The 60948-nt window shown below is 36.3% G+C and overlaps 3 protein-coding genes and 1 pseudogene across 4 annotated transcripts; 2 read left to right on the forward strand and 2 right to left on the reverse strand.

The window, feature by feature from the left end:
• Positions 1-12675: 12675 nt before the first annotated feature.
• On the forward strand, positions 12676-13374 carry LOC132309972 (uncharacterized). The gene is made up of 2 exons (XM_059808218.1): positions 12676-13150; positions 13247-13374. The coding sequence occupies exons 1-2, from the start codon at positions 12676-12678 to the stop codon at positions 13372-13374; spliced, it is 603 nt and encodes a 200-aa protein (XP_059664201.1).
• A 652-nt stretch (positions 13375-14026) lies between these two features.
• Positions 14027-18848, reverse strand: LOC132309973 (glucan endo-1,3-beta-glucosidase 1-like; annotated as a pseudogene).
• A 5879-nt stretch (positions 18849-24727) lies between these two features.
• LOC132308569 (serine/threonine-protein kinase sid1) lies at positions 24728-56040 on the forward strand. 2 transcript variants are annotated; one of them, XM_059806686.1, is made up of 21 exons: positions 24728-25191; positions 25541-25840; positions 31052-31108; positions 32685-32712; positions 32802-32924; positions 35778-35889; positions 36089-36126; positions 36280-36333; positions 38476-38544; positions 38734-38850; positions 39012-39080; positions 46611-46690; positions 48591-48719; positions 48794-49064; positions 49971-50060; positions 50169-50336; positions 51079-51209; positions 51351-51489; positions 54730-54857; positions 54957-55139; positions 55735-56040. In XM_059806686.1, the coding sequence occupies exons 2-21, from the start codon at positions 25734-25736 to the stop codon at positions 55772-55774; spliced, it is 2133 nt and encodes a 710-aa protein (XP_059662669.1). In that variant the 5' UTR covers positions 24728-25191; positions 25541-25733; the 3' UTR covers positions 55775-56040. The 2 variants fall into 2 exon arrangements, with proteins under 2 accessions (XP_059662669.1, XP_059662670.1); XM_059806687.1 differs by lacking the exons at positions 24728-25191; positions 25541-25840; positions 31052-31108; positions 32685-32712 and having other exon boundaries at positions 32807-32928.
• A 1368-nt stretch (positions 56041-57408) lies between these two features.
• On the reverse strand, positions 57409-60694 carry LOC132308570 (uncharacterized). The gene is made up of 3 exons (XM_059806688.1): positions 60397-60694; positions 57991-59658; positions 57409-57834 (listed from the first exon to the last, which is right to left on the reverse strand). Exons 1-3 carry the CDS (start codon positions 60664-60666, stop codon positions 57754-57756), a joined length of 2019 nt encoding a protein of 672 aa, XP_059662671.1. The 5' UTR covers positions 60667-60694; the 3' UTR covers positions 57409-57753.
• Between the last annotated feature and the right edge of the window lie 254 nt (positions 60695-60948).

Below are 60948 nucleotides of genomic sequence, written 5' to 3' on the forward strand. Positions count from 1 at the left end.
TAAAACTCCTGTTACATTGTTATAGTACTGTTAAACAATTTAAATTATCCACATCCATCCAATTGACAAAACAGAAACTAAATCAGTTCATCAATTAACAACCATAGCAGGGTATAATGATTTAACCATAAATCCTCCCTTTAAATTGTTAAAGTAATGATAACCAACTTAAATTATCCAATTCCATATAATTGATCGAATATAAATTTTAACAGTTCATCAATTAACATCCATAGCACGATATAATGACAAATAGAGTTATAACTGTGCACATTATACTAAACTGCCAAAAATGCCTCCATACTAGTCCAGTTCGTTTGTTAAAACAAAACTAGTAATCACAACCTACATCATCCTTGACAGCATGCCAAGTAATGCTTAAATTACATTATGTCCCTTTAATCCTCACTATAGATCATGTGTCTGATATAACGACACTCAGAAATCTACCCGGAGTACATCTTATGAAACCCCAAAAGTATTCCCATACAAGTCCATTGAGTTCGCTAAAATAAATTTAGCAACTAAAACTCCTACAACTCCTGTCGGCATGCAACCTATAAATTAAAATTACACGACGACCCTAACCATAACATAAACAACCCTCTTAGAACTGAAACATGTCATTTATATCATTGGTATAAATTCCTAACACTTACCTTTATAGCAGTTTATTTAATTTGCTAACCAACCAATGATTCCAGTTCTCCTTCCTTCTTGACAGTATTGAACATTCTTATTTTAAAATTTATGTTGTCCATTCCCATGACTTGAATCAATACATCTTAGGTCTTAAACATGCTCTGTACACCATTTAAGAACCCCCATGAAACTCCAAAATTACCCTTTTGCCCCTGAAGTATCAAAAATTACCAGAAATACCCCCGGAGGGGTTTCTGTTCAAAGGAGCCGACTCCCCCCCATGGGAGCCGGCTCTTCATCTTCCAGAGTCGGCTCTACCTTCTTGGGAGCCGGCTCTCTTCCCCTGAGAGCCGTCTCTGCTCCATTGCTTCGTCTCTGCTTCGTCCGATTGCCGTTTGTGCTTCCGGCGAAGTCCAGTGTTCTATTCCATACCTTTTTAAGATTATTAAGGTTCCATTAATGCTCTTAAACCCCTAGAGACTCCTCCTATCCCAATGTGAACCAATTAACAAACAAAACTTAAACTACACACACAGTTTATGCAAGAATAAGTTTAAACTTTAAAACGCAGAACAGATTTCAGAAAACATCAAGCATGAATAAAGTCTATTTTTAAAAGTTTAATTAAGTTCCTGGAGTCTATATAAAATGCACAGAACACAAGTTTATAGGAGAGGAATAGACTGAAACTTGCCTTAAGATTCCGGTTTGAAACCTTCACCGCCATCTCTAAGTTTCAGAATTTCCAAGACTGCATTCCACCTCTGACCACCATTCCAGTCCTCTGTTGTTTCTTAATTCCATCCAGAAACAACCCCTCTGTTCTTCCCTTATTCTTCCCCCTCAAGTCTCTCTCTGTTCCTCTCTTCTCTAGTTACGGCGAAAAGGGTTTTTCAAACCCTTGCAGACATATATATATATATATATATATATATATATATATGCCCTATCAACCCTAATCCTAATCCCAGCCTGACCATGTGTCGGCTAATTAATCCCTATAGAAGAAAAACCCTAATCCTACGACCATACAAAAAGAATCCATACCAACTAAGTCATTTTAAAACACACGTCATTAATCCAAGTAAATCACAATTATTTTAAATAATTAAAGTAAATCACAATTACACAGCTAAAAATACAACCAACATACAATTACAGTTAAATAACTTATTTAAAGAAAAACCAATACAATAAAAAATAATAATAATAATAATAATAATTTAAATAACCACTTTCAAACAAATAATAAATAAAACAAAACACCTAAGTCACATAATTAAATCAATTAAACAAAATTAAATCCCCATTTTACCCTTTTGAAAACTTGGGGTATTACAGCATTCCTCACTCCACACAAATTTTACTTCTTTTTGGGTCAACTTTGTTAATGGCAATGCAATACTAGAAAACCCTTGGATGAGCCTCCTGTAATAACCTGCTAATCCCAGAAAACTTCTGACTTCTGTCACATTAGTAGGCCTTTCCCATTTCATCACTGCTTCCACTTTTGACGGGTCAACATAAATACCATCCCCAGATACCACATGCCTTAAAAATACAACTTTATCAAGCCAAAACTCACATTTGCTAAACTTAGCAAAAAGGTATTTTTCCTGTAAAATTTGTAGCACAATTCTTAAATGTTTTTCATGTTCATCCACACTCTGAGAATATATCAAAATATCATGGATGAAGACAATAACAAAAGAGTCAACATACAGATGAAATACTCGATTCATTAAATCCATAAACACCGCTGGAGCATTGGTTAACCCAAAAGGCATCACCAAAAACTCATAATGGCCATATCGAGTTCGGAAAGCAGTTTTAGAAATATCGCTATCCTTCACCTTCAACTGGTGGTATCCTGACCTCAAATCAATCTTAGAAAACACTTTTGCCCCTTGCAACTGATCAAACAAATCATCAATTCGTGGAAATAGATACTTGTTTATGATGGTTACCTTATTTAACTGTCTGTAGTCAATACACAACCGTATAGTACCATCCTTCTTCTTAACAAATAACACCAGTGCACCCCACGGTGAAATGCTAGGTCGAATGAAGCCCTTATCCAGTAAATCTTGCAATTGCACTTTCAATTCTTTCAATTCTATCGGTGCCATTCAATAGGGAGCAATAGAAATCGGAGCTGTTCCCGGTACCAACTCAATGGTAAAATCTACTTCTCTGTCCACTGGCAACCCTGGTAAGTCTTCTGGAAACACATCTGTGAATTCCCGTACCACTGGTACATTTTCAAGTGTCACCTCTTTATTTTTAGTATCAACTACATAAGCCAAGTAACCCTGACACCCTTTTTTCAACAACTTTCTGGTTTATAAAGCTGAGATGAGACAGTTTGGAATAACATTTCTTTCTCCGGTGAATTCTGGCTCTCTTGGTATCTGAAATATAACTTCTTTCCGAAAACAATTTATTGACGCATAATACGCAGATAGCCAATTCATACCCAAAATGATATCAAAGTCTGGTATACCCAACGGTATCAAATTCACCTTTAACTGTTTATCCCCAATTTGTAATACATAATCCTGATATTCATTTACAACCACCACCACTTCCCCCATTGGTGTAGAAATAAACAATTTATTATCTAGTGATGAAAGTGGTCTACCCAAATGCATAGCAATAGATGATGCAACAAATGAATGGGTTGAGCCAGGATCAATAAGCACAGTAATATTTCTATTCAAAATAGAAAGTGTACCTGTCACCACTTCTGGAGTTGCTTGAGCATCCTGAAGTGTCATAGCAAAAACTCTTCCCTGGCCTTGTGAACCACTTGTAGCTCCCCTACCTCTTTTTGACGAGCTCCCCTGTGTAAAACCTTTACCAGAACCAGCAACACTGCCCGCTGAGGTCACTCATGTCAACATAGGACAATCTCTCTTCCGATGACCCGGCTAATGGCAATGATAACACTCTTCTGCTTTCAACATAGGACAATCTTTCTTCTGGTGACCTTCCCTTCCACACTGAAAACACCCCTTGCCAGTACCACGTCCTCTAAAGCTACCTTGTTGTACAGATTGTTGTTCGGAAAGCCATTGACCTCTTCCAATACTTGATGTCTGGCCTTGAGATTCATTACCCCTTCCCCTTCCATACCGCGACCTTTGACTTTTCTGACTTGAAATTCCTTCACCTCCTCTAGACTGTGACGGCTCAGATCTATTTCTTTTGTATTGTTCCCTTCTTTCTTGCAATTCTTTCACATCCCGTTCGGCAATCATGGCTTTATTCACAAGTCTGTTATAATCTGTTTCCTCAAACACTGAAACCAAATTGTCAGATCGCTGCAAACCATTTTTTGACACAATACAAAGCCATGGCAGACAAGTTTGGGGGGATGAACAGCGCCTAGCATTGACTGGTCTGAAAGAATATATGCAGAACCTTCCGGTCCTGTCAACTCCGGAACCAAGAGAGAAGCTATTTTTATACCTCAGGATATCCAGCATCGCGATAAGTGGCGTTCTGATCCGTTGTACAGAGGGGAAGCAATATCCAGTGTTCTATGTTAGCAAAATGATGACTGAGGCTGAACGACGTTATTCAAAGGCCGAGCGGGTGATACTCTCGCTAGCAAAATGATGACTGAGGCCGAACGACGTTATTCAAAGGCCGAGCGGGTGATACTCTCGCTAGTACATGCGAAAAGAAAGTTCAGGCATTATTTTGAATCTCATCCTATCATCGTTCTAACCACTTTCTTTATCAGAATAATCCTGCACAAGCCAGACCTCTCAGGAAGAATGATGAAGTGGGCCATAGAGTTAAGTTCATTTGACATAACATATGAACCCAGAACGGCAGTCAAAATGCAAACAGTGGCAGAATTTTTACTCGAATGTGAGTCAGAAGATATGAAGGAAGACCTTTGTGGTTGCTTGTGGAAACTCTTTGTTGATGAATCCTCAAATCAGATGGGGACAGGCATTGGGGTCAAACTGCAGACACCAGAAGGTACGTCCTTAAGTCAAGCGCTCCAGCTTGAATTCAGAGCCATCAACAATGAAGCGGAGTATGAGGCACTGCTGGCAGGACTTAAGCTTGCCAAGGAGCTGAAAGTCAGGAATTTGACTATCTTTAGTAACTCGCAGTTAATTGTTCAGCAGGTGAATGACGAATATGAAACCAAGGATGAAACGATGGAAGCATATCATTCTGCTGTTATGTGGGAAGCCAAAAACTTTAAAAAAATTGAATTCATCCAAATACCGAGAGAGCATAACGAAGATGCCGATCGGCTAGCATGTAGCGCCTCGGGTTCTGGAGAAACATTGGCAAGGGTGATTCCAGTAGGAATACTGAACCAGCCATCCATTTTTGAAGAACCTTCGGGCCCAGATCCTTGGCAAGTGAATGTTATTCCATATGAGCCAAGTTAGATTGATCCAATCATAACTTACATTCGGGATGGTACTCTGCCTAAGCAAAGAGATGAGGCTAGGAAAATCAAATTGAATGCTGCAAAGTATACCATAGTGTATAACCAGTTATACAGGAGGTCTTTTTCTGGGCTGTACTTAAAGTGCGTCACCCCTACAGAGGCTCGGCAGATACTACGAGCTATTCATGAAGATGTGTGTGGAAATCATTTAGGGGGAAGATCTTTAGCGCACAAAGCAATGATGCAAGGGTACTTGTGACCGAACATGTTACGAGATGCGGAGGAATTCTCCAGAAGGTGCGATAAGTGCCAAAGGTTCGGACCACTGATCCACCTGAGGACTTGCACGTAATGGCCACACCATGGCCTTTCGCACAATGGAGGATGGATGTGGTTGGTCATCTGCCAACTACAAGAGCTCAGAACAAGTATGTATTGCTGGCAACAGATTACTTTACCAAATGGGTAGAAGCAGAGCCATATTCGAGCGTAACGTAAACTCATGTAAGACGCTTCATTTGGAGTAATATTATTTGCCGTTTTGGTGTCCCGAGGTCAATCGTTATGGATAATGGGACTAATCTCGACAGCAAGCAAGTCAGAGAATTGCTGGAAGAATTTGGAATTAACCAAAAATTGGCAGAGTAAGTCATCCCTAGGCCAATGGACAAGCAGAAATTATGAATAAAACAATTTTCGCTTGTATCAAGAAGAAGCTGGAAGACCATAAAGGGAAGTGGCTGGACGAACTCCCAAACGTCCTATGGGTTTACAGAACGACCCCTAGACGACCGACCGGGGAAAGCCCATTCGCCATGGCTTACGGAACCGAGGCAGTCATACTGGTTGAATATTTGGTTCCGACTATCCGAAGCTTAGCATGGAATCAGGAACAGAATGACAAAATACTGAGATTTAACCTTGATATGTTAGAGGAAAAGAGGGATGCTGCGACAATAAGGCTTGCATCTTATCAGCAGACACTGGCTAGCAGCCACAACAAATGGGTGAAGCACAAGGATTTCGCACTTGGCGATCTGGTTCTGAAGAAGAAAGTAGGAAAGGTTAAAAAGATGATGTCACCTTGGGAAGGACCATACAGAATTGCAGAGGTCATAGGGAAGAGGGCATATATATTAGAGACCATGGCCGGAAGGTTGGTCAACAAGCCATGGAATGCTACATCTTTAAAAAGGTATTATATGTAGAAAGTTTAAAGTTCTAATTCTGGCATTACTTACTTTCAGTTGTACAGAATTCTGAAATTTATAAAAAACTATCTTCTTTTAAAAGAAAAATCGAGTTTATGAAAACAGCAAAGTAAGTGGCAGCTGGCACTATAAGCCGAACGCCAAAAACTTGCCAAAAAATAAAAGAATGAAAGTGGCAAGTGCCATTCTAGCCGAGCGCCAACCACTCAACAAAGTAAGTGGCAGCAGGCACTATGAGCCGAACGCCAAAAACTTGCCAAAAAATAAAAGAGTGAAAATGGCAAGTAGCATTCTAGCCGAGCGCCAACCACTCAGCAAAGTAAGTGGCAGCTGGCACTATGAGCCGAATGCCAAAAACTTGCACAAAAAATTTACTGTGTGGTAAAGTGGCACACTAGCTGAAAGCCAGCCACTGACATACAGAGAAGAACCAGATCAAATAGCATTAAATCATTAAGTCAAGGGATTTATGGTAAGAGTTCAATCAAAAGTCAGCCATCTCATTAATAATGAAGTTTCAGAGTTACAAAAAAAATGAGGTATATAGATGGCAAAAATACAAAAGAAATGAGGTCAGTACATCAGAAAGGTTCTAACTAGAAGCATTTGCCCCGTCAGCTTCTTGATGGTGCTGAACGGCCTCCTCATCATTTTGGCGTTACCATCCTCACGGGGAGGAGAATTGAGCTGAATGACAGAATCATTCTACTGAGTTCTATCCTTAATACCATTGGAAGAATCATTCTGTCGAGGGTCATCCTCAGCAGTAGTGATGGATGGAGTCACGATGGATAGAGGAAGAACGTCCAGAGGCTGAGCAGTAGAAGGAGTAGGAGTGATCCTGGAAGAGGCGATCTCTTGGCATTCATCAAATATGCCCTCAGCAGGGGTGGAGTCTAGGTCGGCATAAACACCCAGAGGATCAATCTCCAGCTCTCTGTCAACCTTATCAGGGGTAGAACTGGTCTGACCCTCATCTGGAACACGATCGGTATAACCCTCTCGGAACTCCTGAGCATATCTGAGGGCTCCAACCCTGGAAAACTGAGCGTGTAGAGCTAGCATACCACCATTTACCTTACTGATGGTGTTGAGTAAAGCATTACGCTCGTCTAGAGCCCTTTTTTCAAAGGCCATCCGAGCGGATTGCTCATCACTCAGAAGGCGTAGAAGTTCTTCCTTCTCAGCCTTAAGGGATTCTCGCTCGGTATGCCAAACACTCTTCTCAAGCTGCAGAGCATTCCTTTCGTCCTGAAGAAAGTCTGTCTCCTTTTTCAGAGAGTCCTTCTCCTTTTTAACTTTGTTGAGCTGAACCATCAGCCCAGTATTCTGAGCACCTAAAGCGTCGTTCTCCTTATTAGCTGCACCAAGGTTGTCAGAGAGCATGCGAACCTTGGCATTTACCAGCTCAACCTGTTTCTGCATGGCCATCATCCCGTACAAGGTCTGTAGAGATATACATGATAACTGATTAAATCGAGCAGATGGTAAGAAATCAAATGTAAAGACTATGTAAAGATTCATTGATTGAGGGACAGAAGTTACCTTCATGGCAGATAAGGGGAACCAGCTGAACACTTCCTTCTGAGACAGACCCTTGGCTACCTCAATATCCTTAGGAGTCCACATGCTCCTATAGTATGCCATAGCGGTCTGACCGTCCTTGAACATGGTCTCATCCGGCTTTGTAGACGATTCGTCTGTTCGAATGAAGTAAGGGTTCCATGGTGCCGTTCCAGAGGCAGAGGCATGCCCAGAGGGGGTAGGAGGCCTAGTTAGAGGGCGCACGGACACACTCGGCCCAGAAGGCCTAACTCTCAGTGACAGAGGAACGTCATCAAGGCTGAGAGCACTATCAGGCTGATGCCTTTTTCCTCTCGTCTTTTCCCGTACGGTAGCAGTGGCAGAGTTGGGAAGGTTGCTGACAGAGGGGGTCACGTTCGGATTAACAGTCGTAGTGTTGGAGATCGGGTCGGTGGCCGTCACGTTCGGATCGGTGGAATGAGTGGTATCAAAAATAGTGGCAGAGGAAGATACTGAAATTGTTGAAGAAGTTACTGCAGGGGCAACAACGGTCCTGGGGGCAGCTTTCCTCCTACCGAAGGAAGGGATCTGGAGCTGACTCATTGTCTTGCCAAAGGCTGAGAGAGCAAGAAGGTTGTCTGAGGTAAGGAGATCCGAGCATGAGGGAATGTTGGTCAGAACGTACTGCTTCAAATAGTTATCCCTATCCTTGCAAACACCGTAGCTCAAATCATCACAAGGAATGCCTAAGGAACGGCATAAGAAAGTACAAAAGCGAGGAATACAAATCTCGTAAGGACAGTCACTCTTATAGGTTTTGTATTTTTTATATGAAGAGACAGAGCACTCTCTAAAAGCGCTCGGGATAGGGAAATCCTCTGCGGCTGGAGAAAACCAGGCTCCCCTAATCCCAATTATATTTTTCCTCCAACCCTTCTCAGATTTGATTTTATCTTTGCAGATGGACCTCTTCTCAATTGGGTAGAAGTGGTAAAACGGTTCATCAGTTCTGATTTTGCTAACCTTGTAACAGAGGAGAAGATCTACGAGGTCCAGATCTAGACCTCTGTCACAGTTCAAAAGCAACATAATAGATAAAACCCTAAGGAAATTTGGATTTACTTGCAAAGGAGAAAGTTTCAGTTTATTAAAAATAGTTAAAGAAGGGATACAGAGGGAACCTAAGGAGGTTAAGATAAAGGTGGGAAAATAGAACCTCGTCAGGAAGAAGGCCAACACCAGTTCTAATATTCACTTCTTTAGGGCAATTTCTAATTTGTGTATCGTCAGGAAGATGAAGTCTCATGCGAAGAACATCTAGATCTATAGTCATAGTGAGAATGAATGAGGATTTTAAGGGAGAAAAAGAGGTTTTTCGAAAGAAAAAGACAAACAAAACTAACATTAGAGAGTGAAAACGTTAAAGAGTACTGCAAGGTCGCTGGAAAAATGAGCTTTTGCAAGAAATCGCCGGAGAAGATTTGAACAACAGTAAAGTAAGATGGAGACGGTAAAGAGAATCGATGGAACATCTATGAGGCTTATAAAGACAAGGTGGGCCCGAAGGCCGAGGAGTCAGGAAAGCGAGGAGTTTTTTGAATCTCAAAGCACCGACCCCCAAATCTAACCGTCCATTCTTCCATGCGATCTTCTCGAGCCGTCAAGTCATGATTAGCAGCCTCTAATAATTACCCCCTAATTATTATGGAGTAATTATGGGGGCAGTTGAGGATACAATAAGTGATATGGGCCGGTTATAGCCCGCGGACGTGGCATCGGGGCAAACAATTGAAATACAGCCCATACAAGAGCATCACAGAATGGGCCGAGCTCGGAGGATTCACCAAAGAAGACCAAGCCCATTGGAAAGAAGGCCCAAAACTGATAGTCCAGCAACACTTGTAATTAATTGCCTATAAAAGGGCAGTGAAGAAAGTAAAATAGGGGGGGATTTATTTTTAATTGAAAATGTAATGAGATTCTGTCCAAATAGTGAGAGAAAATTCTTTGTATCTTCAGATTTGGACTTTAATTGCTGGACTATTAAAATATATCTGTCAATTACATGGATATTGTGCTGGATTTTAATTGATGAACCATTAAATACTAGCGTTATCAATTATATGGATATTAGGGATGTATTTGATGTCCAATTAAGTGTGCATCATTTATAGATCATTTGCATTGTAGCACCGGTATGGGACGGTGGCATATTGGGAATGAATTAGATCAAAACGCTAATTCCTACCTATTCATACATACGGAATGGATTAACTAGAACAGTTAAATCCTACATGGATGCATGTCCTGTCAACTAAAACAGTTGAACGACATAACGGATGTTTGCTTTATTTTTCTGTATTACGAAAGATTTATATATATCATTATGGTACCGTGATATGAGCTTGAGTCTCCTGATCACAGTTAGAGTGCGTATATTGCCTTGGATGGATAGTTGGACCTAATGACGTTCCCTGGTAGGGCTAGGTGTGCATGACTACGCTACGTGCGTTTTGCGTGTTACTTTCTATTCAAATATGATGACTATAGGTTAGTGAGTGTCTTATAGTGTGTATCTATATCTATATGGACTATTTTAGATATTGCCGAGTTATCTAAGATGTATCTGTGTATCGGGTTTATGTATGGATTGTAATAGAATGGAACTTGCATATGGGCCTGACCCACTCTTATTTTTTAGGTGTTCATCATTACCAGGCTTAGAGCTTGATCGTGATGAAGCAGATATAGTCACTCACTCTTCCAACTAAGTAGGACTTCCTTCTATATTATGGTTTGGATGTTGGTTTTGTAATTTATTATTTTTGGAATTATTTAGGGGTCCACTGGATGGATTCCCGAGTTGTACGGATGGGAAAGATTAAATTATTTTAATCTTTTAGTCTTAAGGATTTTCATATTAGAATTCTTTTCAGCTTTAAATTTATTCATTTTCTTTTGTATTCCTGCTTGTTTACATATTAATTGTTTGGTATCCCTCGGATCTGTGTTCGGACTTGATCACCCGTGGACCTAGAATCGAGGGGTATCACACTCGATGTCGCATATAGGGTAAAGTTTGGTCTTGACAAGTCCCTCGAAAAATTATTTTGTTTATTTGGCAAAGTCTGCATGATCGTTTGCCAATGAACTTGCTCTTGTTCATTTGTAGGGTCACTGAGGTGTCTTCCTGCCCATTTTGTGAGTCCTTTGTGGAATCCGTTGACCATCTCCTTTGTTCATGTTCCTTTGCCAGTATGGTGTGGATTCATAGTCCTTTACGGGTGGATTTTCACGGTGCAGTTTTTTCTTTTTGGCCCAAAAGGTGGTTTGAAATGTCTGAATTATGGTCTAAGTCCGAGTTTCCGAAGGACTATCTTAATCTTGTTGCGTGTACTTGTTGGGCTATTTGGAAGAGCCGCAATAGTATTGTGTTTAATCATAAAAAATGGACTCCTTTGGAGGTTGCCACTAAAGCTTTACAGGATTTTTATGAGTTTCAGGAGGCCTCGCTGTAATCTCGGTTACTTTCTTTTCCTGGTCCTCCTATTTCTTCTCCCCCTCCTCGATGGTGTGCTCCAGCGGAGGGATCATTCAAACTGAACTTCGACGCCGCTTTTGATTCTTCCAGAAAATTATGTGGTGGGGGGATGATTTTGCGTAACCATTTTGGGCAGCCTATTAAAGTGTCCTCACTCTTCTTCTCCAATGTTGGGAGTCCATTTCTAGCGGAAGGCTTAATTTTTCGGGAATGTTTATCTCTTCTCCGACTTTAGGGGTATCATAAAGTCATTATGGAAGGGGACTGTCAGCCTGTTATGCACCTCCAAGCAAATGATGAGGCCTTATGTGTTCTTTTTCACGCTGTTCATTCTCTCCTTTGTTTATGGATTGGTTCCTCCTTAGCTTGGGTGCCTCGCTAAGGTAATGTTGTAGGTCACTTGTTGAGCAAAAAAGGCTCTTGCAGCCGCATGTTCTGATCTCGAGTGGAGCGTCTAACCCAACTGATTGTTAGATGCTCTTAGCCCTGACTGTATCTTTCCTCCTTTTGAATGATATGGTGTTTCATTTGGCGTTAAAAAAAAAAAATTACTGATTTGTTAAGAATATTTTAATAAAAATCATTATCTATCTTGTTTTATTATATTTTAATTACTCATTTTATTAGTGTATTTTATTATACATTATTACCTATATTATGAGTGTATTAGTTCTAAAATCATGTGGCCATTTGCCATTACAATTATAGTATTATCTATACCCATGGTGAGTATGAGAAAGAGTTAAACGCGTCTGCGGAGGCTTAGAGTGATTACTATTGCGAACACCCATATGTGAGGAGGAAGTATTGATTTTAGGGTAGTGCATAACATGCCTTTCAACCTCAAAAGCTAATTTTCTTATAATTATAATATATTATTTATCATGTTCAAGTACTATTTACTTGTGTTGATCAAATATTATTTAGTGTCATTCTTTCATTCATTATTGAAAAATGTTGTTCTTTTAACTTGTTAATAAGTTAAATCTGCATATCACTTGGCTATGTCATTGCATAGTTCTAGTTCAGTGGGTGCAGGACAAATTTGGCGAGAACTTTGGCACTGTAAAACTCTTCCTAAAATCAATCATTTCTTATGGCGCTGTTGTCGTGACATTCTTCCATTGGGTTCCACACGTCTTTATAAACATTTCACTGATGATGTAATGTGCCCTCCTTGTGGTATGGAGGAGGAGACTATTCTCCACTTCTTTTTTAAATGTCCTCATTCCTTGCAGACTTGGAAGCTAACTCCACTTCACTTGGATTTTTCTAATTTGGTTGTGAATTCTTTCTCATAGTGGTGGTTGAGCCTTCCCTCTCTTGCTTCTGGGCGTATGGAGCGTTCTTCTTTGATGAGCTTGGTTTCCTTTTGCTGTTGGTTTTTATGGAAAGCTCGAAATAGGTTGGTTTTTGAAAGTGCTCTCTGGCATCCTTCATTTGTGGCCTCCAAGGCGGTTCAAAGTTTCTGGGAGTTTTTTAACATACAGAAGTGTTGTTTGAATGTGCATTTGACTCCTAAACCTTCGGTTTCCCCTCTTTCTTGGTCTCCTCCCCCTTTCGGCAAAATCAAGTGCAATGTTGATGCATCTTTTTTCCATTCAACTGGCTTTGGGGGAGGGGGAGCTACTTTCCAAAATTCAGATGGCTTGGTTCTTAAAGCAGTTGTTTTTAAACAGTTTTTGGTTTCATCTCCATTGGTGGCTGAAGCTTTGGCTTTTAGACTTGCTGTCATGTGGGCTCGGGCTTTTGATTTTCAGCACGTTTGGTTTGAAAGTGATGCTCAAACTCTTGTGGAAGCTTTGCCTGTCGGTTCTTGGTGACCTTCAAGCATTGTCTCATGTATTTATGATATTCGCACTGATCTGGACCTCTTCTCTTGGGTTAAAGTGTTTCATGTGCGGCAAGGTAATCGAGCAGCCCATGCTCTTGTATCACTCTCTTCTTCGTGCTTGTATGCTGATTCTGTTATCTCCCATCTTCCTGCGGAGGTGCTTCAGTTGGTGGAGTTGGACTACCGTCCTAATTTCTGTTAGTTTTCTTCTATTTGCCAGGAAAAAAAAAAAAATGATTGTAATTTTATAATGATATTTTTTGAGTTCATGTAATAAGACTTGTATCTTTGAACAAGCTTATTTATTATAGAACTCTTATATTTATATTATTGTGTATGAATGAATTTTTGTAAAATACCCAACAATTATCTCCTCTTTCAAGTGAAGGACTCTAATATCTGTACACTTGATAGATAAGAATTGCGCTTGTTCAGTTAAAAGAGACCGGCTCCAAAAAAAAACTATTTAAGTGACATTTTAAAACTAACTATTATATTTTTTTCAAACTTACAACACTTTTTTAACAAATATGTTTTTATATTTTTGCTTCTAAAAATCTTACAACAACTGAATGTTACCAAACATACTTTCGATTACTATTACACCAAAACACTTGTTTTGTTTCGGGTTAAAATAAAATGCCAAAAACAAAGTGCGTATCAAATAGGCCCTTATTAATTATGTTACTTCAAAATTTGTAGTATTTGATGAAATTGCTCTACTTAAAAGTACTCATAATGTACAATTTTTATCATGACCTACCAAAATGTTATACATGTTATCAAAGATTTTACACATTTTATTAGGGTTAGTTTGTTCTTAATTTTAGGGACTAATTTTATGTTCAGTCCTATTAGTTAAATGTTAAATCCTCTACCTCCTGCTATTATAAAATTTTAAAATTATAATATTACCATTTATAAATAACAATACTATGAGTACTGATAGATATAATGTTAAAAACAATTTTAATCTCTCTTCCCTTCTATCATAACTAACATAATAAGTCGTCAACTTCTTCTCTTCCATACAACAAAACAAAAAGATAGAAGTACACAATCTATTTTCTAGACATGTATCATCCATCTCATAGTTAGTAAAATATGGTACGGAAAAAATACGGGTACCGAAACGTACGAGTATAATTCGATATTTTTTAAAAAATACGTTTAAAAAATTCGGCAAAAAAATACCGCAACGTAAAAATATGAATACGGATACGTACGTGTATAATACGTTATATACACTAAAAATTCAGGATCAAAAATTCGGCTATCTACATATCTTATTATTTTCTTATATATATGATATATTTGTAAGGACAATAAAGAATATGTAACAAATAATAAAATAAATATATTACAATTGACACTATCACAATAATCATAAAAAAAAAAAAAAAATCATAAGTATATAATGTGATACTTTACTAAAACATTTGGAAAGTGTGGTGATCTACAAATTTCTAAAATAATAATAATAAAGTTATCAACAAAATTTAGAAGATCTCACAATAAAACAAAAAATCTATAAATATCTACAAACATCAATAAAAACTTATGATTCTTCAAGATTATAGTGTTCCATAATTATAGTGTTCCACAAATATATATATATATATATATATATATATATATATATATATATATATATATATATATATATCTCTTTCATTACTTTGATTAAAGATCATAATTGGAGTGACAACAATAAGAGATTGCATAACAAATAACATTATTTTAATGGCTTAAAAGATAATGGTTATACCAAGCAAAAGAAGGTACAAAATACAATAGTTTGTGTTTCAGAAAAATAGGCTATTAGAAACGTGAATTTCGTGAACGAAAAAAATAATAATAATAATAATAATTAGGTTACGAATTAAATGGAGCAACAAAACGAATAAACGAATAAACGCGTTAGATACGGAGTGATGGAAAAAAATACGTATTTTACTGTATCTTTCAACTCTGATCGACAAACAAAAATATTTTTTTAAAATTCGTACGTATACGTTTAATTCGCGCATCATATGCGAATTAACTAACTAGGAATAACTACAAAATATGCACTTACCTAGTTTGGGATCACATTAAGTGGGAAGAGATTAGGCAGGCCCCTAGGAGAGCCAACCTGATACCTAACGCATCATAGGTTTGGGATTGACTCAAATGGTAAAACTATTAAAATTGACCAGATTGTTTGTTTGGCATGTTAGGTTTTGTTTTTCCAGACCTTACCCAAAATAAAGTTATTGTCTTCCAGATAGATCTTGATTTATATAAGCAATGCCAGATCTAATATGAAAGCATATATGCAGATATACACAAAAACAAACGGAGTATTGATCTTTTTACCCAAAACTAGTAAAGTCATCAACATGTAACCAAATTTCAAAGTTCAATCCTGATTTATCCATAATTCTGTATCAATTAACCAAGAAAGCCTCTATTTGCCTACCTTTCAGTCCTTTAAAAATCTCACTTAACAATCTTGCTTGTGGTAATAGTGGTTAACCAACCTTGCAAGTAAATTAATTAATTATATTAGCCATAGAACCTAAATCTGTTTAATACTAATTAGTCTCATCTCACTGCATGTCTCACTATTTCAATACTAAAAAGGCACAGTTATTTGATCCTCTTTTTGCTTACCTTTCTTTAATTTAACCAAGCCCTTCGCAAATTATTTTAATGAACTTGGTCATCCTTGCAAGTAAATGATACTAGCCAGCTAGCTACCTATCTGTCTTCTAAAGTCTTTCTAAATATACTTATTCCTTTGTCTATAGAATATATATCTCGCTATAATTAGAAGGTACAGTACTGTTTTTATATTTCAGTCTGTATTATATGAATATGGTTGTGTGTTTGAAAAATATATATATATATATATGAATATGATTCCCTGCTTCATCTTCTGAATAATTGGGTTGTGTTTTGAGGGGACAAGGAATTACTAGTCAATGAAGCCATATATATAATCATATAAACAAATAATTCATGTAAAGAGGAACAATAACACTTGGTATGTAATAATCAGACAAGCTCTCAACTCTCAACAGTGGGGGCGGCAATTCGTGGTCGTGGGTTGTATTCATGTCATGTCGAGGTAAGGTATTATACTAAATAGGTAAACCTAAACCCAACCCATTTAATAATTGTATCAAGAATTCTCAACATTAACCCAACCCATTTATTAAACAGGTAAATGTATTAATCCGTTCAATGACATGTTTATCAAAACGAGATATTTAATATTTAATCAAATACTAAATAATATAAAAAATTTGTTATAATTAACCCAAATATTAAAAATAGAAAGAAAAATTATAAGGAATAGACAAGGTTTATGTTAAAATGACTAAAGTATCCATAATAATTTGGTTTAAACAGGTAACATATTATATAAGTAATATTCACAATTATAACATATTGAGTTAAATGGGTCGTGAACGGGTTATACGGGTTGAACCCCTCAACCCTAATCCGACACGGTTAAGTAAACGGGTTAATCGTGTCGACCCGTTTATGACCTAAACCCGTTTATGCCAAACCCAAATCCTTTTAACTCGTGTTGTATTCGTGTCGTGTTGTCATGTCGTATCGTGTCGTAATTTGCCACCCTTATTCAACAGTGAACAAGTTTGGTCAAGTGATAGAATACATGTACACTATTCTCTAACAATCCTGACCAAAGATATTATTTTCCTTCCCATGATAGCAGGAAAGCACAATGTATAATTGGTAACCTAGCGATCGACTATATATGTGAGACATTGTCTAATTCATATAGGATTTTTTTTTTGAGTTTAATTCTAAAATTTTGTATAAGTTTTGACATTGATTTATTTTTAAAAAAATATTAGAGATTGATCCTATTTTTATACATTTCAAATTTTCATATATATATGTACACACACAAATATAAACTTTGAGAAATGCTTTAAATTAACAGTCACATGCAATTGGTCAAGAATCAAGATTAATTGTCCATAACTACACTATTTATAGAATGACATGCCGGGTATTTTTTTTGAATTTGGATGAAAATATTATTCACATTTAAAACATCAATAAAAAGAGTCAGCCAACGAAAAAAAAATTGTTGTTAATTGAATCATAAAAACTATAGTAAGCTTTGGTTGGAATGGCTGACAAACAGCTACGGATCCCCTGTTTTTCATCAACCCAGAAACTCGATGCTACTTCGTTTGACTTGGGGGAACTATTTTTGGCACGCTGTTTTTACGTGGGATTTTGTTTTAATATTGAGCTCTACTTGTAGAGTCGTGATTGTATTTAGCCGAACTCATGAAGTTTGCAAGTTTTACATATTTAAATTCAAACATTTGCATTTATGCAGTCCCACAATCACGATCGTGTTTCGCATTTCTCTTTAATATTTAGCACATATATGATGGATACATGTTTTTATTTAGGGATAATTACACTGACTTCTTTTTAGGTTTCGTCAACATATACTGACCTCCCCTTTTATTTGTCAAATTACACTGACCTCCCTTGTCAGAGTGAAGTTACTAATTTGCCCTCATTATATTTAATTGTATTTTATTGCAAAAATGATAAATTTTGAAAAGACTAAAAAACTTACATCTAAAACCCTATCCTCGGGCATCATTTTTTGGATCACCACAAATAGATTGTGGGGCACCGCAGCCCCACCATCCCCACCCCCACACAACCACCCATTACCACCATCATTAAACCCACCCCACACAAGAATGACCACATCAGTAATGTTAAGGTGTTTCATTAAGAAATAAATTGAGTCAAGCAATGCGTCGAGCACAGTGAAGCAAAGTGTTTTGATCCACCATTTCTTTCGAATATGGCAATGGCTAGAATTATCCAAAAGAACAACCCATTTGTTCTCCAATGATAGGGAGAATAATTGGGACAATGTTTGGTCGAAGAATGCTTGAGACGGCGGGAATGGGTCAAGAACAGTTGACGCCACACGCGGCGTCGAGATCTTGATCTGAGTGTGGAGATTGGCGACGACAAGAGCGCTGTAGAGGGACTCGATTGCCATCATGAGCAGGGGAGCAGAAGAGGGTACGGTGGTGAGGACCTCGGCGGCGGCGGCGGTGATAAACGTTTACGGGTAGTACACAGCTATGTTGCGGCTGTTCCAGGCGGCGGCGGTGGCGTTGTAGGACCCAATTGCGAGGAGCTAGTTGTTGGGCACACTGATGACGTCCCGAATCTTGGTTTTGGCCAGAGCTTTGAGAATGTCTACACCGGCATCGTAGAAACGAACATGTGTTATCTTTCACTTATGTAGAAACAAAACCAAGTCTTTTGGTGATAGCAAATTTTATATACCTGTACCTATGTTGACTCCAACATATGGCCCATCTTCATCTTGTTGCGCTTTAATATCTGCAAACAATACAAATTCAGTATACAATTCTACATATATACATAAATGGGTATGTAAAGACTGATTTTTTTAGAAATGGGTTTGTGGAAACAATGTTAATTTAGTATACAAATCTATACATATACATATATGTTTGTAAGATTTTTTAGTATTCCAATCTATTAAAGATTGATTTTTCTGAAGTGGGTTTGTGGGTTTTTACCTGGTAAGAATGTGGATGTTATTAAAGACAATGAGATGATGAAGAGGGTGAGCTCAGAGTCTGCCATTAGAGAGAAACTTGAGCTTTACTTTCTACTTTTTCTGTTATCCTCTGCTTCTGGTTTAACTAAGCTTTTGTTGCATTATCTTATGAAAGCCCACTCACGGCCTGGGTGAGTTGCAATGACTGATGGTGATGGTTTGGGCAGACCTAAACTCAGTGAAGTGTACAGAAGCATACACTGTCCGGCGAGCCCCCAAGCAACAACGAACCGGTTTGATTGGTTTGGCCTTGAAGAATGAAGATGTGATATTTAAGTAATTTCATATGATTTATTTGGGATAACAATTTATTTACATGTCTAAATTGGGAATTTGAGAATTAAAAAATTGATGACATCATCATTTTCAGCAATGGAGGGGGGTCCATGTTATCAGCATATAAATATTGAGGGAGGTCAGTGTAATTTGACAAACAAGAGGGGAGGTCGGTGTATGTTGATGAAACCTCAAGGGAGGTCAGTGTAATTATCCCTTTTATTTATTTATTACTTACAGTATTATTTTAGCATATGTTAATGCAAAACATGGAGCTATCGTTTTATAATACCCCAATATTTTAAAGTATTTATTAATTGGAATTAATTATTTTTATTTTATTTTTAAATGATTTATTTGATTTAATTTGAATTAATTGCGTTTATTTTAATTTTTAATTGATTTGTTTTATTGAGTGATTAGATTAATTATTTTATTTTATTTATATTTCGTGAAATATTAATATGATGATTGTTGTGTGTGTGTTTAATTGTTGATTGAATTGTTGGCGTGTTGATTTTATTGGTATGGTGTGACTTGGTTGTAATTTATTATTTTGTTTATGTGCTTAGTGTAATTAGTTTTTAGTTTTTTTATTATTATTTAAGTGTTTATTTAATTATTTCATTTATTTAAATTAATTGGATTTGGGCTTAAGGGAAGTTGGACCAAAATATGTGGTCTTGGGCTTGTATAAAGCCTTATTAGGTTAATTAATAAAGGCCCATGATTATTTAATTATTTAAATGATCATTTTTGTATTAATTATATAATTATATATAAATATAATTGATTAATAATTGTTATGAAAATATATATATATATGGATATATATTTATTGATATATATAGGTATATATAATTTAATTAACCAATGGGTTAATTATGGAAGGTATATATATATATGCATTTAATATAATATATATATGTTTATAGATATATATTATTTAAATATTATTATTTTATTTGAGAGTCCTAGTTGGAATAGGATTTGAATTTTTATGTGTATAAATAAACACATAAGGCTTTAGGGTTAAAGGTTGACACGTTAGAAAAATAAAAGAAGTAGAGAGAAGAGAGGAAGAGGCTGACAAAGAGGAAGCCGGATTAAAGAAATAAGATGTTGGAAGAGACAATTAAAACTTGAGCGTCGGTTTTGTTTCCAAACCTTTAGACAAGTTTTCTCTAACTTGTCTCTTAGAATCCATAAGGATTTCAGCTCGAGTATCAAGGCTTTAATTAAATTATTTATTTAAATCATAGTTAAAACAGATTAATTAAAAGCATTAAGTTAGTTTAGTGATTAAATCATAGTTAAATCGAATAAATTAAAAGAATGAATTGTTATTTTTTTTTATATATTTTAAACTTTGGATTTCAAATTGACAGATGTATTTGTTGTATTTATTTTTAGAATCAATTGATGTGCGTGATTCATGACCCAAGACGGTTAATTGGGGTTTCTATAATTTTTGGAATTTTCTGAGATGTTCTGGAATTTTCTATGATTTTTCTGGAATTTTCTGGTATTTTTTTTTATATTTTTTAGGAATTTATTAAATGTTTTATATATATATATATTTGTTTAGAAATTAACTTAGGAACATTAGGTTGAAATCTAGTGTAGGACGGTGCATAGTAATTTGGTACATACGCTGATCTAGGCTGTTGAAAGAGTTTGATATAGGTGTATTGATCTGGCGCATTGAAACTAGGTGCGCATGTAAATCTGGACCATGGATTAGGTTTGATCAACAGAAGATTGATCCGGTGTGGGTGCATACATGTGAGCTCAAGTGAGCTAATCTGGTGTGGGTGCATTTGTGTGAGCTCAAGTAAGCTAATCCAGTGTGGGTGCACTCACAAGTTCAGCCAATTATTTTGCCTCTTTGTGACATAAAATTGAAACGGTCATAACTTAGTCATCTTAAATCTAAATTGGGTCATTCTTGAGCTCAAATTCAAGGATTTTTTGTCCTCTTTCCAATGGTACCAATTTCATTATCAGATTCCCATCCTACTGGAAGATATTTACGTTTTAGAGAGATGGTGTCGGAAAACTATTTAAACCGATATGAAGTATTTAGGGAAAACTATCTCTGACATATTTAGTAGCATTAATTTGTGTAAATATAATAAATTAATAATATTTTTATGGAAGGAAGTGTATATGTGTGTGTATATATATATATAATTATCTATATATGTATATATATAATTTAATTCGTTTATGAATTGTATGGAATGATATATATATATATATATATATATATATATATATATATATATGTATGTATATTGATTTTAAATAATCAAGAATTATTAAGGAAGGTGTTAAACACACACACGCGCACACACACGCACACACACACACACACACATATATATATATATATATATATATATATATATTAAATAATATATGTGTAGGTATATATTTATATATATATAATTTAAAATGATTAATATTATCATTCTCATTTGGTATATCTTGATAGGTTGATTATTAAATTAATGAAATGCGTATAATATGCATGAGATAGTTGTGTATGATTTAGCGTATTGTTAAGTTTAAAGTGATTCATGGTTAAAGTGTAGGCATGGATGAATTGTCAAATGATTAAAAATATTACCTAAATATTTGTATGAATAAAATACATACATGGAAAACATGGATGAGTTGCTAATTAGTCAATAAATATACTTATGGAAGTATGGTTGAATTGCCAAAATATAAATAATTATACTTAAGGAGGTGTGGTTAAGTTGTCAATATATAAATAAATATATTTTTAAGGGTATGGTTGATTTGCCAAAGCGTAATTTAATTGTTATTTGTTGGATGATTAAGATTTCATTTAGAGTTATTGTATGTATCAGTTGGATTAGGGTTAAATATTCTTATATTAGAATAATATTGTGTTTAAAGGTTAGTATATTATTGTATATAAATAAATAAACTAATACTGGTGGAGACATGTATTATTGGTCAAAGCTTGGATTTTGAATATGTGATTTAAAAAACTACAATTATTATTATGGATTGAATTAAATATAATATTCCTTTAATTATGTTTTATTGTTTAAATGATTAAATAACTGAATATAATGGGTTTAGGGTTAAAAGAGTTTCTTTTTAAAATAAATTATTGATTGGTTTAGGAATGGTTATTAATTTAATCATTGTTTAATAGTTTTAAATTTAATGAACCTATTAATGGATGTGATTAATGTATTACATATAATTATTTATATATATGTATATCATTGTTTATTAAAGATAAAAAAAAAACTCTAATATGATTAGTTTTGGTGAGAGATGATTTATTTATTGGTTTTTAGAGGCCTGGTAGAGTGAGCTTGCTAGGGTTTAACCCGCGATTTGTTTTTCAGGTCATTAAAAGTTCCAAGTCTTAAGGTTGAGGATCCGCAGTTGGAGGACTTATCTGTTATTTCTATTTTGTTTCAAAGTAGGATATTATTACTTCAGTGTGTAGTGATTAATTTCTGGATAGTGGAGTTTGGTTAAGGAATCCTTGAGTTACGGGATTCCCGAGCTGTAACCATTCGAGAGTTATTAATGGATTTATTATTTAATAGATTTTCCTTCCGCGAGTTATTTGTTATTTTTATTTTCTATTTGCACTCTGTACTAGTTTAAATACTTAAATTGTTTTGATATTTCTTACTTTTGTACGCGGATTTGATCAACCTGTGTTCCGAAATTAGGGAGTATCACACGTTTGGTGAAGTGTGAAAACTCTGTTTGAACACCCTCGCGTAAAAACTCTGTCTGAACACCCTCGTGAGACAGAGACCAGCTTATATAAAGAAGATTGCTAAATATTAATGTTGATTAAATAAAATACTGATTTTATTTTTAAAAATGAAAATACTCAGACTAATGACATGAGCAAGTAAAGCGATCAACATATGAATTTATTTTTTTATTTTTTTATTTTATATATATTTAATACTTGTACATCCCCTTTAATAAATTATTTACATCTAAGAGCAGGGATGGAGCCAATTTAATAAATTATTTACATATAAGAGCAGGGATGGAGCCAATGAAGGGTCCCTGGTGGGGTCCCGTCCTCTATAATATATGTAGTATTTTATTTTATTTATTTTATATTTTTTCTATATATATGAAAAATTCTATGCAGTGCCCCCTAAATTTTGTGGCTTATAAAATTATTTTTTTATTTTCTCATTTACTCTTCAAATTTCATAAATTTCCCTAAAAAGAAAAAATTAAATTTTCATTCCTCAAATTAAAATTCTTAACTTTTTCCTTTTAAAATTCTATCATTTTTATTTTCTTTTTCTATTTCTACTTTTTAAAATTATTCTTTTTAACGTGCAAATTTGAATAATTTTATTCTTCTTCTTTTGTATTTTATATTTATTATGTTTATATATATATATATATATTTATTTTGTATGGTGTCCTTGACTTGAAATTCTGACTCCGACCCCTATATTGTCTAAGAGGAGTTGTACTATAATATACTAAATACACTTTATAAAATATAATAGAGTTTGTTGATTGAACCATTAGAATTTTTGTTTCTTTTGTTTGTTTTTTCCACTGCCTTTATCTTTATGTTTTAGATGGTTGTTGGTTTTTGGTAATAATGTTTTTATACATTCACAAAAGTGAGGAGTTTCTTTTATTTCTCCTTTCTTTTTGGTCCAAAGACAGGAGAGAATTACTTTTTCCATCCATACCATGTAGAACTTTGTTTTATACAACACTTTATACACTATATATTCTTTTCTATGATAAGACGAGAAGATTTGAGGACCTAAGTAGCCATCCTGTTAGCCTATGTTATTTTATTTGTCTATATATTTTTAAAAAATTCACACACTTAGTTTTAAGGGAAATTTTTTTTTTAGTCATTGACAAACTCACATTCTCACTTTACTATTTTGGAGATTCGAATTATTTCATTATTTATTTTGAGAGATAGAAGAGATACCACTGAACCACGAGACCCTTAATCTCTAAGAAAAATTAATTCTTAATCTTTCATAGTAAGTAATTCTGAACATTATTAATTAAAAAATTACATATTGTTAAACAATTCTATGATTTCTAACACTCAGTTTGTTTTCAATTAAAGTTGATTTATAGTTTGTTTTTGCCAACCCACTAATGATAAATAAGTTCACATTATGTTAACATAATTGTAATTGAAAAAATACAGAGTAATTGACATCCTAATAATGATGGTTCCAACTTCCAACTCATGGTTACCCTAAAGTTTTCTCAAACTTAAATTAACTCTAACATTGGATGCCAGCAGATAAAACAAAAATGAAATAAATTGATTTGGGATTAGAAAGGTTGATAAGGAGAAGAAAAAAAATGAAAAAGAAATAATATGATCCATAAAATACTAAAATGTGAAATAACATTGCAAGTTTGCTACATATTAAATTATGAAAAATGTTTTTCAAATTGAAAAAGAAAGCAAAGAAAGTGGCAAATATATATTGATAAGATGACATCACCTCGGACTTAAAAAAAGATATTTCGTGTAATAGTTTGGTCATAACTTATAGTTGATATTTTTATTATTTTTTTTCTTGATATATTATGTGGAAGGGAAGACTCAAATATGGGATATACGCCCACCGAAAAGGTAGACACTGTACCAACTAATAATGCTCTTTTTTTATTTTTTATTTTTCACTTGAGTAGCATTGCTTAGAAATTATATACGAAATTCCTAAATGGTACGTATAATAATGTAATATTAGATTTTGCATTACAAAATTTCCGCATTCCATCGGGTTGCCCCAATAACCCGGTTCTGCTGCCCTCGTCCAGTGCTAATTGTTTGTCCAAGAAAAATGATTTACAGAAACAAAGGAGGAACCATCACCGAAACCATCTTTCTTCTCGATCCCTTCTACGCAGCAAGCAAAGCCTCTGCAAGAGGCTCTCCAGAGAGGAGAGAGAAAGAGAGGGAAGAGAGTGAGATCCATGGCTTCTTGACACACTATGGATCGGTATCTCTGTCTTGACTGCTACAAATCCGCCATTATCAACGATTCTTTTACCTCACAAATTCTCAGTAAGGTAAGTTATTATCCCAAGATTTAAAAACCCTAACGTTGTTTATGAAAAACCCACAGTGCACTGTGGCGTTGGTATTTCGTTTTCATTTTTTTGTTGCAAGGTGAATGAGTGATGATTGAAACCCCCAATTGGCTGGGCTTTCATTTTACCGTTCCCACTTTACCTAACAGATTTTGTAATTATATTGGAACTCAATGTCTCGTTAGGCCAGAGCTTCACGCATTATGCCATACCTGTTATTTTATGTTTTAGTGTTTTCATTTCTCAATTTGGTTTGATTTTGCTTGTGACATGTGTAATTATGTAGGTCATTTATTGATGGATATTAATTTTGTGAATGTTGTTTCAGAGGTATTTTTTGGAGCCAATTGTTGAATTACTAGACGAATCCATTTTCTGAATATGGGAATTAAGCTATATGAAGTCTGAAGAGGAAGTGGGAGTTGAAGAATGTTGAGATATTTGAAATGAATTTTGTTTGTTAGTGTACATCTGATTCATATATTTGATCTCCATACTGAGAGGGTGAGGAGGAAACGAATATGTATATAGAGATGGCTGATGCGGCAGCACTTATGGAGGCCTCAGGATCCAGATTTAGTGACTTGGAGCTAATTGGAAGAGGGTCATTTGGAGATGTCTATAAAGGGTAAGTGTTGGAAAATTTGTTTGTGTTACTGTGTGTCTCGTTGCTTTAGCAGGATGCTATTAAGTGAACTTTACTGTTATAGATGGGCTTATTCGATATAAAATCTGATATAGATTATTTTAAGTCATTTTCTGAATTGAAAGTTTTTTGGGGTAATAAAAAATGTTTAACAGAAACAAGCTTATTTTGAAGATCCTGAAAACCAGGGCATTTAAAGCTTTTAAACAGTTTCTGTTATTTACCTTGTATAGTTTGTGATACACGACATTGCTTGCTTCGTGAAGCAAAGATACATGACATCATTAGATCATTGGGAATTGTGGGGTTGCTTAATCTTGGTTATTGCATAATTTTATAAAATGGATTTTCGACTTATTTTGTAAAAGTTGTAGCCTAGTTTTATCTATTCTACCTCCCAAAATGGAAGTTTGAGAGTTCGGGCAAAGTGAGCGTGCGAGTCATTGGTCAGGACAAAAGAAGTCCTTATTGTTTGGCATTTCACTATTATTGGTTTAGTTGGTCAAATCTTGCCAATAGTTGTGCGGCACACTACATTACTTGATTTAGTTGTGCAACGGGCTTCTGGGGACTATTACATGGACCTAGTACACGTGTCAGGTATGAGTATGCATAGATGTGTTAAATCCCCAAACAGAACGACGTATGGATACTGCTAAATATTAATATTATTGAATTTTTTAATTTTCTTTTCTTGAGTAAAATAATGTCTTTATGTAACATAGTGTTCAATATAGATATTTAACTCTTTTTGGAGCAATAATGTATTAAAATTGAATCATTGAATATGTTTGTTAGGTGCACGTTCAACCAAAAGTGTTAGACGCATATAGTTAGAATGTTGATGCAATTTGACATTTTTATAATAGATAATATATATATACATATATATCTTTTATTGAGTTGCCATTTTGTTTCAGTCAGTAGTTAGAATCTTAATATAATTTCGCGTGTTCGTTATATAAGATATATGTGCTTAATTATTCGTTTGTTATTTATACATTTTATCAATGAGCTACCTAGAAAAATATTTATGGGTAAAACCATTTTCAAACCTTATATGAACCACTAACTTTGTCACCATTTTATTGTCGAAGGTTCTAACTCAATAGAACTCGAACCAATATAAGTGTTATAGTTGCATGTCCATCACATAGTTGTTAAAGGCTCAAGGCGCACTAAGGCGCCAAATTCCTTTTGGAGCCTAAGCGCAAGGCATAGTATAAGGCGTGAGCCTGATCAAAGCAAGGCGCGTGTATATAATATTGCATAATAATAACATATGTTATTATTATTATATATTCATAATCAAGCAGTAATTGCAGTTAATGTAAGTAGTGAACCATAAGTTTATGAATTTTGTCAAATATTTCATATGGTTAAACAATATGATATATGATATAGAACCTTTTAATTTAGTAGTCATTAAGCAAAAAATAAAATGATTAGAAAATGATTAAAAATACAAGCCGCGCCTTTTTTGAGCCTGGAGCCTACTAAAAAGCGTGATCCCGAGGGCTTTATGTGAGCCTGATTGAAGGGACCTGGCTCGTAATAGGTTGAGGCGCTCTAGCTGAGCCTTGACGAGCCTGCGGCTTCTTTGGAGCTTAGGCGCGCGCCTTTAACAACTATGGTCCATCACACAATGAAACATGTTTGCTTCAGGTTTCCTACTTTAATATCTAGGCCCTAGCTTGCGTGATAGTGCCTGTCAAAATTAGAAAATAAAAAGGTGGATGTCTCCTAAATAAACTTGAAACCATGGGGATGGAGCAATTGGTGCTAATGAGGTTGTTTCTTTTGCTTCCTTGTACTTTCTATAAGGTTAAATTTAAATTTATTTGTATCAAATATAATGTAAGGTAATTATTGATAGTAAAGGATACTATTGTAAATTGGAAATTATTTTACTTGTAAGAGGACTTTTGCAATTTTCTCACTAAACTCATTTCAGATGAGTAAAATGATTTCTCGAAATTGGCACTCACCAAATGTCTTCTATATTTTAAATTCCTTCTCAGTTCTCAGAAAGTTATTCCTTTTGGTTTTTGGAAGCTTCCCAAAATCTACCTATACAGATTGATTCTTTAGTAGTTCCCGAGAATATAAGCTTTTTATTTGTGTTTTTGTGCGTGTGTGCAGTAGTACCTTATGCATACATGGGCTGCGCCCCTATTTAGGCGCCTTATGGGTTGCTTCCCATATTCTGGATTTAATAGTCTTTAAAGTTTCTTTTTCTTTTATTCTTTTGTTTACCATTTTGTGTAGGTTATTTAAGTGAGTAGGAGCTGGAGAAATTACACATAAAACAGGAGAGAACCGGGTGGATTGAGTTAGATGAGAATCAATGTCGGCTAACCAAAGAGAGATATAGTAGCAGTGAGGTCATGGAGACTTTCGGAGGTTAGAACCTTGTCAAGAGTTAAACTTGGTTTCTAGGGCACAATTGGCCATCTCAAATGTCTCAGAGTCTTTTGCTAATTTTTCAATATTTTCTTCTAACTATGAGGTAGAGGGATTCCCCTGCTACATTATAGTATCTTTCTTATTGATCTCTTGAAACAAGCGCGAGCTTATTGCCAGAAATCTCTTTATTACAAAACTGCCTAGTCATGAATCTTATCCCCGTGGATATTTCTTATTTACATTCATGCCCTTTTTAAAGGGATGATAAATTAAGTTCTAGTTATAGTTGGTGTGAACAAGGCTATAGTCATTGTGGTGTCTCATTAGGTCATAAGGCACATCCTACCATGGTCTAACGAGATGCCTTCATGTGTGCCAAGCTATCAAATTAGGACACAGTAAGAGTGGTATTGCGGCTATAGGAGTAGCTAGTGCAGTGTTTTAGGTGACATCGAGGTGAAATATTTCCCTATAATCTTTATCGCTGTCCAGCAAGGTATCTCCACATGTTGATGGGGTGGTCCCTTGGGTGTTAGCTGCATAATACAGGTGATTATATGTGGTTTTGACTTTGTTAGGACGTGTCATTTTGAAATAAACTGGTCATTCTCTCTTCGAGTTATGTCAAGGTGTGTGCAAAACTTGAGAAGAGGTTACCTCAACTATCTGGACTTCAATCAAATATCTCCTAGAATCCGAGTGGAATTTAACATATTCGAGTACCTTGGGGTGAGATATGGTGATAACTGTTTGCAGGGTTAGAACATGTTCGTGTATCAGGGTGTGGATAACGTCCACACATCAAGTTATAGAAGCTTTTTGAGTTATATCCTTAACGCGGCAGTGCACGAATTGCATCAGGATGTCTTTGGTCTTCAAGTGAGGCTTATATGAGGAAAAGAGGTCCTCGCCATGGTCTGGAAGCATGTGTATGAAAGAACAACAAGTACCGTTTGAGGAGAAGAAGTCTTTGTGTCAAGGCTAGTATGAGGAGAATAGGTCCTTGCCATGTATACATCGACAACAAGGTTTGTTGGGGAGAAGAGGTCCTCAGTATGGTAACTAGTAAGTGCCTATTTAGAAGCTTGGGCCTTAATTGAAATCGCAAGTGTTTCAAAAGAAGGGAGTGAGGTCTCTCTCTCTCTCTCTTTTTTTTTTTTTTTTGATAAGGAAGGGAGTGAGGTCTCTCTGCAGCCAAACTTGCATAAATAAGAAATTTGGAGGTCGTTTGTAGCATGAGAGAAAATACCCTATCCCTCGAGAAATAATGCATCAAAGATGAGGAGAAAGTAGCATCCCTACTGACCCCTAGTTGATGTAGATGAAAAAATTAGCGATTAATATATAAGTAGCTAGATATGGCCTCAAGACAGTTCTTAACCTCAACAAGTCAAGAAAGTTGATAAGCTAATAAAGAACTTCAATTATTCCAATGCCATTCAAGTACGATATTAAAATCATTAGGTCAACCTGCAGTCACTTTATTTGTTTTGAAATTCTTAACTAACAAAGATAGTGAAGTAAACCAACCATGATGGGCCTAGGTAAGAAGGCCTGAGGTGTACCTTTTTTCACACTGCCTGCATCTCAGCTATTAGTGTCGAGGTACACAGGATGAGCCACGAGATAGGGGTAACTGGGTAAGTAGCGTACTCGGCAACACATATTGTAGTAAGATGTGCCAGGGGAGTCATGTACCCACACATTAGAGAAGTAATGTGGCGATGAGTTCAAACCTGTTAAATGGGTGAACTGCATTCTGAAAATAATGTTTTATGTCCTTTTGGTTAACAAGACAACTAATGCATTTAACTAACTTTACAATTTAATTCAATATTCTATAAAGCTTACCTGTCATGCCAATGATCCTCCTTAAAGCTAATGTTTGGCACTAGCATTTTATTGCCTACTTGGTTCAGTTTTCTGAAACAATTTTTTGTTTTCTGAGAACTTTCTTTTATAGTTCTCTTAAAACAACTTTCTGTCTTCTGAGTTCTTGAGAACTGTTTTCTGAGTTGCAAACCAAGCAGATCCTTAGCTGCTCAACATTGTTGAGTTGACTCATTCAACTCCGCAGGCCCCATCAGATACTGAAATTCATGAATGCATCAGTGAATTTTTGTGCGTCACGATTTGAGACTAATCATGATGTAATCTGAAATAAATAGGCAGATAGAATTCAAACAGTGGAGCTTTGTCCTGTGTTTATTACTTATTTACAAATTGACACAAATGACCTAATAATTAATAATCTTGGCGGCTCAAAAATTTTAATTAATAAAATTTTAAACTGAGTTCCTTTATGATTTTTATTAAGGAAAAAGATTTTCTTATAGGTGTATGTATTTTGGAATAAACATTTAATTTGCATACATAATTACTAGGGTGATGGGCTTTTTTTTCTTAACAAAACTATGCATTAGATCTAATCTACGTTATAAGAAAGCTATTAATCTCATTATTTATTACTAATAAATTAATGTTGCTAATAATTTATATAATATACGTATACACAAATGTACTTTCCTCTTCTGACAATTATAATACAAAAGGCTTCTTTCACTAAAAAATATAGTAATATTACATAATTTATCATGGAAAGAAGTTGGTTCCTCAAAAAAATTAATCTGTTAATGGATATTATTAAGTTACAAATATTTAATTTTTTTAGAGGTTCAAATAAATTCATAAGTTTTCTATTGGTCTATGGATTTGATTAATGAATTATGATCATAATATAGATTTATGAGATGTCTTTGCAGCCCTGATACATGTCTTGATTTGCAGGTTTGATAAGGAGCTTAAGAAAGAAGTTGCTATCAAAGTTATTGATTTGGAAGAATCGTGAGTATATAGATTTAGATATTTATTTTTCTTGATAATCTATCCTCTTCATTTACAATGTTACTTGTGTGCTCCAACTACTAGTTTATGCATTTACTACTTCATTTGCATTTTTATCAAGGAACATTGGGTATTAGGATGTGCCTTTTTTTCTCTTCCTTTTTGTTCTTTTTTCCCATACTCATATTTTGCCCTAAAAAGCATAACGAGTCCTTAGAGGAAATTATTGATAGGATATCTAATTTGGATTGATTTGGTAAAAATGCTTATTATAACCAAGAAAGTTCTATACATTTAAGAAAGCACTAGAAATTAAGAAAATATGCCTCAAAGGAAATAGTTAGGAACTAAAGTTGTTACATGGACTGACAAATGTGTACTATCCAATGCCTATTCCAGTCGACCTTCGAACAGGAAAAATATTTTATTTGATGTTAGCATTGGTGATGGAAATTTTGTAGTTGAATACTGAAAAACATAATCATTAACCTAATGCAGCGTATGGCTTTTGGTCAAGCCCACAAAATAAGAGGCAATTCCGGTCAAGATATTACTAAAACAACAGTGACTGGTTTTACAGGCCAACTTCGAGGATGGTGGTTTTATTTTTATGTTATCCCATTGGTGCTTAAAGAAATGATAAATTAAGTTATTGACAGTCAGAAGGGTAGTAGGATGTACCTGTGATCCAATGAGAATAGATGGGACTGAGTCATATGCTATGAACCAAGCGAAATGAAGTTCAATTGAGAAGGCTTGAAGAAGGCATTATTTTTTACTATAACAAACATTTATACAAACATGATATTAGTAGCTAAGATTGACATAATTTTACATGTTTGTATATATGTATGCATGAAAAAACCTTACACATAAAAGGGGCTAAGCTTTTGATATACATTTGACAAGAAATTAGTGCTAGAGCTTTGATGTAGGCGCACACACCACATGTGTGTGTGTGTGTGAGAGAGAGAGAGAGAGATGCCTATGATATTATGAGAGGGGAAGAGAGAGGGTGGGCTGAGAGAAGTGGTAACAAGGGAAGAGAATAGTCGGCAGGGTGGGGTTGGGTCATGAGATTGATTGAACTCCACTTTTATTTATTTATCTTTTCTATTCCATTATAATGAATTTATAACTTGGGGGGTGGGAAGAAAGGGCTAATCTCTTGTTGGTGGGATTAGTCATTCGACTCATTCTTGGGAATAGGTTCTTTGGCCCTTTGGGACCAACAAATATGTGATTTGAATGCACCAAGGAAACTCATATTTTTAATGAGCATTCTTGCATGCCAAATGTACTCTAGGAAATTGTGTGAGGTCAGAGAAGCCTTGATGAAAGTGAATGCACTTTGTAATTGTCAGACATCTATCTGCATGCTTTTCTCCTTTTAAAGAATTCAGATCCTGGAACTTTTGCTGAATAGAGTTTTTAATTTAAGTCAACCACTAAGTTCGTTAAGAAGTTTCTGCCTTGAAATCTGATTCCGTATTCTGTAATCTATTTAAAAGTTATTCTATATTTACATATTGACTTAATTCTAAACTTTGCTTTGGTTTTTTTTTTTAATTGACAGAGAGGATGAAATTGAGGACATTCAGAAGGTATTTCTCTGCATTCTTGATGAACTTTTGGATTTTGATTTGTAGCAATCAAATGATTAGGTTTCTCATGTAAATCATTTTTCTTCCAGGAAATTGCAGTTCTGTCACAATGTCGATCTCCGTACATTACAGAGTATTATGGTTCCTACCTCCATCAAACCAAATTATGGATTATAATGGAATACATGGCTGGTGGCTCTGTTGCTGATTTAGTAGGTTACTTCTATTGACTTAAGAATATTTACTGCATGAATTTCACAATTGTTGCATTTCAAGGATTTCATGAATTAGATAATGTTCCCATTTTCTATCTATAGCACATCATCATCATCATCATCATCCTTGTTGCCTTATTCTCATAAGAACGGGGTCAGCCATTCCCTTTCTCCATTATTTTCTATAACTTGCGTGGCTATAAAAATTAAAAATCACATGTGCCCATAAAGTATAAATTTTGCATCCTAATGTTTCTTTCTGTTAGAATATTCCTCTGGTTTCACAATAGATACCATCATTGAAATAGTTTCATTGGCTAAATGTTCGATATTGAGGGATTTATTATAGGGTGCAATTAAACTATCTTCCCATGTGCTGTGCTTACTCTACACAAAAAAACTGCAGTTATATAACAGCGTATTAGGTTGTAAATGTCTTTATTTATTTTATATTAAATTTATTCTATGACCCTTTAATGGTGAATCGCAAAGGCCACTTATTTCTTAAATGGTAAGCTGCTTCATCAAGGCTTCACTTCTTGGATTTTAATTCATAGAAACACAACGCAAACGGGTGTGGAAGTAGATGTCCTTGGCTTGTTTTAAGGTTTGGACATTCACAAAGAACCAAGCTTTACGTCTATATATAATCTACAGTTATGGCTTGTAATAGAAAAGATTTAGAAAAATTGGAGTGCGATCAAATTGTTTGCAAAAACTATTGTAAAGATGCATTTTGAACCGAAACTAATAACAGAAGGGATTAGTCGATTTATGTTTGATCAAGTAATTAGATGATAGCTTTTTTTTTTTTTTTAAGTTCGAATTTCATTTTTAATCAAGAATTGCTTCCTAATGCCGCTGGAACTCTTAGGCATGCATTTACAGTAGTGTTGGTTGTACGATGTGTGAAAATAATATGTTATCTTGTAATTAGCTAATCTATAATCACTTGAATAATGAATAGTCAAATTGTTATTTTTAAGCATTGGCAGCTTATACTTTCTTGTTTTTTCCGAGATGCAACTCCTTACATACTCAACTTATTAAAGCCTTGTACCAACTATATAGGATCGGCTGTATGAATACTATATTGCTATTCTTAGATTCATGTTTATAAAGGTTCAACAGTTAGTGCTTGGATTGAAAATAGAGAGGAAAGCAAAGCATATGCTATCCTTTCCTCCCTTCTCCCTCCTACTTCTTTTAACGCATTGAAAAGTTTTATGCTGGGTGTTAGTTAATTACGCAACCACCTCCTTTTTCGAGCTTGGGACCAGGTGTGTAAAATACAAAATGAAGATGCAAATTATGACACATAATGTTGAAGCATCTGGGGCCTGAGTTTTGCAAGTTTCTAAGAAGCCAGGATTGCGGGTTTCGAAGCAAGAGCATTTCTGGCATAAAAAGCCATTTGAATTTGTATCATTTTTAAAAACAAAAGAAAAATAGCAGAACTTCTTGTTGGAGGTTTCATTAAAAATACTTACTGGGAAAAAAAAAGGTTTCATTAAAAATGAAGAAAAGATAAGGCGAAGACTATATTTTATATAAATTAAAAGACAATGTTAAGACAAACGCAATGAACCAAGGACAAACCAGAATCATGATTGAAAGTAAGCACGCCACACACAAAGAACACAAAGATTTACGTGGTTCGGCGTAAGCCTACTCCATGGTGAAGAGCCGGTGAAAAACAGGAGATTACAAGTTTCAGCCCCCAAAACTTAGCTCTCGCTCTAACTCTCACTCTCTTTCCTGCGATTCAGTGTTCTCGCAGAATGAGGCATGCATAAGAGGCCTTCAAGCAGCACTTGACAAGGGCTTTGAAGAACTCATTGTATATGGCGACTCAGAACCCATCATCAATCATGTTACCCACTCCAAACCCTAAACGCCTTTACATACTGGGCTACAAGAGAGTACTAAACAGGATCCAAGACCCGCAAGTGGAAAACGGGTCAAAATATTTTTTTATTGGGAACGCTGCCACTGGATTTTCGGGTCGAAACTGGGCCACGGCGACCCAGACTAACAAAATTCGGGCCACAACATCACAGATAAATCAACTTCTTGGTATTGTAACCAAGTATTTTTCAGTTGCACTTTTTTGTATTAAAATAATAAGGCTATGTAATGTCAGCCTTCATTATTGTTTAGTGGCTTCATATTTTGGGAACTGTATTTGGGGTTTTCCAGTTTGTGGTATATAAAACATGCTTTTTAATGCTTTCAATGTCATTATTTATTGAACAAAATCTTTGCCTTCTCTAAAAACTCACCAATAAGCCTGAGCCCCCTCTTGACCTGCAGTAATAGATTTTGAAGATAAACAGGGGAAAGTGTATGGCGAGATGCTGCACCTTTTCCAGCAGCTATTTATTTCTGATTATCTTTTATTAACATTTACAACTTTGAGCAGAATATCCAGTAACCTCTTTTTTTTTTACTTTCATCCATTCCTCCTATTCAGCTTCTGAATAAATGCGGCATTTTGCAATTGAAACTAGTCATGTATACTGTTGGCGTATTAATTTTCCAGTATAGCACATTAGGAGGAGTTAAAGAACAAAGATTAGTGTTGTCTTTAGGTATATCTAGTCCCTAAACAGCTGGTGTAACTTGCAGACTTCTTTGGCGCACTTGTTGATATCATCTTGGCATAGCAAATTTCTGAAGTAGTTGAGAAAATGAGTTGATTTTTTTCCCCTTTAATATTTATATTTATGTATTTTTTTATTTTGTATGCTTGTTTCTTCAATACACTTACATGTAATCATAAATTTGTGGGAAATGATACTCTTATGTGAGTATTATTTCGGACCCTGATAAAGATTTTTTTTTATGCAGATTCAAGCAGGTCAACCACTGGATGAAATGTCTATAATTTGCATCTTACGTGACTTGCTCCATGCAATTGAATATCTCCACAATGAAGGGAAAATTCACAGAGATATTAAAGGTTTCCCCCCTATTATTATTATAGTATTACCAAGAAATTTCCACCGACGTTAAAGAAGACCATATTTGATAAGATGTACTTGAAAAATCAATTCACTTTCTCATTTATAGCTATCATTAGTGTATCTTTAGATGAAGTCTGCATTTCATCTTCTACATGTATTGTTGTTATGACAACCCTTATATTTTAATTTTGGCAGCCGCAAACATTTTGTTGACAGAGAATGGTGATGTTAAGGTACACTTCTTATGCTCAGATAAACCAATTACCGTCATGATTAGTTGTTGTGCTGAGCCTGAATAATTGGAAGAATGTTGTGAATATTGTGGATGGAATGAGATGCACCAATTTCTAGTTTGCTCAAAGTTCATGCTTTTGACCTTGTAATAGGTTGCAGACTTTGGCGTATCTGCACAATTAACAAAGACAATTTCCAGAAGAAAGGTACTGCTATTATCTCTTTGCTTTTATAATATATCAAAGCATGGATAACTTTTTGGTTTATTCTTTTTGCATATGTTGTTATTTCCAAGTTAGACTTATAAGGATCTTCCTTTTGTGACCCGTTCTGCTCACGTGTAGATTTAAGCCTTTTGCTTAGTAGTTCTCTCTCCCGTGTAATGTGCTCTTGCATGATTTTACTTTAAACAGTTTTAATTCATATATATATTTTTTTTATAAGTAAAATTGTATAGAAGCGCTCAAAAGGGGAGCGAAGCCCAAGAGAATCACACGAGGCCAAAAAGGGCCTCTAAGCCTTCGAAGAGGCCAAAAAATCAACAATGTCCTCTAAAGATCTATAATTTCTCCCTGAAGCCTAACAAAAGAGTGGAAATAATAGAGAATTTAAGCATAGAAATGGGAAACTCCTTCAAAATATCTCCTATTCCTCTTGAGCCAAATACACCACCAAACACACAGAGGCGTAGCCCTCCAAGCATACCGAATATGTGCCCCCACTGTAAATCCTCTCCAAACCTTAATCAACCCTCTGGAGGATCTAGGCATAACCCAGTGAATCCCAAACAAACCAAGCATCAAATCCCAACAGTCCTTGGCCATGGTGCAATGTAAAAGAAGGTGATTCATTGTCTCCTCATCACGTAGGCACGTGTAACAACAATTGACCACCAACTGATTCCTTTTCAAATTATCCTGGGTCAAAATCTTCCCCAAGACAGAGGTCCAAGCAAAGAAGGCCACCTTGAGGAGAGCCTTGGAATGCCAGTCTTCCATGAGAGAGGAACTCCAGGCTCCTCCGTGAGACACCTGAAGAAGGACTGAACATCGAAATGACCCTGGGAAGCAGAGGCCCAAATCCAGCCATCAGAATCTCCAACCATAATCTCCTGGCGATACAACTCCAAAAAACCAATGGCATCCTCAATTTCCTAGTCCTGAAAGTGCCTCCTGAAACAAACATCCCAAGACGATCTCCCGCTATCAAGATGATAACAGTTGACCACCATGGCCTGCCTATCCGTAGCAATCCTGAAGAGCAGTGGGAAAGCGAGAGCAAGAGAATGATCCCCACACCAAACATCCTCCCAGAAACTGATCCTTTTACTAAGCGGTTTTAATTCATTAACTGAAGAAAGTGCAAATTTGGGAAGGCCAGACATTTGAAATTGTTGGTGTTAGTAGTTATTCGGTTGACAAAGTTTAAAATGACTTTCTGATCGATGCTCTTTCAATTACCATCATTTAATTTATTGTCCAAAGCCTTCAGACTGAACAACCTTGGGCTGGGTAGGCTGATCATTGCATTTAAGGAAAAAAGAAGAGTGTGTTACACTATGTATCTCCCACCTAGCAAGATGCTGGTGCAAAATATTGGAGATAGACCTACCTTTGACCTTTTTATTGCTACTGTGGCTGCTCTTAAACTCAAACCCCTAACCAGTGCTTCTCTATCCAAGCTTTTCCCACTATTCCAAGCAATGACACCTCTAGTTTGTCATATACTTCTCTTGTCCTTGTAGTTTTTTCACCTTGAACAGATCACTATGTTCTATTTTATTCTTGCAAGAATCTTATTGTTAAATTACTGTGCAAAAGGTTTTAAGAACTCTTTTTTCTTTTCTCTTAGGAGCCATATAGCGTATAGGCATCATTGTTTCCATCAACACAAAGCTTGGTTGTCCTTGAAATTTTATTCATGTGTAAAAATCGCCCCCCCCCCCCCCCCCCCCCCCCCCCCCCCCCCCCTTTTTTTTCTCTTAGTTGGTACTCACACACACATGCTTCCACTGAGGCTTGAACTTCTGACCTCCCTTTGGAAAGTAAGGGCCTGATACCGCTAGGCCATTGGCCCGTTGGTTAAAAATCCCTTTTCACTGGATGAGTAATAAAAATCCATTTCAGAACTTGATTTTCTAAATGAAATAGGATCTTTAGGTTTAATATAGAACAATGTTTTCTGCCTCCCCTCCCTGCATCTTGTCTATCCCACCTACATACACCATCTTTTAGAATTTGAGGAATGATTTTTTTAAACTTTTACGGTTTTATTCTGTTTTTTTGATTTGGTTTTTGATATCTGGTGAGATGGAAAACTATGTGAATAATTGCATTCAACAATGACAGACGTTCGTCGGAACACCATTTTGGATGGCTCCTGAGGTAATTCAAAATTCGGATGGCTACAATGAGAAGGTATCTATTGGATCAGTACCCTTGAGTTTTTTTTTTTTTCCCCCCCTTAAATTTTAAAATTTTTTGTTGTTTGTTATACTTGGTTGTCATCATCATTGTCAACCTCTCTCCCCTTTGGATTCCTTTTATTTTGGCCTTGTTGAGCCATGAACTACTTTTATATGCTCTGGGGTCCTTTGTTTGACGCAGGCAGATATTTGGTCTCTGGGAATAACTGCAATTGAGATGGCAAAAGGAGAACCACCACTTGCAGATCTCCACCCAATGAGAGTTCTTTTCATTATACCTCGAGAAAATCCACCACAGGTTTACTTTCCTTCTTTGGTTCCCCACCTCCCGTGGGTTCTGTTAGGCCATTTTGGCTTACTGTTCTTGTTGGTTGATTCTGAATAGTTAGATACTTCTTTACCATTTTTAATAATTATGTTTATACTTATAGTCGCTGACATTAGGGGTTTGTTGTGCAGCTGGATGAGCACTTTTCTCGTCCTATGAAAGAATTTGTTTCTCTGTGTTTGAAGAAGGTGCCAGCTGAGGTACGTACTTGCATCTTCAACTTACCGCACTTCTATTGCGCTCTTCTATGAAGCACGGACACGGACACGGGACACGGGTACGATACGACACAGATATGGCGATACGGCAAATTTCAAAAAAACAGGACACGGACACGGCAAGGATACGGCATTAAAATAATAATATAATTTATTGTTATATAAAATAAATTATTCTTTTCTCAATTTCTCATTTATATTCATAAATATAACCTATTTAAATTAGTCCCACCATACATCTCATATTTCTTTATTTATTTTTTATTTTTTAATTTTGAAAAATTAATCAAGTAAATATAATAATATAGATAATTATGTGGGCTTTAGCCTAGGCTGAAAATACATGCCCATTACAGTAGTCAATAGGCCCAAAAGAAATGATTCAAAAAGTATGGCCATAGTAGGCCCGGAGAGACGGCCCATAGGGCAAACTAAGTTTTTAACTCTTGAAGCATCTAAGACCTTCTAGGTCATTCTACAAAAGCTGTACAATTTCTGCCGCATTGAAGAGAGAGAGAGAGAGTTGTGTCTTCGCCTTCTTCTACCTCTTCGCCTTCTTTTTCAATCGCATGCCTTTATCTTCCTTCTCCTCTATGTCTCAAGATCTGCTCTGTCTGATCCGCTCTGCCCTTTACATTCTCAAGTCCTCCAATGATGTGCAGGTGATCTGAGCCAAGATTGTTATAGAGAATGGATACACACACACACACACACACACACACACACATACATACATATATAACATCTTCTTCTTTCTCTTTCAAAATTTTTTTTTTTTTTTTTTGAAGCTTATCGACGTGTCCTCTGGCGTGTCCCTGAGGTGTCCTGGCCGTGTCTGATCCAAAAAATAATATAAAATAATAGGGATACGTTTTTCACGTGTCGGACACGTGTCCAGAGCTTGGACACGAGTGTCCGTGTTGGACACGTGTTTGACACCGGTACGGTGCTGTATATTGACGTGTCGGTGCTTCATAGGCGCTCTTATTGTGAAGTTGAGGAGTTTTGAATTATTGAGAGACTAATCAAACTTCATCTTCTTCTCAACGGAATTATTATTGTTGTTGTTGTTGTTGTTATTATCCAACTTAATTAATTAGTTTTGTGTAGCAAACCTAATAGTTGATACGGGATTTTTTTTAAAATAAGTTTTTTGGGGTAATTTTTTTGATAATTAAAGTCGATATGGGATTTTGTTGAGATATATTTAGTTAGATCTCCCTGCCTTTGCTTTCAGTCTTCAAAATGAAAAAGAATATTCCTTAGAATGGCCCCTATTATCATTGTATATCTATTGTTAAAATAATGTACGTGTGTGCCATGATGTCTACAAAAGTATCTCTACATAATTAAGAAGCAAAATGCATATCAGCCAAAAACTCTTAAATCTACCGTCATGTCAATTGATTTAGAAACCAAAAAAAAAAAAAAAACTATTTTAACTAATGGAATGGAAGTCCGTCTCCTTGAATGACCATATATTCCTTGTATTCCAAGTGCGTTAAATCAAGCACAACATAGCAAATTTCCAAAGTTTCCACTCCAAGTACAACTACCCTGCCAACGGTACAATTCCTCAACAAAACCCAGCAAAATCCACTCAACCTCTAAATGGTGAATAAGAGGCACCAAAACTCCCACACGATCCTACAATGCAACAAAAGGTGGTTGATTGTCTCTTTATCTCTTCATACAGAAAACATGTATTGAGAATGGCATGAGCCGTGTGTAAAATATTCTCATTGGTCAATATAGCTTCCAAGCAGCTGTCCGAGCGAAAAGCTACTTTGTTCTTTTTGAGGATCCTTTGACCTCCGTGTAGCTTTCCAACACAAATTTGGTGTGTTGATACCATAGAGCACCTTTTGAAAAGATATGATAGAAAAGGCACTATAGATTTCCCATATTGTCCTTCCAGCTGTTAAATCTTCAACAACCTTGGACTCCCAATGATTTAAATCCATAAGAATTGTCTTCAATTTCTTTAAATTAACATAAAATTGGTCGATTGCGACTTCCAGAAATTTCCAACTTCATGGAGCTCTTGGAATAGAGAGTTCCCCTAGACATACAGACATCCCATAAAGGGGATTAGCAGGAACAAAGAGCCCAAAGACAGGGCAGAGATTAATTTCTGACGGGTTGACAGCCCATTCAACTACTTTCTTGAAGATTGGGAGGCGGATGCAGATGATCATTGCAACTTATCTTCAAGAAAAGGAGTTGTAAAGGTTATTCCGAGGGTTTATTCTGAAATAAAACCTTTAATTATTTATTTTTCTATCATTTGTTAGTTTGTGATATGAGGGTTTTTACTATTCCATTCATGGGTGGTTGGAGTGGATTCCTCCCTTTGTGTCTTTGCACCTAATTAATGGGTGCTAACAAGGGAGATCTCACCATCTGATGCTTCTGTTTCTATTTTCTTCATTATTTGGAATCAAGGATATACCTACTTCCTCACTTTTGAATGCCATATTGTCAAGGAAGAGTATATGCAACAATAAGTTCTTTCTAGGGCTGCAAATGAACCGAGCTGTTCATGAACAGCTCGGGCTTGGCTCGTTAAAAGCACGGTTCGGGCTCGTTCATGGAGTTAACAAGCCGAGCTTGAACACATTTTTTAGGCTCGTTTAGTAAACGAGCCGAGCTTAGCGTTCAAGCTCAGCTCGTTAGGCTCGTGAACAGGCTCGTTTAGCAAAATGATTAATTTTTATTTTATTTTATTTTACACTAATATACAATTTTGTGGCCCATTTAATATAAAGCCAATCTAAATACATATTCATTAGCCCAATTTCATTTACTTTAAGACCAACTTTATTTCACCTTAAGCCCAACTCTACTTAACCTATTACCCTATCATCATTATATATATATATATATATATATATATATATCAGGCGTTGGATTTTCTTACCAAATTCATCACAGCAGCCGCAACAAAACTCGCAGCATCGCTCCTTCAATCTTCAACACAACATCTTTTCTTCCTCTCTAGCACGCCGTTGGCTGTCTCCAACAAATCTTTGCAATATCTGCTATGAAACCCTAAACAAATGTTGCAACATCACTCCTCTAATCCCATCCCTTTCAACATCGATACAGCATCGCTTCCTCTTACTTATAAATACATATCAGGAATACCATCAAATCCGGCAGGATGAGTGCAACAAAAATGCAAATGTTTCTCCCCAAATCGTAACTTATTTCCTGAATATTAGATCTTCAGTAATGCATGACTGTGGCCTGAAGGTGGAGTCCAGTAATTTTTGGTTTCCTAGTATACTGAACTAGGTGGTGACTTTAAAGAATTCCTTAGAAATTGACCACAAATTGGTGTCTACAGCAACTGCTTGCAATCTTTGTCAATTGCATTCAGTCATCCTCATCTTCACAAACGTGGCATTTCTTTTAGCAAAACTCCTTTTCTGGAAAGCTTGACAAAGGTTGAGATTCCACACCATGCTGCTGGTAAGAGAGAAATTATGGTCAATAACAGATACCTCCCTATTAACTGCAATATGGAAGAGCTCCAGAAATATTGCATTAATGCTAAGTCCCCATGCCACATATTATTCCAGAATCTAATTTCCTTTTACTTCCCACAAGACTGGTGTTTGTTTTTTTTGATAAGTAAAAGTGTATATAGAAGCCTTCAGAAGGGGAACGCATCCCGATAGCTATACAAAGGCTGAAGCCAAAGAAAAAGTCCTAGGGACCCAAAGAACCCAAAAAAAATCCACGATTTCATCAGTAGATGTACAATTTCTCCCTATCACCCAACTAAAAAGAGAACTAATAATAGAAAATTCAGCACCGCAATGGGTGATTCCTCTCCATCAAAAGATATTCGATTCCGCTCTTTCCAACTGCACCACCAAATACAAAGGGGGGTCGCCCTCCAAAACTCACGGGCGTGGGCCCCCACACTGTAGCCTCTCCAACTATCAATCAACTCCCTTGAAGACCGAGGCATAACCCAACAGATACCGAACAAACCAAAAACAAAGCTCCAGCATTCATGAGACACGGGGCAATGTAAAAAAAGAAGATTCACGGACACTCCGTCATTTTGACACGGACAAAACCAATTGACTGTGATTTGTCATCTCTTTCTTAGATTGTCTAGCGTGAGAATCTTGCCACAAAATGCAATCCAAACAAAAAAAGCCACCCTGAGAGGAGTCTTCAAGCGCCAAACCGTGTTCCATGGGAAAGTAGATCCATGAAACCCAGAAAGACATAGAAAGAAGGATCGAACCTCGAACTTCCCCCAAGGAGACCCAAACCAATGAATCCAAACCTGTACCATCCACCTCTCGTCTATATAAAAGTTCCAGCAAAGCAGAAACATCGTCCAACTCCCAATCCTGAAAAGCTCCCCGAAAGTGCACGTCCTAAGTAAGCCTACCGCTATCAAGCCGATAATAGTTAGCTACCAAAACATGTCTATCAACAGTGATCCTGAAGAGTCTTGGGAACAAACAAGACAACGGGCTATCACCACACCAAACATCCTCATCCTCCCAAAATCGGACTTCTCTGCCCTCCCGAACTCGAAATCTAATATGCTTGGAGAACTCATCCCAGCCCTTCTGAATAGATTTCCACGCCCCTACACCAAAAGCAGATCGAATTGTTCCTGAGAACCAACCCCTTCTGTCCTCCCAAAAAGGGCATGAAATGACCCTCCTCCACAAATGGTGTATTTCGCAACCGAATTTCCACAACCACTTACCAAGAAGCGCCCTTTTAAAGGGAGCCAACCTTCCAAACCTAAGACCACCCAACTGAAAAGGCCTGCAAACATGCTCCCACTGGACAAGATGGTACTTGAACTCCTCCCCCCAGTCGCCCCAAAGGAAATTTCTTTGAAGTCTCTCGAGTCTACAAGCAATAGAAGAAGGAATCTGGAAAAGCGAAAGAAAATAAGTTGGAAGGCTCGACAACGTACTCTTCACCAAGGTAACTTTCCCACCCTTCGAAAGATACTGCTTCTTCCACCCAACCAATCTTCTCTTAAACCACTCGCTCGATCATCAGATCCCAAGTTCCCACCCTCCTTGATGAGGCATCCAAAGGCAAACCCAGATAATAAATAGGGAAGGAACTCGTCCTACACCCTAGAATCGTAGCAAGAGAAGCCACCTCCCGAACCTCCCCCACTAGGACAAGCACACTCTTTCCCACGTTGACTTTCAAACCTAAGACTGCACACACCTCAAATATCTCAATTAGGACACCTTTGCTTCACAGAAGACCAAAGTATCATCCGCGAATAGCAAATGAGAAATCTCCATCTGCTGAACTGATTTTGGGCCCATTCTGAAGCCCCTAATAAAGCCCAGATCCACTGCGTTTCTTATCAACTTGCTAAGAGCCTCCATCACAATAATAAACAAAAAAGGAGAAAGGGGATCCCCTTGCCTCAAACCACAAGAGCTACCAAAAAAACCTGAGGGAGATCCATTCACCAACGCAGAAAATTTCACTAAAGAAATACAAGCCTCGATCCATCTCCTCCATCTCTCTCCAAATCCCATCCTCCCTAACAGATACAAATGAAAATTCCAGCTAACATGATCATATGCTTTCTCGATGTCGAGCTTGCATAGGACTCCAGGAACACCACTACTCAACCTGTGATTCACACATTCACTGGCGATAAGAACGGAATCCAAGATCTGTCTGCCTCCAATTAAAGCATTTTGAGACTCAGAAACCCCTCGCAATCTCGATGCAAGGACTTTAGTGATAAGTTTATAAATACACCCCAACAAACTTATCAGTCTGAAGTCCTTCACGTCAGATGCACAACCCTTCTTAGGAATGAGGGCAATGAAAGATGCACTCAATGACTTCTCAGATCTCCTTGTCAAATGGAACTCATAAAAAGTGCCCCATCACCACGTCTCATCACACCCCAACTTTTCAACAAAAATCTCATTGTGAATCCGTCTGGCCTGGAGCTTTGTCCCCATTACAACTCTTCAGAGCCTTCAGCACCTCCTCCTCTGAAAAGGGACTTTATAGCCCATCCCTATCCACTGTTGAAATAGAGTCGAAATGAAGTCCCTCCAGCCGAGGTCTCCAACGTAAAGGTTCAGAATAGAGCCTTTGGTAGTAAGAGACAATCCCCATATGCAAGTCCTCTTTACTAAAAACCGCTCCGTCCATTCGCATCCACCCAATATGATTTCCCCTCCTATGGACATTAGCAAGTCTATGGAAAAACTTCGTATTACAGTCACCCTCTTTGAGCCATAAATTCCGGGATTTCTGTCGCCACGAAATCTCCTCCATAACAGCAATCTCCGTCTGACAAGCAGCTCTCCTATCTCGTTGTGCCTTACCGATACCACCCACCCCTTCCAATCTGTTAATCTCAGCAATAACAGTAAGAGCCCTATACTTCCCCCACTCCAAATTCCCGAAAATCTCCTTATTCCTTCAAGACTGGTGTTTTGAAATCTCACTCCCGCCCTTATAATCCCTTGGACAAATCCACGCCGTGCAACATACCATTTCTTCAGGTCCATTCTCTAATAACCTCCCATTCTTCCCCCACCTTGAAACGAGAACGCGCCTTCCACATCACTAAATGATATTTATGGTCATCACAAGGCTACCCCATTAAAAAATCTCTAAAGAAAATTTTCCCATTGCTTCACAACTGAGGAAGTGAAGGTTGGATAGAGTATTCTTGATAAGTGCAGGGATTTGCCCTTTCCCCCTCGAAAGCCACTACCTCTTCCAATACTCTATTTTACTTTTTAACATTTCCGGAACTGAGTTTCAAACCGCCTTAACTTTGGAACATGAATTTTAAAGGCAATTCCAAGTAAGATGTCGTCATATACCCAACATTGCAACTCTATGTCTCTGCTAAGGTCAACTCATCTCCTACCACCCCAAACAGAGTCAACTTGCTTTTCCTAGATCCACTCGTTAGCCTAACGCTGCTTTAAAGCGAAAAAGACCCGACTTAGGCATGCTTTGTGCACCTAATACTAGGTGATCACCCAACTTAAGGTCATCATTTATGGTTGCCACTCTAGTTGTGAATATATTAACTATTTACACATTTGGTAGATATGCTAAACGCTTATAGCATTTAATTCTTGGAAAACTTTGTTGTTTTCTTGCTTATAGGGGATTTTAATTGCACAAACTGCAGGACTCCTTTTGAAGTTACTTATCTATTTCATAAGAAATGGAATTTATGTGGGAATTCATGCAAATATTACTCCCTCAACAGAGTCCTGCAATTTTCAATATATCTTGAGTGCAAGCAACATTCCCTGAAACAAAATGTAATTATCTCTGATCCAGAATTGTATGGAATCAGTTTGGGGTGTGGAATATGTGTTTCCTTTGTTGATCCCGCAGTTTTTAAAGGTGAAACATGCTATGAGAAAAAAGTTTGAAATCTCTGGTGTTGTGCTTTATCATCACAAAAATAAAAAATGATATTTTCTTATGCTCTCTCTTTTGTTTTGTGGATTTCAGAGGCCAAGTGCCAAAGAACTTTTGAAGCACCGTTTTATCAGAAATGCTAGGAAGAGTTCGAGACTTTTGGAGAGAATAAGGTGCAATGCATTGCTGTCTTCCCATTTTCATATATTAAGAAATGTATTTAACTATTTGTACTTGCAGCGTTTAAGTAGGGCAGATTGTGAGGTATGGGGATTTCCAATTTGAATGGGAGGAATGTAGAGTCCTGTATTTAGACTTGTGTGGTTCTACAGTTTTGTACTGAAATGATTTTATTTTCCCACTAATTGTGTCTATTATAGTCAGTTTTTTAGTCTTTATCATGTGATGACACCGTGAAATATACAAAATTCCCTAGTGGGAACAGAAGTTAGAGGATGAGAAAGGACCAGTTGGAGGTGTAATGAGTTTAGTTACTCCCTCTGTCCCATAATAAGTGTCCTACTTTCCTTTTGGGATGTCCCAAACAAGTGTCCACTTTTCTTTTTGAGATGTTCCAAATTACAACTTTCCCAAATTGTCCTTAGGTTTTGGAATCTTTTTAAATCAATAAAGTAAATGTTTTTAATTTGTTGGTTAGTTTTGTAATTTTGAAGGGGAACAATGCATAAATGCATGTCCCCTTTTAATATTCGAATCCTAAAGGGCGACACTTATTATGGAACAGAGGAAGTATGATTTTCAAAGGTTCACTTGGTTATCTGAGTGTGAATGGACGCAGAGTAAGATAGAGATTTTGAGGAAGAGTAACAAAGAGGATGTAAGGAGCAGGAGGGTAAGGTGAGTTGGAGCCAGGAGATAATGAATAGGCGCTTGTTATATTGTTCTTATGAGGATGAATGGAAGATTTAGGCATTTTGTCTGTTTAAAATCATTATTTTGTTTTGGAAAGTAGCCTGTCCCAATCTTGTCAGATGAGGCTCTGGATTTACCGAAAGGGATGCCCCCTACAGTTAACATCTGCGTTATAAGTATGTTGATACAGGTTCATGTCTAACATGGATGTTTGTTTAGTGTCTAGCTGAAACAAACTGAACTGATTTATTTCGTAAAATGATTTCTGACTCACATACTTGCCAGTGTGTTAGCTTTGTAAAAGTGCCAAAGTAGGACATTGCATAGAAGAAAATATTACTTTTGGTCTGTCAGTTATATGTACAAGGGAATTATATCAGTATTGTACCCTTATCAGATACAAGAACTCCTGTCCTCCTGGGACAATTAAGACACATGTCTGTTGCTTCATAACTGTATCTGTAATTTTAAATATAAAAATAAATAATAAATGTATCTGTAATTTGAACATAATCTTGTCGATTTTCAATTCATCTGATACTTATTGGTTGCTCTGAGGCAAATATTTGACATGTTTTCACATTTAAATGCAGTGTTTCTGGCATAGTGTTGACAGTGTAGTTGTTATGAAAACCATAAAAAAAAAAAAAAAAAAAAAAAAAAATTGAAAAGAGAATTGAGATACGATGAAGTTAGGTCTTGTTGAATTTGTCTCAACTCCGTGTCCATGTAATTTAACTCGGTTCTTTCATGTGAATTTCAATATTGTAAGTTAGAGACTTCACGTAGTTGATAAAAAATCGCAACAAAGAAACTATTTGCCATAATAATATATGCATACATCATGATAGATACTTTTAATTTCTATACAAAATTCATAAATATTATTTTTAAGTTTTATATATTTCTATACAAATATGTTTGCAGATGCTGTGTCCTTGTTGTCTCTTATTCTTTCAGAAATTTCCGTGTTAATCCTCATGTGTTCCAGCTTAATAAATTCTGATAGCAATCCTAGATTCCAAAAGGGTTGTGATATTAATGGAAATATTGATCTTAGTATTGATTTTGAAATAAATTTTGAGATATTTAAGTACTTGAATTGTTTTCTGACATAAATGTCAAAATATTGGACGATGATATTGGAGGTGTCAGTATACTCATTTTATTCTTTAATCATGCCTTTTGTTGTCTTGACAGAGAGCGGCCTAAGTTCCAGATAAAAGAGGATGCAGAATCTCTTAGAAATGGTCCTGAAGCCTTTGGGGAGGCATCTGGCACTGTGAAGGTTACAAGAGACTCGAGAGGTGAAGAAACTGTCCGATCCAGGTGGGTTGAATTAATTTCTTGTGTATTTTTGTCATGTAATTGAATGTTGCTTGACTGGTACTAGGATACTGTAGTCAGGGAAAGACCTTGAAAAATGCTGGATGGGACTTCAGTATTGGTGGATCTTCTACTACTGGAACAGTAAGGAGTGTTGTAAGACCACCTCAAGCCAGAGATAGAAAACCAGAGGTTCCATACAATCAGGGTACAAGAAAGATTCCAGATGGTGGTAACCGATGGTTGTCTTCTTCTGGAAGTGTGTCTTATGATTCATCAGAAGTTTCCCTTGCAAAAGATGCTAGAGATCAATACGATGATGAAAAACAAGATTACTACCATGAAGATGTAAGATTCACTCTCTCTCTCTCTGAACTGGGACCTAAAATTTAATACTCCCTCCGTCCCAATTTGTTGGGTACTTTGGGAACTATGAGTCACAGTTCCCCCACCTATTTTGGGACAGAGGGAGTTTGCTAAAAAAGGTGATTTTTTTTTTATCTTTTTTTTTTTTTTTTTTTTTTTTTTCTCTCTCTAAAAAAAAAAAAAAAAGAGTGTCGTGTGTGTGTGTGCGCGAGAGAGTGAGATCCTATAAAACGAATGAAAAATAATACTCTGTAATATTTTCCTTGAGGATAATTATATCCTGCCTCCCCGATCATATGACTCGGGTATAAAGAAACATTTCTTACATGATTGTCTGCTGTGCCAAAAATAGTACAATTGGGCAATACAGTTGTTGGCCTGGGCATTTAATTCCCTCATCAAAGCTTTTGACGCTCGGACCAGCTGGTTTGTGGCGTGTGTCACAATCAAGGGGTGTCAAAAACATGTCCTGAATGTTTGCTGAATAATGTTTAACCCAATTCCTGTCCCACATAATAGTCCATAAATATGATACAATTTCATGATGGAAATAAATAAAAAAAACTAACAGCACTTTCTACAATTTTTATTCCACAGTGCTGCTAAGTAGACTGACACACCAGATCAAATTCACCCACAAATTTACTGAGCTAAATAAAGTTGAGATAAAATATCCTTGCATAAAATTTTTTTTTCCTAGTTGGTACTCACACACAATTGTCTCTTTTGAGACTTAAACCCTTGACCTCCTTTTGGAAAGTAAGAGGCTAATACCGCTAGGCCACTGGCTGTTGACTCTCAGATAATCTGTAATGTTCTGGAACAGAAATATATATGAAACCCCATCCGCATATCTCCTGAGGTTGTTTGATATACCCACTTTTACAGGAAGAATTGTCATTGAGTGGGACGGGAACTGTTGTGGTTCGGTCACAACGAGTCCAATCATCATCTCTATTAAGTGATCAAAGTGCTCAGGTATGATTGTTTTCTGTCTGAAATGATGAAATCAATTCGTAGATAAAGTTTGTATCTCCTAGTTCTGTTCTTTCCATTGACTTAAGTAGGATTCAATTTGCCAATTAGTCTAGCAGCACATATGCTTCTTTTGAAGATGCTTCCACCAGTGGCACTGTTGTATACCGCGGACAACATGATGATTCGGATTCTCCTCGAACTCCAAAGTCCAGACTGGGGATCCAGGAAAGAACTTCAAGTGCATCACTCGAGGACAGTGCAGTAAACCTTGCAGAGGTTGTTTGTTCTTTAAATTAGTTTTCAATTTGTCCCAATTAGATTCTTTTTTTTTTTTTTTTCTTCCGTAAATGTGTACCATTTAGCTTGCTAGAACACGTTTCATAAAATGAAAATTGTAAATCAATTTTTTGTTATGTAATCAACTGGATTTATTGAATACGCATTGACATTTGTGACTTGTCACAGAAATTAGAAATATGTCCTGAGTTATTTTTAGAAATCCTGACTTATTCTTCAAGATGCTACTTTCTCTTCCAAAAATTTACATCTTAACTTCATTATATGTCTTATCTCTATGATACCTCGCCCTAACTATTTGGATCGGTTACATAAATTCTGTTTTTCCATTCCATTCTGTGTAGGGATATAATATGCACCAGCAGTTACTCAAATATGTTTAGGGTTCATGATGGCGTGACAAAAAAATTATGCTGTCTGTTCTTTTTCTTTTGTGTGTGTGGCTTGCAACTAGTTGTGTAAGGAAAAGACAATAAAATGACATAGATCTAAGTGTTTTGTTTTTTCATGTCCCCTTGATTTACATCAGAAATTCTTGTTTGCTTTAGTTTGTTAGTATGTTTTTTAGTTGGTTCCTGATTTTTTCTTCGTCATCATCCTGGTCTTTTTCCAGAAGTTTTAAATTATTCTGAGCATTAAAGATTTATCCAATTTTATTTGTATCAAGTATCAACATGATGTTTTGCACTAAAAGGTTTCGTTTGAATGGTACTTTATTCAGGCAAAGGCTGCTATTCAAGGAGGATTGAGGAAAGGAAATGCTCGCGAAAGGTCTGCATTGGGCAAGATTAATAAAGACGGGCAAGAAAGTAGAAAAACAGAGCAATTAACAAATAGCTCTGATTCTTCAAGGTACATCTGATAGTTGACTGACTTCTAGTTTTTTGTTTCGGAGTGGTATGATCAATGTCTGATTTTTACCAATTTGAACTGAAAGTTTTAGTATTTTAACCACTTGTGCATCCCCTGCTCTCCTGTTTTCTCCTACTTCAGACATTCTGGTGATTACTTTGATGCACAAAAGGCATTTTGGAGATCACGTTATGCAAGTGATGAAGTAGACAGTGCAAGAATTTCTGCAGCAACGTCATCTGCTCCATTATCAATTTTGCTCATCCCTTGCTTAAAAGAGGTGAGCGAGATCATTTTTGTGATGGAGGTACTCTAGCATTGCTCATTGTTTGGAGCTGAATATTGGGAAATTGAAGAGGGGTGCATGCAATTCGAGTCGCACCGGTTTTAGGACAAATTGAAACCAATCTGCTCTCTATGGTTCCAATTACTTGGAACCCAATCACACCATCTAAACCAAACTTTAGGAGAACGAATCGGATTGGTTTGGTTTAGCAGTTTGGGCCTTTATGAAAGAACGAAATTTCAGCAAATTCAAGAACTAATATCTCCAAGAACCATTTTCTAGCAAAAAAATAATAATAAAACTCAAAAGACAAAATATTATGCAGATCTGAATCCTAAAGACCCAATGTACAAACAGATCCAACAAAATTTCGACCTTAAAGATAGAGAGAGAGAGAAGGTAGGTGTCATTTTTGTTTCAAGGATGGTGGTTTATGACTGGACGGTACTGTAAGGAGGAAGCAGTGGGTGCATTGGGTAGGTGGATGGTCAGCTGAATCAGTGATGGAGACTTTATCGTCGCTGGGTAATTGGGTATTTAGGTTTACGGCATGCTTTTTAAGGCATATATGAGATGTATATATATACATATAATTATGATATAATATGGCTGGTTCAGTTCAGTTCAGATTTGTTTTATTCTTATCCAAATCCATGAACCGAACTATTCATTACGGTTCTGCTATTTTGAGCACCAGGACCGAACCAAGATACATACAAAATGGAACCGAACTACGCGGATGGGATAGTATTGGCGGTTCAAATGTGCACCCCTAATTGATTGAGATTCCTACCAAATGAAAATCGTTCTCATCAATCTATACTTTAGTTTGACAAAAGATTATTGAGATGGACTTATTGAAGAAAAATGATTATTGAGATGGCTTGATATTCTCAAATGCCTTCAAAGTGACTAACATAAATAAGGACTATAATGTAAATTTTATAACATACAAGGATTTTATTTTATAACATACGAAGTTGTAACAAATGGTCTGTTAGGATGCGTCGAAGACGTATAGTAAATATTTAGGAGTCTGAACAATAGGTGGTGAATCCTAAAAGACAGAAATTGGTACTATGGAATAGGAGATATTTTGATGGGAAGGAGATGTCGATTTCTATGCTCAAGTTCTCTATTATTTCCATTCTTTTTTGTTGGGTTTCAGGAAGAGATCATAGATCTTTAGAGGAGATTGTCGATTTTCTGGCCTCTCTGAAGGCTTAGTGGCCCTTTGTGGGCTTGTGTATTTCTTTTGGGTTCCGCTACCCTTCTGAGTGATTTTATACAATTTACTTATCAAAAATACGATATATAATGCTCTATGGATTAATATGTCTAATTTTTAAAGAAGAGCAGAAGGGGCGATTCTTGGGATGGAATGATGAAAGCTCAAATAACTATTTGCAGGGAGGTCCTGCACTCCTGTTACCAGGCTTGGTAATAGACTTGACGTTAGAAAGGTTTGAAAGATTGAAATATGCTGATAGGTAAAGTATTAATCTTACATCTAAAGCATATAACGTTCTCTATCTGGTTTTTTTTTTTTTTGGCTAACGGGAAACCATTCCAACCAGGTGTTCTTTGTGGAGATAAAGGATCTTTTGTTTTCCCCTAGAACTTGGGTGATTAGATTAGAGATACATTGAGAATGATACCAACAGGAAAAGCATGAAGAGTTGATACTTTTGTTACACGATGCAGGATATGGCTGGTGTGGATGTGTGTACCAGACTTATAAAATCCCCATACCCAAGGACAGGAGGACACAACTAATATTAACTTCCAAGTATTCTTCTTTTATTTTGTGGACTGAAATGTTATTTTTTAAAATCTAAAATAGTGTTCAACTTGAGAAGTTGACTCATTTTTAAGCAATTATGTACTCCCAAAATAGGCGTCCGCTTTGGGAACTACAGTTCCCAAAGCGGACGCCTATTTTGGGACGGAGGGAGTATGTAGTTCCCAAAGTGGACGCCTATTTTGGGACGGTGGGAGTATATATTTATGTATATATAGGAGCACAATAGTACACATGAATTACGGAACATGCTTTCCAGGTACATGTCCAATGAGACATGGGATGCATATCCATAAGCGTACTAAATAAATCTATACTAAAGCTGCTGCAAATTTTCTGGGGAATCAAACTTCTAAGTCACAGGATGAAACTTCAAACTACGAGGGGAGAAAATAGGGAAACGCAAGTCATAGAAAATTAGTTTAGATTCTAGTCCAGGAGATTGAAATATTGAAGCCATTTTCTTGCTTATGAAATTGGTGAAAATGATTAGAAATTTGAGGATTTTGTGTTGTGGGTGAGCAGGTTTGTGAAGAGGATTCCATCAGGTCTTGTAGGCTCTTTATATCTTCGGAGATACTGTGGCTGGTGGATAAGTGAACATTTGAGAGCCGAACTGAAAAGCTTTAGCCTTGGTCGATAAGATCCCTTGTAATTTCTAGTTTCTTTTTTTTTTTTTTCCTGAATGGTGATTTCTAGCTTCTTTGAATCATTTCGTTCAAAATTGAACCTAGCATATTTTAATCAGTTAGGATTTTTAGTGACTTTGAACATTTTCGTTCAAAATCGAACCTAGCACCTTAATGGTTTGTTGTGATTGTTTAAAATGTCCTAAATACCAAAATAGCATTGTAGTAATAGCGTTATAATAGTTTTTCTTCAAGGAAGTAAATATGAATGGAGGACATTTGGATAAACACAAATTGCTGATGAACTTCTTTCATGTAACAGTTCTATTTGTTGAGCTTGATGTTGCAGCAGCAAAATTTCTTTTTGTTTTTTTAAGCCCATCTATATATAATAGTCACTATGCAGTCAGATGCTCTACCATATATAATATAGCCACTATAAAAATCTTAGCCCTGCATAAGCTATTTGTAATAAGTACTACAGATTAAAAATCATTATCCAATAAGAAATGCACCAATTGGGAAAAGTTAGTTGCATTGTTTGATTTTGGTGCTTTCGTTTTATTATTTGAGATTAAATAGCTGTCTTTTTGAGAAAATACCAATATCCAACTCGGGGATCAAAATTATATTTTATGAGGACTTCTACATTGTTGCTCTCTTTGACTAAAGTATTGCGGTGATCCCATACACCAAGCCAGTGATTTCTACATGTTGGAAGTCTTAGTGTCATATGAAGCTGCTTCAAATGTGGACCAGATGCAATATCTAACCTCTTGTTATCTGTTGGCGTATATAATGTAGGCTGTTTTTGCTGATGATGTAGAAGGGATGGTTGTGCGTCCAGTGGCAAATTCATTCATGGATATGGAGCACATGAAGCCCGGTTCTTGTGAAGTTTTTGTCACCAGATTGCTCCAGCAGCTGGGAAGGTTCTTTAGTTCATATTCTCATGTTTGCCATGTTAAGATTCATCACTTCTTCTTGTTGTATAGCATATGTTTACTAAAATTATAAGAAAATCCGTGCAGTTCAAATGAGCCTTCGTTGAAAGATCTGCAGGAGCTGGCAGCTCGCACCTTCACAAAAGTAAAGACAGCCCCTGAACAAGCAGTGAATGCAAACGCGGAAGTCGAAAACCGGAAAAGGCAACAGAACAAAGAAATTAATTCAAATGCCAATTTAAGCCCACTTGCGAGGTTCTTGCTCTCAAGGTATGTGAAGTGAAAGCTTTCCTAGACATGAAAACTGTGCATCTGAGAACTAATTTTGATTCCTAGACTTGTGTGTGAAAAGAAGTCAGAAAACATCTTCATAAACAAAATGATTAAATGACACTCAATCCTTAGTTCTTTTGGCATTGATAATTTTTTGGGTAAAGTGCAAAAAATCCCCCCTCAACTATGTCTAAATTTGCAAATAATCCTCCTGAACTATGTTTTGTGCATAAAATCCCCTAAACTATCCCATTTAGTTGCAACATGCCCCATTGTCTTACCTATTTTTCATTAAATGATCATAATACACTTTCTTATTGAATTACACTTGATATATATTTTTTTGTTAAAATAAATTATGAAAAAAATTCATACTAATTTGATGAAATATTCTCCATTAAATTTGCATAAGTTTGCCTTTAATTTTTTAAATTAATTATTTAAATAAAAATCTTAAATAGAAATTTTTGAAACAATTTAAGTAATTTTTTAATATTCATGAATATATTGAGGCTCAAATGCAAGTCTCTCTCCTTAGTTATTATTAGATTGAAATATGCTTTGTGCATGAACTATTCACTTTGCGCTGCAGATGGCAAGGCCAAGTTTCACGAGATCTGAACCCAAGTTGAAAGGTCGGAACAATATTTGTGCGTGCGTTTTATTGTGTTTCTGGTTATTTATTGTTTATATATATATATATATATTATTTGATGTACATATTATAAAGAAATTATGGTTTTTTTTTTTTTTTTTTCCTTGTCTCAGCACAAGAAATTTTATTATCATTATTTAATTTTCATTTGTAGCTTGATCATTGATGTATAATAAGGTTGTTATTATTAGTGTCATTGTAATATTAATAACTAAAATTAGTAATTAATAATTCTCTTATTTATTTTCTGCTGTGTTTCATTGCATGTTTCTGCAAACCTAATGAGAAAGTATACCACATAAAGAGGATCTTTGAGCTTTCCCAACTTCTGCTTCCCTTTTTTGAGTTTTTTGCTTCATATGATACGTGAGAGCAAAATACCAGAAAACTAAAACTTCTCAACTTACATCAACCCATAATTTAGAAGCTGGAGCCTGGCTTCCATTTTGGTCGTATTGGATGTAATCTTACCCTTCGTCGTTCAGGTTTTTCTGAATTATTATACAGATGTTAAGAAACATGCGTAAGACCATTGCAGTCACTGGTTGCAGGGGTTAAAATTTTCTTCCCCAAGTATAAAAACCCAGTGAAATATTATCTAACTTCGTTAATTATCTGGATTTTGGACAATTTCTTTAAAACAGATGTAGGATGTCTATGGACTGGTGTAAGAGCGGGATGGAGGATTACTATAATTTCTGAAGGACTTCTCTCCATACATAAATATATTGCTTCGTATTTTATAAACTCCAGTAACTGCTTCGCATTCAAAGTAACCAAGAATTTGATCCGGAAGAGTTCGAGACCATGTTTGCAGACTATGGCTTCAGTTCACTCGACCATTTTAGCCCGAGCCCAGAAGTTTTGATTAAAAATTTCAGTTCTCATATAACAAAAACTACCGAACACAAAAATCCATTTAGCAGATAGTTAAATTGAAAACTCAGCTAAAAATATTTGCCAACATTCTTTTTACAGTATTTACTAATTTTTTTGAACCACCAAACCGGATCTTCCTCATTTGGAAAGAACCAGAGGCTAACGTTGATTAGCAGAAGCGCCTCTTCAGGAGAGACTTTTGATAGAAACTTGAATCTCTCACTATTTTGCAGAGTGAATGCTTTCAGACCCAAACTAAGGTCTTTACACATGCTTTCTCCATTATAATAAAATATTTCACAATTTTATGAGCTGTAATATGTGTAAGAATGTTGGAATTGAATTCAAGACACTACAAAGGACTAAAATGAATAGTGACTAACAATTCCTGGGATAAGACATTAAAGCATTCGGAACTTCAGAAAAGAGATGAGAGACGGGCCGGTGAAGGCTACTCCATACATCTTATTACGACCTAAAATGATGGTGTCCCCGCCAGCCATGAAAGAACAAAAGGAAGACGTGAGGAGTATGCTACAACCCAAAACAATATGCTAAAAACATTATAGCAGAAAACAATTAGGTTTCGGTAGAGAAATTTGAAGGAGTGCGTGCAACAGGATATAGATGAAGCTGTAAGAGAAATGAGTAAGCAGACTCACATTAAGAAAGAAAAGTAGATGCATTAAATTTGTCCGTTTTGGAACTCTGGTGAACCATGCATATTGTTCATAGCAAAAAAACTAACAACAAAATATTGCATTCTACTTGCCCAAAAAAATGTTGCATTTATTTCAAATTTTTTGTCAAAAAAAAAAAAACAAACAAATTAACAAGCAAAAACAGAACAGAAAAATATTACTCCAAGATAATTGCATAAGCATTGCAATAATTTCTCTCTCACATACAATCCCCATTACTTGCCAGAAAAATTCCCCTTCGTCAAGCGTTCACACACTGAAGGAGAAGGCATTACTAATCATTTCTTCATGTCTCCTATCCCTTTGTTCTATCAATGTGGCAAGAAAATTAATTATTGCTTCTAATAGGTATTCTCGTACCGCACAGATGCATGAATCAGACATCAGAGCCAGTTCGCCGAAGCTGCCTTCTGGCCAGAGCTGGGGCTTTCTTAGGGATGTAAACCTTGTAGCTCACCTGGTCAAAAATGCCAATAAGACTGATATCAAACCTAGCAAATTATTTACCAGAAAAAAGAACTCGCAAATTTGGAACAAGCTATTAGATTCAAGATTCATGGCTTTAGGGCTCTGAGAGTAACGTGTATGATCTACATTAGATAAAAACTCTCACCTGCACCATTTCACCACCCCGCATGACCGACATTGTCTTCTTCTCAAACTCTGAACTGTCCTTAACTTCATTTTGTCGTTCTTTTGAGCTAGGTTCTTCCAAAGTGGGTTTAAGGCAAGAATAACCGTCAGGAGCATTACTAACTTCAGTACCATTAGTCTTGCGAACAGTTTGAGATGCTTCAACTGCACGCTTATTTACACCACTATCTGTCACTAACTTGGGAAATGCCTGTGACGTGGGTGCTTGCTTTATGGTGGAGCAAGTGCCTGATAATTCCTGCCTCAATGCAGATCTACCCGGTTCAGATTTATTAAAAACAGCATCAGCGCAAGAAAGGTCCTTTTCTTCAGGATTACCAGAGATAGTAGCCCGATATGGAGGACAAACAGCAGAGCATTTAGCAGTTCCAGGTTCAGTTCCACTGTATTTTCCCCCCGAAATCTTCCCATCAGTCATTGTAGGACAAGAGGGCTCTATCCCTGTCATAGGCCTAGTGCTCTGAGCGACTACCTGAGGTGCACCTACCACTCTAAGATCAACCCACTTGGGTGATTTGATTTGAACAAACTCTGCTTTTGCACTGGATGGTTGCTTCACATCACTGTCACTCCTAGTTTTCTGATCAGGAAGAGTCCTGACATGTGTGTGAAGCCCTTTTCGGAACTTAGTTAAATTTTCCAAAGCCTTTTGCCTCAAGATTGTCTCCAAATCATCACCATTTGAACTAGAGGCAACAGCAGAAACCTCTCTCTTATTTCCCTTAGTGGAATTATTTGCCCCAACCCCATCTGAGCGAGAACTACTACCATCATACTGGCCCCCACTGTCCTTGCCACTTTCTGTAAGTTCAATTGTATTAGCATTAGAAATTAGTGCATCTTCTCCTTTCACATATTCTAAATTCCTCTTTTCAGATGCGCCAGGGACATGATGAGACAAGTCCCTCTTACTTCCCCCATCATCACTGTCATTGCTTCTGCAAGAGGGGTAATCATCATGATCATATACCACCTCTTCTTTATGGCCACTCTTATCCCAATTTTTTTCCTCATCGTCCTGTGGTTGTTTAGTAACAATAACAACTGATCTCAAACGCCTCAAGTCATTCCCGGCTGCCAATTTCTCCTTGATGGTATAATCACTACTGTCGCTAGACCTACTATGTGAAGAACTCTGAGACCTATTTTTTTTCTTTTTAGTTCCACTAGGTTTGCTCAAATCTCTCTTATCTTTCTTGCTTTCCCTAGATCTGCCTCTAGGCCTCACAATCTCATCCTCTCCACTACTATTGCTACTCCCACCTTTACAAGTTGAGCAGCTATGGGTATCACTGTTTATAGGACTAATACTAGCATCTCTCCTACGCTTCTTCTTTCCAGTTTTTTTCCTCACCTCAGAATACCTGCTCTTCCTTGACCCTTTCCTTTTCTTTACATGACGTGAGTATTCGCTAATATCATGGCTCGGAGAGCTTCGAGTTCTTTTCCTACTACCCTTTGCATCACTTCGCATACGAGAACGAGCCCTTCTACGATGATCATGAGAACTAGAAGATGAAATGGACATTGAACTTCTAGAATCATCGTCAGAATAAGAAGAAACAGAATCATCGCGACGATATAGCTTCTTGGATTTAGTTCTCCTACTTTTCTTCCTCTGCCGAGCCTAACGTCACAAATATATAAATATACATGCAGATAAAAATACAATTGAGGTTTCAAAAAAAGGAAACCGAAATTTAGACTAATTCATCTCAAAGATCCTAAAGCCCCCATTTAGCCACTTACAAAAAATTAAGAAAATTAAGGACTTTAACTGCCTATTTTGATTTAGTTCTTTGATAACAGTTTTCAAGACTTCAAAAACAGCGAACCATTTTAAGAGAACTAGAAAAGAAAGTTGTCTATAGCATACATTCTTTAACTCAATTTTACAGATAGTTTTTCAGATAAACCGGCAACCAAATGAATATTATTTTTGAACTTTATTCTGTTTTCAAGTGCTCTTAAAACTGTTCCCAAAAAGATAAACCAAGCAGGTCCTAGATTTCTGAATAGGAAGGTTTCAATAATCTGGGATACCCATAGAACAAAAATATGAAATTAAATAATTGTGACTTAGTTCGACTAAACATGTATTTCAAAATTTTCTTTTGTTTTCCTGTGATTGCTCGGTAACAGATTCATGTATCAATTAATAATTGGGTAAGGCAACTTAATCCGCAACAGTATCCGAGTGCAGATTCAATAAATTAGACCTTAGAACCAGCGAATGAAAGGGGGAAATAGAACCCTAGAACAAATTAAGAATTACGACATATATATATATATATATATATATATATAGAGAGAGAGAGAGAGAGAGAGAGAGAGAGAGAGAAGGAGAGAGTACAAAGAGAGATACCTCAGAGGGGGTCTTGGAGGTTTTTCTTTTGGAAGATTTTCTTTTGGAAGAAGAATTCTTGGTACCCATTGGGCGGGGTTTGATGATCTTTCCTCTACCTGCAACAACAATCAAACCACAAGAGACAAAAAGAGGAAACAAAAACAGAGAAAAGAGAAGAAAGAAAATCCAAGTAACAGGATACAAGTTTGCAGAAGCCAAGGCCAGAGACTGAATTTTGCTTTTCGATTTGAAGAACGAGTTGGGTCGTCGTTTTATCAAATAGCACATCCCTCTCTCTCTCTCTCTCTCTCTCTCTCACGCGCGCAAAAGTGGAGCATTAATTTATTTATTTTTTTTCTTAATTTTCAACAGAAAGAAATAAAAATAAAAATAAAAAATAAAAAAGCACTTGGGTCCGGACGGGTGAAGCGGGTCGAGAATAAAATCCTTAGCCAACCCGAGCAAATTTTCTTTATTAAAATTCTATCCCAGAATGGATAGCACACCCCTTTCTGAGTTCAATTTGAGTTAAAGTTGGGTTAAAAACAATTTCTAATAAGTCCAATCAGA

The sequence above is a fragment of the Cornus florida genome, unplaced genomic scaffold, assembly GCF_030987335.1.
Source record: "Cornus florida cultivar Cherokee Brave unplaced genomic scaffold, ASM3098733v1 CherokeeBrave_3.0.0_Hap2_Chr05, whole genome shotgun sequence".
Lineage (NCBI taxonomy): Eukaryota > Viridiplantae > Streptophyta > Magnoliopsida > Cornales > Cornaceae > Cornus > Cornus florida.

Excerpts from the sequence above, each read along its gene's own strand:
- LOC132308569 (XM_059806686.1), top strand. The coding sequence starts at position 25,734 with ATGTATATAGAGATGGCTGATGCGGCAGCACTTATGGAGGCCTCAGGA. Across the intron at positions 31,109-32,684 it reads GTTATTGATTTGGAAGAATC|AGAGGATGAAATTGAGGACA; the intron begins GTGAGTATATAG and ends TTTAATTGACAG. Across the intron at positions 38,545-38,733 it reads CGGATGGCTACAATGAGAAG|GCAGATATTTGGTCTCTGGG; the intron begins GTATCTATTGGA and ends TGTTTGACGCAG.
- LOC132308570 (XM_059806688.1), bottom strand. The coding sequence starts at position 60,666 with ATGTGCTATTTGATAAAACGACGACCCAACTCGTTCTTCAAATCGAAA. Across the intron at positions 59,659-60,396 it reads CCTCCAAGACCCCCTCTGAG|GCTCGGCAGAGGAAGAAAAG; the intron begins GTATCTCTCTTT and ends TTGTGACGTTAG. Across the intron at positions 57,835-57,990 it reads GGGGTGGTGAAATGGTGCAG|GTGAGCTACAAGGTTTACAT; the intron begins GTGAGAGTTTTT and ends ATTTTTGACCAG.
- LOC132309972 (XM_059808218.1), top strand. The coding sequence starts at position 12,676 with ATGGAGCGTTCTTCTTTGATGAGCTTGGTTTCCTTTTGCTGTTGGTTT. Across the intron at positions 13,151-13,246 it reads TGTGGAAGCTTTGCCTGTCG|GTAATCGAGCAGCCCATGCT; the intron begins GTTCTTGGTGAC and ends ATGTGCGGCAAG.